Source organism: Sturnira hondurensis, unplaced genomic scaffold, assembly GCF_014824575.4.
Source record: "Sturnira hondurensis isolate 20B ecotype Veracruz unplaced genomic scaffold, ASM1482457v3 Scaffold0006829, whole genome shotgun sequence".
NCBI lineage: Eukaryota > Metazoa > Chordata > Mammalia > Chiroptera > Phyllostomidae > Sturnira > Sturnira hondurensis.
Genome location: NW_028079460.1, coordinates 1 through 58,416, shown reverse-complemented (window position 1 = coordinate 58,416; position 58,416 = coordinate 1). Strand labels below are relative to the sequence as shown.

The 58,416-nt window shown below is 43.1% G+C and overlaps 2 protein-coding genes across 4 annotated transcripts; one reads left to right on the top strand and one right to left on the bottom strand.

Moving 5' to 3' along the window:
- The first annotated feature begins 1,289 nt into the window (after positions 1 to 1,289).
- On the top strand, positions 1,290 to 5,457 carry MSTO1 (misato mitochondrial distribution and morphology regulator 1). 3 transcript variants are annotated; one of them, XM_037050546.1, is made up of 14 exons: positions 1,290 to 1,412; positions 1,521 to 1,656; positions 2,086 to 2,155; positions 2,245 to 2,320; positions 2,725 to 2,779; positions 2,866 to 3,001; positions 3,172 to 3,289; positions 3,367 to 3,501; positions 3,605 to 3,757; positions 4,004 to 4,135; positions 4,208 to 4,392; positions 4,603 to 4,707; positions 4,796 to 4,908; positions 5,190 to 5,457. In XM_037050546.1, the coding sequence occupies exons 1-14, from the start codon at positions 1,329 to 1,331 to the stop codon at positions 5,402 to 5,404; spliced, it is 1,713 nt and encodes a 570-aa protein (XP_036906441.1). In that variant the 5' UTR covers positions 1,290 to 1,328; the 3' UTR covers positions 5,405 to 5,457. The 3 variants fall into 3 exon arrangements, with proteins under 3 accessions (XP_036906441.1, XP_036906440.1, XP_036906442.1); XM_037050545.1 differs by having other exon boundaries at positions 3,602 to 3,757; XM_037050547.1 differs by lacking the exons at positions 1,290 to 1,412; positions 1,521 to 1,656 and having other exon boundaries at positions 2,089 to 2,155; positions 2,249 to 2,320; positions 3,602 to 3,757.
- GON4L (gon-4 like) lies at positions 4,983 to 44,952 on the bottom strand. The gene is made up of 21 exons (XM_037050544.1): positions 44,820 to 44,952; positions 39,036 to 39,076; positions 38,331 to 38,434; positions 33,887 to 34,085; positions 33,275 to 33,361; positions 32,724 to 32,892; positions 30,071 to 30,215; positions 28,811 to 28,961; positions 19,406 to 19,522; positions 17,123 to 18,823; positions 16,145 to 16,406; positions 15,451 to 15,635; positions 14,009 to 14,206; positions 12,198 to 12,341; positions 10,079 to 10,222; positions 9,863 to 9,982; positions 8,427 to 8,540; positions 7,487 to 7,697; positions 6,525 to 7,155; positions 6,335 to 6,437; positions 4,983 to 5,954 (listed from the first exon to the last, which is right to left on the bottom strand). Exons 2-21 carry the CDS (start codon positions 39,054 to 39,056, stop codon positions 5,805 to 5,807), a joined length of 4,956 nt encoding a protein of 1,651 aa, XP_036906439.1. The 5' UTR covers positions 39,057 to 39,076; positions 44,820 to 44,952; the 3' UTR covers positions 4,983 to 5,804.
- Positions 44,953 to 58,416: the final 13,464 nt, after the last annotated feature.

Sequence of the window (58,416 nt, the reverse complement as noted above, 5' to 3'; positions counted from 1 at the left end):
AAAGGGTTACTGGTTTGATTCCGGGTAGGTCAGGGTAGTGCCTGGCATGCGGGTTTGTCCTCGGTCTGGATACATGCAAGAGGTGCAAATTATATTTCTCTCCTTCCCTTCCCTTCTCTCAAAAAAGACAAAACAACAACAAAACCCTGTTCTTCAAAACACCCCCTTTAAAGAAGTGAAAAGGCAACCAGAGTGAAAGAAGATATTTTCAACACCTATAGCTTGACAAAGAGCTTGTATGCAGAATAAAGTACCCACTTCTACAAATCAGAAAGAGATAACCCAAAAGTAACACGGGCAAGAGACTTGACACTCACTTCACAAAAAGGAATAACCAGATGGCTGATAAACATAACAGAAGATGCTCTCTGTCTTTCTGGTTATCAGGAAAATGAAAACTGGTAATAAGGATCTAAATTTTAAAATGTTGGCAAGATTATGAAACATCAACTGAAAGTTCCCCTACACTGGTGGTGTAATTGTAAATTGGTAAAGAAATTTAGAAAACAGCTTAGTGTTACCTACCATGCTTAAATATATCCAACCTTACGACCCAACAATTCCACTCCGTGGTAATGTGTGCACAGCCACATGCCGAGAATGTTAATTTTAACAATTAATAGCCAAAACTGGAATCCTAACATCTATTATCAGTGTAATAAATAATCTGTGGTATTTTCACACAATTGACTTTTGTGAAACAAAGAAAACTCTAAGTATATGAATTGAAGAACTCCACAAACGATACGGAGCAAAAGGCAGACGCAAAAGAATATGTTATTCCTACTTATTTAAATAATGTGATAGATAGATAGAGACAGTTCACAGGGTTAGACATCAGCAATGCCGAGCCTTTGGACCTGAATGAAGGGACGTGTGGGAAACTTCAGGAAAGCATCAACTTTCCTAGCCAGGTTTTATTTTTTCCTGAAGCTGAAAAAAGAAGAGACAGAAAGAGACCAAAATCAGACAAAAAATAAAAAAGCAGTAAGAAGTAGGGAGAGCACCTCCAGAAACTCCAAAGTGAGATGCAAGAAAACAGAACTAACGATGCAGCATGGAGCGTGAGCCCGAAAGCTTGTAACTTCCGGCGTGGGCCCCGCCCTCTGACAACCCCGAGTAAGGTGGCCTGGTTCTGGTTAGGAAGAGGAGGGAATGAGGAGAGGTATCTCTAAAATCCAATGAATCGTTTATTCTCTGGAAAAGGATGTGTTTGTAGACCAATCAGGCGCAGAGGATGAGGCCCCACCCACATCCCTGCCGAGCCAATCAGCTGGTAGCAGCAAAAGGGCAGGCGGTGGCTTTGCGACTCAGCGAAGCTGTGCGGCATGGCGGGCGGGGCGCGGGAGGTGCTCACGTTGCAGTTGGGACATTTTGCTGGTTTCGTGGGAGCGCACTGGTGGAACCAGCAGGTGAGGTCTCTGGGCCGCTGCCCCGGTGGAGCCTTTCGGGGTCTCCAGCCTTTACTTCCGCTGGTCCATCTTGCCACAGCTGGGTTCAGTCCTTCTGCACTTCCCCAGGATGCTGCCCTGCGTGAACCGGCCAATACCAAGCTGCCGCCAAGCGAGCTGTGCCCAGACGTCTTGTACCGGACCGGCCGAACCGTGCACGGCCAGGAGACGTACACGCCGAGGCTCATCCTCATGGATCTGAAGGGTGAGGCGGTGGCCGGGGTCAGCCAATGACCATTTCGCGTGCAGAGTTTCTAGCATCCGTTCACTTCAACACCCTCCGACCTTACTAGGCTGAAGGACAGACATGTTGCCTAGGGTGAGCTAACCACAATATGCAAATACCCAAAGTACTCAAGTAGGCAAAACTTTATTCCGTCCACAAGCAATCTCTGCAATGGGCTGCTTGTCTTTGGAGAGAGCGATACGGCACACCTAAGACCGCTGGGTCTTTTCACCAGGTCCCACAGCTGAGGAAAGGATGGAATCTAAATTGTCCCAGACAAGGGTTTTTCCCAATTCATCTATATTCGGAACTTGGAAGCGCCAAGTGCTGGAGGAACGGTGACAGCAGGTTAGGTGATCAGATGAAGAACTAGGTTTTGATCTAACATTGCCTGTTATTTTTGTGCAGGTAGTTTGAGCTCCCTAAAACTGGAAAGTGGACTCTACTGGAACAAACAGCTAGATGCTGCAATAGCATGGTATTTGTGGTTTGGAGGAGTGGGAGATACACACAGGAGTCTGGAAAACAGAGGGAACCTGACTATAAGCAGTCTCCAATTTCTTTGAGGCAGGGGAAGCTCACCACACACACAGAGGAACTCTGTCCCAAGAACCCTTATCTCCAGGATCTTCTGAGTGCAGAGGTGAGGGTCTGCGGCCTGAACTTTTTAATTTCAAGTTATAAGAGAATTTTAATTAGGAAGTTACAGGGGTAGTAGGAGTGAGCCATAAGAAATGGGCTCAGGAAACAAGTTAGGCAAAAGAAGGGCCCCTGGAGCCTAGGAAAGTTCGCTAGACAAGACCGGAGCAGTGGTGCTCTGTGGAGACAATGACGGAGAGCGCATGCCCACCCCAAACTTTTAAACCCAGTGCTACATACAACCAGAGCGCCTCCACTGGGGCAGAGAAAGCACTTCTCAGGAATCCTAAGGGTCTGACTACAGAGCAGGAAGGAGATTGTAGGGTGTGGCCAGCAAAATCAGGGAATATAAATCTTTTGCCTTTAGACTGCCTGAAACTAAATGTAGATTTGTCTCATCCCTCACAGGGAGCGCTGAGTAGTGATGGTATTTGGAAGGTCAAAGCCATTCCCAATGGCAAAGGTGAGACTTGTCCAGATACTGCAGGACGGAGAAGTGGGCAGAGCAGGAACATTAAGAAAGGCACATTTCCTCTGCTTTTTCTTCAGGTCCTGCACCACTCACCACTGCTACAACTCCAAAGCCACTTATCCCCACAGAAAGAATCAGAGTCTGGTCAGACTTCCTCAGAGTGCACCTCCATCCCCGTAGCATCTGTGTGATTCAGAAGTACAACCATGATGGGTATGGGCGGGTTGGGGTGCTGTGAGGGAAGAAAATGAGTTCCCACCAATGTTTAAGAGGCTCTTGAGGACATCTTCTCTGCCCTCTCCAAAAAGAAGAGATCTGGCGGGGGGTGTGGGGGTGGAAAAGAGGGAATACTGTAATTCCTAGATTGTGCTTATGCATGACAGCGAAGCAGGTCTCCTGGAAGCTTTCGGCCAAGGGGAGAGTGTCCTGAAGGAATCCAGGTACCTGGAAGAGCTGGATGACAGGCTGCACTTCTATGTGGAGGAATGTGACTACCTGCAGGTAGCTGTGTGGCAGGGTGGACACGGAGGGAGAAACTCTTCTCATCCTACCATCTTTCATCATTCACCTCTCTCCAGGGCTTCCAGATCCTGTGCGACCTGCATGATGGCTTCTCTGGAGTAGGTGCTAAGGCCACAGAGTTGCTACAAGATGAGTATTCAGGGCGAGGAATAATAACCTGGGGCCTGCTCCCTGGTCCCTACAGTCTCCAGGTAGGTCCAGCTTAGGAAAAGCTCACATGGCACAGCAGGAGAAACGAGGGGATGATAGCCCAGTGACAAAGTTCTTAAAACAAACCACTTTTTCTTTCAGCAGGAGCCCCAGAAAAACATCTATCGTCTGTTAAACACAGTGTTTGGTCTGGTGCACCTGTCTGCTCAAAGCTCTCTGGTCTGCCCCTTATCCTTGGGTGGGAGCCTGGGACTGCGACCTGACCCACCTGTCAACTTGCCTCACCTGCGTTATGATGTAAGGCTCGATGATCTTGTTCTGACAGCTAATGATGGGAAGCTGTTACTGGCTCTATTCTTGAAGCGTCAGCTTGAACTCAGCTATATGGTGTGGCCTCTTAGATCGCACTGTCCTGTGCATGTCCAGCCTTGGGCCAACACACCGTTTTGTCTCAAAGCCCCCAGACCTCTCTGCCATCAGTATTCCGTGTCCAGCCTTTCCAAGCCAGAAGACCAAGTGCTCTTCTCTGCACCCTTTTCACAGGCCGCTCTGCCCTTCCACTGCAGTGCCATCCTGGCTACAGCCCTGGACACAGTCACTGTTCCTTATCGCCTGCATTCCTCACCAGTTTCCATGGTTCAGCTGGCTGACATGCTGACCTTCTCTGGGAGAAAGGTATGAAGCTTTGTGAGGATCTGGGTTGGAACTGAAAAAGTTCTGTAACTTGATCTTGTTCTTACCTTGAAGGTGGTGACAGCAGGAGCAGCCATCCCCTTCCCTTTGGTTCCAAGCCAGTCCCTTCCCGATGCCCTGGTGCAGCTTGGAGGGACCACTCCCTGGACCCCACTGTCTGCATGTGGGGACACATGTAGAACGCGCTGCTTTGCCCAGTCAGTGGTGCTGCGGGGTCTGGACAGAGCACGCCACACCAGGTGAGGGCTGGTGGCCCTCAGAGCCCTTGCCAGACCTTTGTTTCATGTCCTCTTCTCCCCAGCCCCCCCGGACACTCTCAAGGCACTGTCCCACTTTTCTTCAAGCCATCACCTGAACTGAGCATTGCAGTTCAGGTGATGGCTTGAAGTCATGAGAAGTCTTCTTCATGCTGCCCCAGATTAAAGGTGATTTTGGCTTTGTTCCCGCAGTCAGCTCACCCCAGGGACACCGCTTCCCTCCCTGCTCCACGCATGTACCACTGGGGAAGAAGTCTTGGCCCAGTATTGTCAACAGCAGCAGCCCAGAGTTAGGAGGTCAGTAAAAGGCTTACTCCTGCTGTCCTCCCAGACCTCAGGCCTCCCTTGACCCTTTGTCACTCAACTGCTCTTCTCTTCTCTCCAGTTCTTCCCACCTGCTGCTGACTCCCTGCAAGGCGCTTCCTCCTTACCCTTGCCTCTTCTCTTCAAGCCTCAGCCAGCAGGGTCTGATTCAGGATGACCCCCCAACTGGAGCAGGTATGTAGGAGGTGAAATGAACATTTCAAACATGAGAGGTTTTGCTCTGTAGCTAATGGGATAAACGTACTCAGAAAGGTCACAAAAATCCCTTTATTCACTCTACAGTTCCTCAAGAGAAGTGTTCTTCTTCTGGAGTACTGGGATACTAAGGGGACAGTGCACAAAACTCAGTTTACTTTACAATCCAGTCAGTAAAGACCCAGACTTTCCTATCTATACGACAGAGTCTCAGAGTGGAACGACCCGATCACAGGTTTCCCATTTCTGTCCCTTTGCAGCAGTGGAGAGCATCCCAGTGCTTGGGGCCCTCTGCTCCTCTGCATCCTTGAGTCAGACTCTGGGAGACTTGGCCAAGGAGCTCACCAAACTTGACCTGCGGCGCTGGGCCAGCTTCATGGATGCTGGAGTGGAACAGGGTGACCTCGAGGAGCTGCTGCAGGACCTACAGAGTCTGGCCCAGTGCTACCAGGGTGGTGGCAGCCTAATGGACTAAAGTTCCAAGAAAAGGAAGGAACTAGTTTACAATAAAAAGTGCTGGATGCAGGAGCTCAGTGTCTGGGACTGGCTACAACATACGCACTTACTACATTTAGAAACGCTGTACTTTAGATCACAATGACAAAAAGCTTAAAAAGAGTACAAAAGGAACTGAGCCCCATTCTCCCTCAATGCTATTTACAGAGTAATTTTAAAGACTTCATAGCACACCTTGTGTAAGGCAGATGCTGGGAAGGCCATGGACACTCAGCCTGCCTCTGTCCTTGTCCTCGGCCCCTGCTCCTCCAGCTCTGCAAACTGAGCTCGGGGTATATGAGCAAGGTACAGGCACCCTTTTCCTCATCGGGGTGCCAGTGGGGTGGCTCCTATGCACAGGACACCGCACTCTCCGAGTCCTACTCATCCAGCTCCTCCTCAGACAGAAGGTCTCCATGGTCGGACAGCTGGTCTGCGTTGCTGGTGCTGGTCGCATCATCCTCGTCCTCAGAGCTGGCCTCACAGGCAGTGTGGAAGAGCTGCATGAGCTCTCGAAAACGGTGGGAGACCTAGGGGGAGAGGCGAAGGGCTGTGTTCCTGTACCTGAGTCAGTAACTTTAACAATAAGTATTATTTATAATACTTATTGGACAATCTTATTTGTCCCACACAGGAAGCTTGCCAGGGTATGTCCTCCTTATAGACAAGGAAACTCAGGGTAAGGGCTGTCCTAAACCAAAGCTAGAATGGAACCTCTGGGGCTTCCACCTCAACAGCCAATGCCCTTTCTCTTCTAGAACCACCACGAAACACCCCGGCAGGTCAGTCCTTCCTCAAGGCAGACCTTTACAACAACCCACTGATGTCCTCTCTTGGTTGGACAGCCCTTGCCAGGCCCTCTCCTTTGTTCCTCTTCAGCTGGAAACTTTAGCAGGGCTCCTCCACTCACCTCAGTAGGGGTCTTATTTCCTAGCTGCTGGGAGATGTTGCGAAAAGTCTGGGGCTGTGCTCCTTTCTCCTGGCACATGGTGAGAATCACACGGTCAGCTTCCCTGTAATCAATATATCATGATTAATCCTAAATCAGTAACATGGGTATGGGCTATGTGCTTTTCAAACACACACCCACCCCTACCTACCTTGTCCACAGGACCACCTTTTCCCCAGTGGAGCTGACCTTGCTGTTGTTTGCACACACTGTGACTTCTGTGGCCTTTGGCTGCGGCTCCCCCTCTGGACCCTTGCTCTGTATTTCACTGTCTTTAGTTAAACCTCCTTTAGGGGTTTTGGGAGAAGTCTCTGGGGCATCAATTCCTGATGAAAATTCATGGGCAAGGGACTTCTCGTCTGATGTCTTCACCCCAGCTTTGCCTGAAGGTTGCCAGCTCTCCTGAGTATCTGGTTTCCCAGACACCTGTCTTCTCCCTAAATCTCTGGTCCTTGAGGAAATAGGATTCAGAAAGGGAACAGAAGGTTCAACAGTTCCAGGCCATTTCTGAGCTTCTGAAGCATCGAAGACCAGCATGGAAGCCTCCAAGTCACCCACTGCCTTATGGTCCTTGCCCTCATTCTGAAGCCTGAGGGATGCCTCAGGGCGGGAGAGAACCTCAGGGCCAGCCTGCTTCATCCCAGTGGTGGCTGGTTCAGCTCCAGTTTTGGAGGGAAGCTGAGGAATCTCTGGCAAGCAGGGCAGTTGGCCATCTAGAAGGAGCTGTGGTTCTGCAAGAGTCCGTTCTTGAGGGGACAGCAAAGTGCCTCCCACTGCTAATCCTGCATAGGAGGAAAACAAAGATTTAAGGGTACTAACGGGGCTGTGATGCACCTAAGGCTACAAATTACCACCGGGTCACACTGGCGAGCTACTGTGACACAATTCTAATCCAAGACTGAGGTGGGGGTTGGAGCTCAAGTCACTTATATAAGTAAGAGGGCTGAGGCCACAGGAGAGAAGGCTGGATAGGAGAAGGGTTTCCTATTGGCTTAGTAGTAAGAAAGATGGTAGTCCATTCTTGAAAAGAATGTTACTTATACAGGTCCAAAGCCTGTGAGAGTAAGACAGAAATCAACGGAGAAAGGCCGGGTGGGCAGCCCGATCACTCACCTGGAACAGGCATCTCTCCTTTTCGGGTGCTCCGGCCTGTCCTGCCCTGGGTGGCCTCAGTGGTTTCCCGTTCCTCTGGAGCTTCCTCCTCCATCACGTCCTTGCCCTGCCGAGCTTCCTTTGCACCAAGCACAGGACTGGCCTCCTGTTGGGGGCTGCCACCCCCAAACTCATGCGGCTCCTTGCTCTTGTAGGATTTGCTGTCGCAGACCTGCAGAGATGGCATTGTGGGTGAAAGATTTCTATTTCCTGTGTCTCCCCGCTGTAATGCTCAGCAAGTTAATCAAGATGCATGCCTATTCCAAGGATTTAAAATGCCCAAACAGAATACTGGATTCAACCATTCCTTTACCTAAGGACTGAATTTTTTAAGCCAACCAACCCTACCATAGAGAACCAGTATCACCTTTAGCATCTGTTTTCCAGAGGTTTACTTCATTAAAAAAAAAAAATTCTAAGAAGAAAATATTTGAACTGGTTGATTTTTTTCCCAACTCTGAAAGCTTTACCAACAGGATTCTCTTTAAAAAGCAAAATCCATGATACAGCTTTATTTTTATTTTATCCACACCTAAGGACATCTTCATTACTTTTAGACAAAGAAGAGGGGACAGGGGAAGGGAAAGAGAGAGAAACACTGACATGAAAGGGGAACCTTGACTGGTTGCCTCCTGTACACACCCCAGACCTGGAATCTGACTTCCAGTCTGGGTGTGTGCCCTGACCAGGAATTGAACACACAACTCTGGTTATGGGATGATGCTCCTACCAACTGAGCCACACTGACCAAGGCAATTTTTAAAAGATTGTATTTGTATTCTATGTATGTGTGCAAGGCACACATCTGTGGTAGTGCACAACACCCTGACCAGTCAGGCAACCTGGAGGCTGACCTAGGGCAGCAGCTCTGCCTCCCTTTGGGGCCAGTTTCCCCCCTCACCTTGCTGCTGCAGTGGCCACAGTTTCTTCTTTTGCTCTTCTTCAGTCTGCAGTCAGGACCCCCTTCACGGCACGAACAGGCACAGTCTTTGGCACCATCTGGCCACTCAGCTTCCTAGAAGATACCTGGGCTTGGTTGGCTGCCAAGCATTTTGGTACTAAGAGAGAAAGCTCAGCCTACCCCTTAACCCCCTAACTCCATCCTTTCTGTCTTTTTTTTTTTTTAGAGAGAAAGGAGGTAAGGGGAGGAAGGAAGGGAGAGAGGGGAAGAGAGGGAGAAAGGGAGGGAGAGAAGGAGAGAGGGAGAGAAAGAGAGAGATGGGCTGCCTTCCACAGGTGCACCAACCAGAGACTGAACCCGCAACCTTTTGGTGAACAGGATGATGCTCTAACCGAACCACCTGGCCAGGGCCTTTCCTCTTTAATAAACACCATCTCTTCACATTACCAGAGGAAATCACCACTCAAACCTGACTAAAGTCTATTATGAATCCCTTACACGATCCTTAAATGACTACAAAAAATGACATGTCCTAGTTGCCCAGGTGTTTCAAGTCATATTTAAGTCAAATATAACCTGAGGTGAAATCACTAGAGCTCCGCCATGAGATACGTCTACTCATCGGTCTTTGTTTCTGTCTCCCTGTGCCCTGAGCTCTCTCCCCTCCCCCAATCCCCTTGACAAAGGACTTTGTACATATAGAAGGCTCATTCAATGATACTCTCTGTTTAATGAACGCAAGACGTAAGTACCATTATTATTCCCATCGATGATGAAGAAACAAATAAATTGCCCAAGGTCATTCAGCTATTAAGCAGTTTTTCTCTAAGAAATAGTAAAAGGCATGGAGTACAGGGCCATGGATTAAAAATGCTACTTCCTGAAGTGCAGGAAAGAGCAATGAATACGAGCAGACTCTGGAGACAGATTACCTGGGTTCAGATCTTAGCACTGCCACTTATTGAATATGAGACACTGGCAATGGCCTCTCTCTGAACTTGTTTCCTCTTCTGTAAAATGCAAATAAGAGCAATCTCTTCATACGATTATTGTGAGAATTAAATGAGTGAATAATCCATGTAAAATACTTTCAAGAGATACGTGATATTTTGTAACACACCTAAGTTCTAGCCCTTACCATTATTATTAAAATGGGGAATCTTGTTTCTATTTCTTCACATGAACAGAAGATGTTAAGACCCAAGGGCAAGAGAAATAGCTCTGAGCTAGAAAGAAAACGGGATACAGATCCTTCGAAAGAGGCCCTTGGGAGTGGCGCCTGTTAGGCAGGTGCACTGCTCTGCCTGTGGGCTCCGCAGGCCCACTGCAGCCTCAGGTCCCAGACGCTCTGCCCCACACTAAGCCAGAGAAACACTTAGGCAGAAACTTAAGGCTTGATTCATGAAAAATGGACAATCTCCAACAATCTGGTGTACCTTATCATGACTGTGGACCCCAATCTCCTTTCTTCTTTTGTTCTTTGAGGCTGTGGGTATCTTGGGAGGTTCCTCTTCTTCCTCCACATCCGGCAGGGCCACTTCTTCAAAGCCATCAAACTGGGGAGAAGACAGTGCCACTGAGGCTCTGGGCAGGTCCTCCCTCCTACACGAGGCCTCCTCCCCTCCCAACCCTACTGCAGCCTCAGGCTGTACCTCGTACTCTTTCTCTTCAGTCCAATGGATCTCTTCAAAGTCACCCATCCGGCTAGCTGCTGGGCGCAGATGGTCAAAGAAGATGGAGAACTCATCCTGCAGATGGTCATGGCCCTTGAGGAGATGCCACATCTGTGTCTTGAGCTACAAAGAGTTGTAGAGGGAAAGATGAAGCCTAGAGAGCCTCTCTAGGCCAAATTCCAAACCAATCTCATATACTTCAAAGTTCCACTTTCCTAGTCAACTGGGAGAAACACAGGAGATTCTCCTTGAGGGCTAAGAATTCTTTTTTTTTTTTAAAGATTTTATTTATTTATTTTTAGAGAGAAAGGAAGGGGGGAGAAAGACAGGGAAAGAAACATCAGTGTGGGAGAGAAACATCTATCAGTTGCCTCTTGCATGCCCCGAACCAGGGACCTGGCCTGCAATCCAGGTGTGGCTCTGCCCAGGAATCGAACTGGTGACCCTTCAGTTTACAGAACAACGCCCATGCATTGAAGCACACCATTCAGGGCTGATATCTAAGAATTCTTTCTTATTTTTAAAAATTGTATTTACTTTTAGAGAGAAGGGAGAGGAAGGAGAAAAAGAGGGAGAGAAACATCCATGTGTGGTTGCCTCTCACACATCCCCCACTGGGAACCTGGCCCACAACCCAGGCATGTGCCCTGACAAGGAATCTAACACACAACCTTTTGGGTTAACAGGCTGGCACTCAATCCACTGAGCCACAACCAGCCAGAGCCAACAGCTAAGAATTCTTTTTTTTTTTTTTTAAATATTTTATTTATTTATCTTTAGAGGGGAAGGGAAGGAGAGAGGGAGAGAAATATCAATGTATGGTTGCCTCTGCTGAGGACACACAATGTATCGTGTGTCCCCTGCCAGGGAGTGGCCTGCAACCCAGGCATGTGCCCTGACTGGGAATCGAACCGCGATCCTCTGGTTCGCAGGCCCGTGCTCAATCCACTGAGCTATACCAGCCAGGACAGAATTCTTTAACTTCCTCTCCCTCTTTACTTGCCTTCACAGGAGGAGTGTTAACAATAGTCTGGCCCTGAGGGATGTGGCTCAATTGGTTGGAGTGCTGTCCCTTATGGGACAGCACCCACGCGGTGGGCTCCATTCCTAGTCAGGACAAATGTCTAGGTTGTAGGTTTGGTCCCTGGTCAGGGCACATACAAGAGGCAGCTGATCAATGTTTCTCACATCAATGTTTCTCTCCTTCTCTCTCTTCTTCCCTACCCCTTTCTGAAAAAATCAATAAGCATGACCTTGAGTGAGGACAATAAGTGAGTGAATGAATGAATGAATGTAAAATGTAAAAAACCAAACAGCCTTCTGGATGGGTTCATCCCACGAAGTGAAAGGTTTGACTCCAGTTTGGTCAGGGCACATGCCTGGGTTGCTGGCTTTGGTCCCTAGCTGGGACATGGAAGGCAACTAATCCATGTTTCTTGCCCTCTCTCCCTCCCTCCCTTATCCTCTCTCTACAAATAAATAAATTAAATCTTTAACACAAACTAACAAACAAAACAATAAGGTTTTTTAAAATTTATTTATTTATTTATTTTAGACAGAGGGGAAGGGAGGGAGAAAGAGGGAGAAAAACATCAATGTGTGGTTGCTTCTCATGGCGCACCCTACTGGGGACCTGACTTGGCCAGGAACCCAGGCATGTTCCCTGACTGGGAATCGAACCAGTGACCCTTTGGTTGGCAGGCCAGTGCTCAATCCACCGAGCCACACCAGCCAGGGCCAAAACAGTAAGTTCTGATTCCTAGTAAAAACACTCTCTAACCTGCCATACTGATCTCCAGCATAACCCAAGCATAGCAAGGGGCCAAGCTTCTCCCAAGACCCATCACCCTCTTCCTTGAAATTTTCCCTTCCAGGACACAGATGGCATTCCTAAGCCTGTAAAGTCAGGATATGGCTCCAGGTGGCAACCAGTCCCTACTCCAGTGTTTTGTGCTTCAAGCTTAAAAAGTCCATCCCCTCCAGGAAGTGCATGCTCCCTCAGAAGCAAAAGGGTATAGCCTAGGTTAGGCAAAGGCAGGAGGGAAGGAGGGCTAAGGCCCGGATGACAAAGGAAAGGAAGTCGAACAGGAAAAACTACCTCAGCGATCTCCTGGGGCAGGCAGTCTGCACAGCTTTGGAGGACCTTTATAATCTTCTGGTGGTGCGAGGGGTTCTCTGCAAAGCAAATCTCCAGCTGCCGGAGAAACTTGCGACTCTTCTCAAAAGCCTGCTGCTCCTCAAACTACCAGAGTGAAAAGAGGGCAAAAGAGGAGTCACATATAGAGCTAGAGCAGGACCTGGGCATAACAACAAAGAAAAAAAATGGGCTGGGGGCACAGGGAGATGACAGGGCTCTAGTTTACAACTGTGTGATCTTTTGTAAGACTGCCAGCATTTATCCACCTCAGGTTTCTGAGGTCTACTAATTCAAGATAACTAAGGTATGAAAGAAAGATTCAAGAGATGTGCATATGTCAATAAATGATTCAAAAGTCGTTTATCGTTTCATGATTGTGAAACCAGATACTCAAAGAGACGTAGCATTCAGTTTACAAAGAATTTTCACATAAACATTCATTTGATCCTCAAAATAATACAGGAAGCTCTGCATGATATGCACAATCATTCTGTTATCATTTAACTGCCTTAAGATTATCAGAACAATCTTGTTATATCCTTTACTCTCATGACAAAGACCCCAGAACTACTGGGATAACGCTCATATTCAGATACTTACCCTCCAACATTTCAAACGCCACCTCAGGGCCACCACAGTGGCCCGCCCAACTCATCATGTATAAAATTGCAACACTCCAACCCTCACCCATTTACCTATTACTCTATTTCTGCTTCCTACTGTACTTTTCTATAGAGCATCATCACTATAAAGCATTATATACTATATACTATTTATATATATTTTATAATTTTTATAATATGAGGGTGGGATAAAAACAGATTCATAGTTGTTCATACAGAACATAATACAGTAACTAATAAATAAGAAACTGTTTTGTATACTTACAACTGTACACCTACTTTTGCCACACCCTGTATATACATTTTGCGGTCTATCACCTGACTTTCCCCATGAGAATATAAACTCCATGAGGGCAAGATTTTTTTAAAAAACATCTTCTATTTTAAATTTTATTTATCTTTAGAGAGAGGGGAAGGGAGGGAGAAAAGGGGGGAGAGAAACATTGATGTGAGAGAGAAGCATCGACTGGCTGCCTCTTGTACATGTCCCAACCTGCAACCCAGGTATGGTGACCTTTTGCTTTGTGGGATGATGACCAACCAATCGAGCCACACTGATCAGGGAAAGGGCAAGGATTTTAATCTTTTATAACTATTATATTCCTAATGCCTAGGACTTTGCCTGACACATAGTAGGCATTCATTAAATACTTGATCAAAGAATGTCTGTTTCATAATGATGAGGAGTAAAGGGCATATGATTTAACTGAGGTCTTCACAGCAAGTGTATAAAGCCCTCCATTCCTCATGTAAAGAAAATGGAAGAGTCCTGGCTGGTGTCGCTCAGTGGACTGAGCGCCAGCCTGAGAACCACACAACCACGGTTCGATTCCCAGTCAGGGCACATGCCTGGGTTGCAGGCCAGTTCCCAGCAGGGGATGTATGAAAAGCAACCATACATTGATATTTCTCTCCCTCTTTCCTTCCCTTTCCCTCTAAAGATAAATAAATAAAAATTTATAAAAATAAAAGTTTTTTAAAAATGGGAGGATGAAGTTGGAAGATTATCCTTTGAAAAGGAGGTGGCGAGGAGAAAGCCATCTAACGGGAAGCAGTCGGGAGACTGGGAAAATGTTAATCAACTCCATTCAAACCTCGTTTCACTCTGACCCAGGAATCCCAGTGTGCTGTCTTTGCCCATCTACTCACTAATCCACACGCCAGAGCTTGCTCAGGCAACAGGAAAGCAGCAAAGTCCTTCAAGAGTTGAGGCCAGTCTTGGAGTAGAATTTGCAGGCTTTTGTAGAGATCCACAGCCGTCTGCCTCTGAGTATTTGACTCGAATTCATAGATAACCTGAAGGAAGTCCTCATACTTGCCAGGAATATGTTGCAAGGCCTCTCGTACCTGTACAGGAAGACTTTCAATCACCAGTACCCTTTCTTTGGGTTGCCAGAAAAAACCAGCAGTACCTAGCAATGACCAGGAGAGAGCTCTAAGAATTGTCCCTCCTCTGACAGGCTCTAAGGCCCGAATGTTGATGGAAGACCACAAGAAAGGCGCAGCATCTTTTCTGGTAGAGGACAACTGAAAAGCCTTCATTCTCTAGGGGCTACAGCCCTCCCCACAAAGCCAGGTAAGCTTGGTTCTAGCTTACGACCCTAACTTGTCTTTTCTGATTTTAGCTCTGTATTGAAATAGATAAGAAGTATTCCATACAGCCCTGGCTGGTGTAGCTCAGTGGATTGAGCACAGGCCTGCGAACCACACGATCGCGGTTCGAGTCCCAGTCAGGGCACATGCCTGGGTTGCGGGCCAGTTCCCAGCAGGGGTCTCACGAGAGGCAACCATACACTGATGTTTCTCTCCTTCTCTCCTTCTTTCCTCTCTAAAGATAAATAAATAAAATCTTTAAAAATATATTTTTAAAAAAGTATTCCATACATGTACTTCAGCATGGTATCATCTGAGTATAAATAATACAAAAATTAGGATTGTTAGTAAAATATTAGGAGACAAGAAAAATCCATGACTATCACTGCTAGCACTCTACTTTGCTTAGAGGATAAAGGAACCAAGTGGTTAGCAAAAGAACAAGAGGGCTACCCAGGACACCTCAGGGGAACAGGTTGGTTCATGCTGGTTCACATCTGTGGAGATCGAGGCGCTTCTCTCCGGCAGTGTACCGAAGGTCTTTCTTCACAAGACAAGAGCACAGTAAAGGTCCTTATTTTAGCCTGACTCAGTGAAGTCACAACCTCTACTGATGATGGACAGTGGTATCATCTTTCCCCAATTTCTGGGCAACAGAAGAGGGATGCTAAGGTACTAAGGTATAATAAACCTGTTTATGAGACTGAATTCTGTCTCCTTGTGGTTCTCTCACACAGAAAAAAGGCAGAGATTTTAGAAAGAGTTCGGGAAGGGAGAGAGAAAGAGAAAGAGAGAAACACTGATGTGTGATTTGGCCCACAACTCAGGCATGTGTCTTGACTGGGAATTGAACCAGCAACCTTTTGGTTTGCAAGCCAGTGCTCAATCCACTGAGCCACAGCAGCCAGCACCAGACTTAATTTAAAAAATACCTCCCTTATAGGAGAAGTAGCCTCATTCAGATGGAATAGAGGTAACAGGAAGCAGCATTTGCCTACCCTGGTCAGATAAGCCTGAGCAAAGGCCAAATCCTTTTGCTCCCTGAGTGGATCCCTCTCGAGAATGTTCTCATCATACAGCAACAGCAGCTTGGATGTATCCTTGCTGGCCCGGGCCCGACTGCCCCGCTTGTTCCGAACTCGATGATTACTCCGGCCCTTTCCAGCAGCTTTGATGCTCTCTCCTGAGAGTACATGTAAAAAAGACTGTTTCTTCCTCTCTGCAAGCCATGCTCTTCCCATCCGACCACACGCACCCACCCCATCCAAACCCTTGCAATGGTATGGTTCAACTCAGGACGAAAGCTGCTGGGAGAGTGGTGTAAGAGGCATGCCTGACTCCATCAGGGCAGTTCTGTGCAGAGTCAGCAGTCTCAAGAGTGAGTGTGGCCTTATGTTGGGCTCTCAAGAGACTATGTCTAGGTGAGGAGCAAGCAGAGTTTTCTGAAATAAACACAGCTTTTAGCCTCATGCATGATAAATAAATTAAGAACCAGTATAAAAACTTAGATGGCATTTCTTCTTTGTAAAGGCACCAAGTTGAACACCTGTTTGGGGGAAGGGAGGTGGCAGGGGCACTCCAGAGGAGTTCTGAAAACTTGTCACCTGATTAACAAGCTAGTCACTCTGCACATGTCCTGTAGATAGTGAGGGCAACTGAGATCTGCCCCTCCTAGAGGCTTGCCAGACTTACCTGGTGGAGTCCTACTGGGCTCCACTTCTGGAGCAGTCTGGGGCGAAGCAAAGGTGGTAGGAGGTTTCTCAGCGGGGTCTCCTACAGCTTCATCTGTCATTCCATCCTCTTTTTGCAGGCTTTCCATTCCTTCTGTTTCTGCTTCTTCTTCCTCCTCTTCTTCGGGCTCAGAGTTCTCTTCCTGAGAGTTCTCTTCCTCAGACTCACCCTCCTGACTCATGCGCCTTTCTGATGCGAGCCAAGTCAGTTTCTCCATTGTTTCCTGCAAACCCGCCCCCCACCGAAGAGTGATCATAAGGGCTGGTAATGTCTCACCATGTGACTGAACAGAGTTTTTCAAGAGGAAATGAGGGTGATCAGGTGAAGTGTGTGTGTCGGGGGCGGGCAGGCACCACAGTTGTCCAAGCCTGGTTCTCTGTTACGGAGTCACAGGGGTAGCTGGGATGTGTTTGGAAAGGTACCCTCTACCCTGAAGACAATTTTTCTTTGCCACAGTCCACACTTACAATCTATTTTTTAGGCATTTAAATTGTGCTTAAGTGATTCAATTTAACATTTACATGCATTTAAGTCAAATATAGCAAGTCAATTTCACCCTTCCCCTCCTCTCTCACCTCAAACCCAAAATTTTGTCCTATAATGCATTCAAAAGTCAAATAAGTCAGTGTAGCTCAGTGGACTGAGTGCAGGCCTGTGAAGCAAAGGGTCACCGGTCTGATTCCCATTCAGGGCACATGCCTGGGTTGCAGGCCAGGTCCCCAGGAGGGGACACATGAAAGGCAACCACACACTGATGTTTCTCTCCCACTCTTTCTCCTTCCCTCCCCCTCTCTCTAAAAATAAATAAAATATTTTTTAAAAAGTCAAATAAAAATGATTTTATAAGTATCTATAGTGCAGCAAGCAAGCAGGTGGCTTATCGATAAATTAAATATATTACTGAATCCACAAAATAAATTAGAATATTCCAACTCTCACCTGGAGTTCTGGGACAGAGAGCACAGACTCCTCAGAAGCTGATGACATCTCATCTTCCTCATCCTGGGTAAGGTCGTCAAAGTCCTCTTCTTCCTCCTCCTCCGGCCCCTCCTTCTCTCCTCCAGTTTCCAGCCCAGCCGGGGTCTCCACTGACTGACTGCCAATGCTGGCTAAGTCTTCAGGTTTCCCTGGGGGGCTGCTAAGCACCATTTCAGGGTGAGCGGAGGATGAAGCATTCTTTGGAGATTCTCTGCTCACATCTCCTGAATTTCCTCCATCAGGAGGCTCTTGAGAAGCTGAAGGTGTTACAGGTGGTTGACTCCTCTCCTCCTCTTTTTGTAAGACCGCCTGTTTCTTTGCTTCTCTTGTACCCCTTGACTCCTCACTAGGGGAGCCAGTGTCCAATTCCACCGAGTATTCTTCTTTGATTTCATCACAAGTGGTCTGCTCTGGACATCCCCTGGCAATCTCCTCCCCACAATCTTTAGGTTCCACCTTGACAATTTTCTCTACATCTCCAGGAGAGCTGAGAGATTCCTGGAAGCCCTGGGGCAGTGGTTCCACAACTTGCCTCCCCTCCTCTGTTTTCACAACGGTCCAGACATAGGCACTGTTCTCCGACAGCTCCTCCTGGCCCACTCTATCTGATGGTGGGGGCTCTTGGCTGTGCTCCTTTTTGGGGAAGATGGTAGCACAGAGAGGAGGTAGCTCTTGGGGTTCTAATTTGGGTACTAGGCCTTGAAAGGCATTCTTCCCTTCATCCAAAGGACAACCAATGTCCCTACTCACTTGGGCCTTATCTTCAGGGGTAGACTGTACAGAAAGATTCACAGAGTTGCCAGAAACAATTAAGGGTGGGATGGAGGAAGCCACAAGGGGCTGGTTCAATGTACAGGGGAAGGAAGTGGGGTTAACTAACAGGGTGGTGATGGGAAGGGTCTGAGAACTCTGGGCCACAGTTGCATTGACAGGTTGAATCATGTTGCAGCCACTGCCAAGGCTCACGACCTTCACAGTGGTGGCGGGAACAGTGAAGATGACAGGTGCAGAGTTGATGAGGGGGACAGACTTCAAACAGAGAGAGGTCTTGGCCCCCTTTCTCTTTGGGCCTCTTCGTTTTACGTATGGCTTTCGAAACTTAGAAGGGGCAAGTGAGGGCAGCATTATCTTGGGCACAGGAGCAGAGGACAGCAGGGTCTGGGGCTCACATGGAGGGAAGCTGGTCCTGGAATCAGGGGGTATGGTAGGCAGAACTGTTGAGGACTCAAAACTATTGCCTCCAGTAACCCCCAGTGGAGGGACAGCTGGTACAGGCTGTAAGACGGTGGCTGGCTGGATCGTGTGAGGAATCCGGACCACCGTTTTGCTCGGAGGGGCTTCTGACTGAGTTGACCTAAGTGGTATCTTCCCAGAACTGGAGTTAGGCTGCAGACAGGGGCCGGGCCTGATAAGGAGGGGCTTCAGGGCTGACGGCCGCTTCTGTCTCCAGCCCTTCCTGGAGAAGCAGTTGGCAACTGGCTTCAGTTTCAGGACCACACCCTTAGGTAACAGCAGTGGGTACGGAGTCTCACTCCCCAATTCTGAGCTGCCTTTTCCTAGGTCTGGGTCCGGCTTGATCTCTGGGGCTCCAGTCACATCTCCTGCCTCTCTGGCACCATCAGCTATGCGCTGCAGCTCCTCCTGGATGGATGGCAGACTGGCCTATTTAGAACAAGAACACTCTGATCCAGCACATGCCAGAATTTGGTAAATAAATAAGAAAATAAGAAAATAAATAAAACAAAATTGAATTAAATTTTGCATTTCTAGATTTTCGGGACCTTTCCAGGATAGTCTCAAGATAATCTTTTAAAGAAGGAGTTTTCTGCACCCTGTCCAATTTCTATGAAGATTATATTCCAATTGTGTGCTCTAGAAACTCTTCTCTGAATTTCCTATAGGAGACTATCACTTTACCCACTGTTTTTGAAAGGTTGTAGAATGCCCTGGCCAGGTAGCTCAGTTGGTTAGAGCTTTATCCCGATATGCCAAGATATCCCTGGTTAGGGCACATACAAGAATCAACCAATTAAAAGTAGAACAACAAGTTGAGATTTCTTTCTCTTTCTCTCTCTGTTTCTAAAATCAATGAAAAAAAAAAAAAAAGACTGTAGCATCACCTGGTGGGAAGGAGGAGGAGGAGATGGACGAATGAGAAGGATGAGACGCCCTACCTCTGCAACTAAAGTATAAGAGGTATGTGGCAGCCCTGATGCTTGCACTGACCTTCTGCCTCTAGCTTACCTTTAACCAGAACGGAAGCCGGTGTTCTTCCCTCTCCATAGGTGGCTTCCACTGATGTGGCTGGATTTCCTCACAGCACTTCCCTAAGATGGGCAGCTGTTTGGTCTTCTTATAAAACTGAGCATCAAAAAACAAAGTGAGATTTCCATTCCTTTCAGAAACATCGCCCTCTGTCAGGTTGTAGGGTGTGGTGGGGAGTAGCTTGACTGAGACACGAACGAACACACGCCCACACACACATGCATAGAAACAGCACATGCTGCGTGCTTCTGCACTTCAAACCGAACTACCTCTAATTAATAAAGACTTCACAACTACTCATACCATTTAACTGATGATCCCCATTCTGGTCACCAGGAAAGGAAAAGGTTAGGTCACAGAGAAGAGCAAACAGATGGGCAGAGAAATCTTACTTCAAATTTGCTCCTGCACAACAGCTGCAATGACAGCGCCTTAACCCTCATCCTGGACACAAGGTAACTTCCTTTTTAGGCAAAAAATGGTGCAAAGGACATTAGAAGGGAAGGGATAGAAGAACAGAGAGACTGAGAGAGATTTTAAGCACGAGTGAAGAGGAAGATTAAATGTCAATAAGCATCCATTCAATAAGCATCCACTGACAATAAGCATCCATTCATTCAACCCTTGTCAAATGCCTTCTATGTGCAGGGCACTGTGCTACACGCTGAGCATACAAATAAAAGAAGCAATTTCTGCGCTTCAGGAGCTTATAGACTAGCAGGAGAAACAGTAAAGTAGACTGAAAAATGATATTCTGTGTAAAAAAGTACAAAGATGTATACCAGAAATGACATACAACTCAAACTTGAACAGTAAAGATTTTTCTGGGTCCTGGCTGGTGTAGGTCGGTGGATTGAGCACGGGCCTGCAGACCAGACGATCGTGGTTCGATTCCCAGTCAGGGCACATGCCTGGGTTGCAGGCCAGTTCCCAGCAGGGGACCCACGAGAGGCAACTGTACATTGATATTCTCTCCCTCTCTCCTTCCCTTCCCCACTAAAGATAAATAAATAAAATCTTGAAAAAAAAAGATTTTTCTGAAGCAAGTGCAACTGGCATAGATGACTCTTACCAGAGCAGAGTTTGCTACGTGAAGCAGGGCGGAGTACACTTCACATTCAAATCATGAACTTGTTTAAGGAACCACAAAAAGACTGGTCTGGCTACAACAAAAGAATGTGGAGAAACTTCCAAAGATAAGTCAGAGGTGGGCAGGGGGCGCCTTCTGAGCCATGCCAAGCAGTCTGAACTGTACTGTAAAGGATAAGACAGAGATGGCTATCGCAGTGATGTGAGGGACGAGAATGTAGAAATGGAGCCAGAAGTAGAAACACCAGTTTGAAAACTACCGCACTCATCCAGGTGTAACAAAGGCCTGAACGAAGGCAGTGGGCAGCAGAGCAGGAAGCAGGACAAGAAGCTCAGGATGAGATGACTGACAGACACGGCAGTGGTCCAGCAGAAAGAACTGAGGACGACTCCCAGTTCTGTGGACCGAGACAGGGGTGTCACACACAAATCGCAGAAGGGGTAAGCTCAGAGGAAAGTCTGTTCTCGGCAGCAGTGAAAGCAGCACAACTGGAGGCCACAGGCACGGGAGAGACGAAAGTTCGACTGGAGGAGTCAGTGAGGCCACCAAGTTAAGGATTCCTTTCGACAGCTGGCTACATTAAGCTGGGACTCAGGAGAGAACTAAACAAAAGATACAGATTAGAAAAACATGAGGAGACAGACAGACAATAGGACAAGTCATGAATGTGGGTGAGACCACACCCTGAATTTACTGTGAAACACTAACATTTAAGGGGAGAACAAGGGAAGAAGAGTTCATGAAGGAGCAGCCTGAGGTAAGAGTCCTGGTATCACAGAAGATAAGTGAATAGGGAGTTTAAAGAAGGAACAAGTGAGTAACAGAATCAACTAGAAAATTTAAGAGGATAAGAGCAGAAAAGTATCCATGGATAGCTAACTGGGAGATAAATTTGAGAAATAATATCACCTTTTTTTTAGATTTTACTTCTTTATTTTTAGAGAGGAGAAGTGAAGGGGAAAGAGAGGGAGGGAGAGAATCATCAATGAGAGATACACCTATCAGTTGCCTCTCACACACCTCCAGCTGAGGACCTGGCCTGCAACCTAGACATGTGACCTGACTGGTAATCAAACTGTCGGCCCTATATATAGTTCACAGCCCAGCACTCAATCCAGAGCCAGACCAACCAGGGAATATCCAAACATTCATAGGTTAAAGGGGTAAGGAGAAACTTCCTGTTAAAACAGGCAGTTATGTTTTGGTTTTAATCCTCACCCAAGGATATATTTATTGATTCCAGAGAGAGATGAATGGGGAGGGGAGGTGAAGTGGGGGAGAGAGAGAAACCATGACAGAGGGCCAAACCCACAACCCAGGCACATGCCCTGACCAGGAATCAAACCAACAACCCTTTGGTTTACCAGACAATGCTCCAACCAACTGAGCCCCACCAGCCAGGACAAAAGGGGCAGTTTAAACCACCCATCTGTCTTTGTGCGCTCTTGAGTTCCCATGAAAACAACAAAAAGGAATTTTTTTAAGGGTAAAAGCCTACAAGAAGAAGGAGAATGAAAGAAAAGAGTAACAGCTACAAAATTTTCACAGCTAAAAAGCAGATGGACAAATGGTAACTGACAAAGGAGAATGAAGAAAACCAAATCCCATGTGGAGAAAAGTTAATGGCCAACTAAATTTATTCCAGAATCTGGCTAAAGGATAAGACACCAGCTACCTCTGTAAGGGAAGGTAAAGCTAGAACAAAAACCAGGTAAAGATGAAGAGGACAGATTAAATCCGCTGAAGAGGAAGTGAGACCCCAAGCCCCCTCCCCCACTGGGTGTGGCCGGGTAAGAGCCCCCCATCCCCACTCTAGCAGAAGCACTGCTGGAAGAGACGACTTCTGGACTGAGGCTATCAGGCACAGCTGAGGGCAGGGCACTACGCCGAACAAATACAGAAAACTCCAGCCTTCTTCCTCGCTGGCTTTCCTACAGTCCCTCTGCCATCCACTATTTACAAATATTCGAGGAACCAAAAAAAGCTATTAGAAATTTCCAATGTGAGAAGAAATCAAGAACTCTACTTGGGAGAAGGGTTAGGAGGAAAAAGCTGACTATCTCAGAAAATACAACATAAAGACAAAGTGGTGGGAAAAAAAGAAGACGAGAGGACCAGCCTCAGAGGCCTAACATCTGACTACTTGGCACTGTGCAGAGAATGGATGGAATGGAGGGGAAGAAACCATCCTCGCAGAAATCAAGTCCATTTCCCAGTACTGAAAAACATGAGTTTCCCACGTAAGGTTTATCAAGTCCCTCATGTAATTAAACTAGACCCATAGTAGGGCACATTATCATGAAATGATAATACGGTAAAGAAGAGGAAAAACCCCACATGCTGCCATAGGGAGGGCGAAACAGGTATCACTCAAACACAAACACTCAAGAGTCAAAAACACAATCAAATATCTAAATTGCCAGCACTAGAAATTAGAAGAAAATGGAGCAAAGCCATTAAAATTTCCTGATAAAAATGATTTCCAACCTAGAATTCTGGACCACTGGAGGTGAGCAGAACAGAAACTTAAAAAAAATATTTTTTTAAAGACTTTACTTTTTAGTTCTGGCTGCTGTGGCTCAGTGGATTGAGTGCCAGCCTGTGAGCTGAAAGTTGCTAGTTCGATTCCACAGCACATGCCTGGGTTGTGGGCCCGGTCCCCAGTAGGGGGCGCGTGAGAGGCAACCACATATTGATGTTTCTCTCCCTCTTTCTCCCTCCGTTCCCCTTTCTCTAAAAATAGGTAATTAAATAAATCTTTTCAAAACATTGTGCGGAGAAAGAAGACATTAGTTTGCGGCGGGTGGGGGGGAGGGAGAAAGAGAGGGAGAGAAACACTGATGTGTGAAACATCGATCGGCTGCCTTTAGCACATCCCCAACTGGGGACCTGGCCCACAACCCAGGCACGTGCCCTGACCAAGAATCAAACTGGCAAGCTTTCAGTTCAAAGGCTAGCACTCAATCCACTGAGCCACACCAGCCAGGGATAGAACAGAATGGTATTTTTAAACTTTTTATTTTGAATCATTATAGATTCACAAGTAATTATCAAAACAGCACAGAGAGGTCTGTGTACTCTTTACCTAGTTCCTCCCAACAGTAAGACGACTTCTCTCACACAGTAACAGTAGTTATGTATACAAACAGGCATCTGGTACAACAGCATAACTAGGAAACTGACATTGGTACAATCCACACACACTGCGATATGGACAATTTAAATGTAAAAATCTGACTCTTCTTCCTCAGAATGCTACTAGGATGTGCACTAAAAAAAGAACTAAAGCAAAAAAGGCATGCAATTCAGGAAATAAGAAGATCCAACATAAGTAAGAGGCAAAAAATTTAAAAAATCACAAGCATGACAGTAAAGAAAAAGCCCAAAAAGACATTACTGCAGCAAACTGAGAGAGCAACAGGTTTAGAGTGGAACAGCATCAGAGGGCTCGGGGGAAGATTTTTTTAGGAAGAAGAAAATGACAGAATACCTGAAATGTTTGAACACACTGACAAGAGATGCATAAAACTAAAGTAAACTTTAGTGTTGAACTGGTAATATATACAAAATAAAACCAAGCACCCCCCTCGGAAATGCAATTATTAACAACAGGAGAAATAAAATGTTTAAATCATGAACACACTACACAGCTCAACTATGAGGAACATTTGCATAGTGCGTATAATAAACTGTAAAGGCTGAACAGCACGGGACAACTACCATTATGTAAACACCCCAAGGAAACTGGAGGGCACAAGATGTGCACGTCTCTGGTGAGGTTCTGAGAGTGTGGGGAGTTCATCCCCCAGTTTAAAGTTGTTTATTTAAATATATTTTAGTGATTATGCTATTACATTGTCCCATTTTCCCCCTTTCATTCCCCTCCACCCTGCACACCTTCTCCCACCCACATTCCCCCGCTTTAGTTCATGACCATGTGTCACAAGTTCTTTAGATTCTACATTTCCCGTACTATTCTAACCCTCCCCATCTATTTTCTACCTACCGTCTACGCTACTTATTTTCTGTACTTTCTTCCCTCTCTCCTCCTCCTCCCACTCCCCTGTTGTTAACCCTCCATGTGATCTCCATTTCTGTGGCTCTGCTCCTGTTCCAGTTGTTTGCTTAGTTTGTTTTTGTTTAGGTGTGACTGTTAATAATTGTGAGTTTGCTGTCATTATACTGTACACATTTTTTATCTTTTTTCTTAGGTAAGTCCCTTTAATATTTCATATAAAAAGGGCTTGGTGATGATGAACTCCTTGAACTTGACCTTATCTGAGAAGCACTTTATCTGCCCTTCTACTTTATTATATTATATTATATTATATTATATTATATTATATTATATTATTTATTTCAATGAATGGTTGCTTTTGGTGCATCCCCTGCTGGGAACTGGCCTGCAACCCAGGCATGTGCCCTGGGAATCAAACTGCGATCTTCTGGTTTGCAGGCCCGAGCTCAATCCACTGAGCTACACTAGCCAGGCCCTTCTATTTTATTTATTTTACTTTTAAAATATATATATTTTATTGATTATACCATTACAGTTGTTCTATTCCCCCCCTTCATTCCCCTCCACCCTGAACACTCCCTCCCCCACCATTCTCGCCCCCCTTAGTTTATAACCACGTGTCTCAAGCTCTTTAGATTCTATATTTCCCCCACTATTCTCGCCCTCCCCCCTATCTATTTTCTACCTACTGTCTATGCTATTTTCTGTAACTTCTCCCCACTTCTCCTCCTCCCACTCCACTCTTGCTAACCCTCCATGTGTTCTTCATTTCTATGGTTCCACTCCTGATCAAGCTGTCCTCTTGGTTTGTTTTTGTTTTAGGTGTGGTTGTTAATAACTGTGAGTTTGCTGTCCTTTCACTGTTCCTATTTTTCATCTTCTTTTTCTTAGATAAGTTCCTTTAGCATTTCATATAATAAGGGCTTGGTGATGATGAACTCCTTGAACTTGACCTTATCTGAGAAGCACTTTATCTGCCCTTCCATTCTAAATGAAAGTTTTGCTGGATAGAGCAATCTTGGCTGTAGGTCTTTGGATTTCATGACCTGGAATACTTCTTTCCAGCCCCTTCTTGCCTGTAAGGTCTCTTTTGAGAAATCTGCTGACTGTCTGATGGGAACTCCTTTGTAGGTGACTGTCCCCTTATCTCTTGCTGCTTCTAGGGTTCTCTCCTTCATTATAATCTTGGCTAATGTAATGATGATGTGCCTTGGTGTGTTCCTTCTTGGGTCCAACTTCTTTGGGACTCTCTGAGCTTCCTGGATTTCCTAGAAGTCTATTTCCTTTGCCAGACTGGGGAAGTTCTCCTTTATTATTTGTTCAAATAAGTTTTCCACTCATGGCTGTTTCTTTCCCCCTTCTGGTACCCCTATAATCCGGATGTTGGAACATTTAAAGATGTCCTGGAGGTTCCTAAGCCTCTCCTCATTTTTTTGAATTCTCATTTCTTCACTCTTTTCTGGTTGGATGTTTCGTTCTTCCTTCTGGTCCACTCCATTGATTTGAGTCCCAGTTTCCTTTCCATCGTTATTGGTTTCTGTGCATTTCCCTTCATTTCAATTAGTTTAGCCTTCATATGTTCCTCTAATTTGTGAGTAAAATCAAGCAGTTCTGTGAGCATCCTGATAAACAGTGTTTTGAACTGTGCTTCTGAGAGGCTGGCAATCTCTTGGACTCTTAGAGTTATGGGCTCTGGGGCTTTGAGTTCTTCTTGAGCCATCTTTTGGGCTGTTCGTGCCTGTTACGTATCAGGATGGGAGCCCTAGGTGTTCACCAGAGCAGGACAACTCAGTCACTGGGTTTTGATGCTGTACGTGGGGGCGGGGTCAGAGAGGAGAAATGGCAGTCCCGTCTGCCGCCTCCGCCACAGCTGCCACCACCACCTGTGCGCTTTGTTTCCCTGAGCCCGAATGTGCGACCACAGTGAGCCCTCCACCACTGGGTTCGCCTGCTAGGGCCTGTGCAGTCCGTCTCACTATGCGGGAATGTGCGACCTCGGTCAGTCTGCCCCGCACCCCAGCCGGGCCTGCGCTGCCAGTGTGCCTGGGTCTGGGGATCTTTCCTGCCTGATCCTGCTCTGCTGCTGGCTCCACCCCTCTTACCGGTCAGGTTGAACAGTTCGTTGTTGTCGGACTTCCATATAGTTCAATTTTCTGTTCTTTGGCTGTGTCTTTGTTTACTAAACCTTTGTTGTATTCAAACTTGGTTGTGGGAGAAGGCACAGTGTTTCCACCTATGCCTCCATCTTGGCGGAAGTCGCCCAGGCCCTTCTATTTTAAATGAAAGCTTTGCTGGACAGAGCAATCTTGGATGTAGGTCCTTGCCTTTCATGGCTTGGAATACTTCTTTCCAGCCCCTTCTTGCCTGTAAGGTGTCTTTTGAGAAATCTGCTGACAGTCTAATGGGAACTCCTTTGTAGGTGACTGTCTCCTTTTCTCTTACTGCTTTTAAGATTCTCTCCTTCATTTTAATCTTGGGTAATGTAATGATAATGTGCCTTGGTGTGTTCCTCCTTGGGTCCCACTTTTTTGGGTCCCTCTGAGCTTCCTGGACTTCCTGGAAGTCTATTTCCTTTGGCAAATTGGGGAAGTTCTCCTTTATTATTTGTTCAAATGAGTTTTCCACTTGTTCCTCTTCCTCTTCCCCTTCTGGTATCCCTATAATTTGAATGTTGCAATGTTTAAAGATGTCCTGGAGGTTCCTAAGCCTCTCCTCATTTGTTTGAATTCTTGTTTCTTCATTCTGTTCTGGTTGGATGTTTCTTCCTTCTGGTCCACACTGTTGATTTCAGTCCCGGTTTCCTTGCCCTCACTACTGGTTCCCTGTACATTTTCCTGTATTTCACTTAGCCTAGCCTTCATTTTTTCATCTAATTTGCGACCAAATTCAACCAACTGAGCATCCTATGAGCATCCTAATTACCAGTGTTTTGAACTGTGCATATGATAGGCTGGCTATCTCTTCATGGCTTAATTGTATTTTTTTCTGGAACTTTGATCTGTTCTTTCATTTGGGTCATTTTTTTTTGTCTTGACACACCTGTTAAGTAGTAAGGGGCGGAGCCTTAGGTGTTCACCAGGGTGGGGCAACCCAATAGCTGGGTTGTGATGCTGTATGTGGGGGAGGGGTCTGAGAGGGAACAATGGTGCTTGCTCTACTCTCTGCTGGCTTTCAGTCACTTTCCCCATTACCCACAAGCAAATTGGGCCTTTCTGGTGCTGATTCCTAGGTGGGTGGGCTTGTGTACATTCTAGGACCCTATGGGTCTCCCCAGCAAACTCTCCTGTGCGGCTGGGAGTCTATGGCAGCACCTCAAACCCCAGAAGTGTTTTCAATCGGTGTTTTGAGACTCTACTTCCTGGCGCTGGAACCCTGGGTTGCGTGGTCTGTCTCGCTCCCCAGTTTCGCCTGGTTTACCTTTGCGCAAATGTGGGACCACCTGGTCCGCCAGCTGCCTTGTGCACCGCGTTCCTCCACAATCTGCTGTCTTGTTGCAACCCCTCTCTGCCAGACCACCCTGCCGCCCATCTCCGCCCCTGCTACCTGTCTGGATGAATGTTTCCTTAACTCTTTGGTTGTCGGACTGTATAGTTTGATTTTCTGTCAGTTCTGGTTGTTTTTGTTTTGAAACTGTTGTTGTCCTTATTTTGGTTGTGGGAGGAGGCACTCTGTGTCTACCTACGCCTTCATCTTGGCTGGATGTCCCAGTTTAAAGTTTAATAAGTGAAGCCTAAATCCCAAACATTTAGTGGCATTAACTATGTTACCTACATATGGAAGTTTAAGTGCACCACCCCCCAAAAAAACCTTGCTTAGCAGAAAACAGAGAGAAAAGTATTGTTTTTCATAAAAAGCTTCAGAGAACCATCTGACTCTTTAAACTATTTACTTGCCTCTTTAAAGTATATGCTTTACAATTCTGATATAAATATCTGAATACGAAGAGTGAAGGAGAAAGTGTAAGTGGAGTGTTTTCTACCCTTTCTTTCAAAAAGGTTACAGTGAAAGAGAGAATTAATGGCTGGAGGGAAACATGGATTTAAGAGATATTTTAAGACTTAATCTTATTTTAAGAGAAAGAACATCCATATCAGAAGATGATACTTCAGAGGAAAACAGTTCAATGTCCCTGTAAAGGCAAGAGGGCAACGAACTGAGCGCACAGGTGAAAGGACTCGGCCAGAGGTAGCAGATCCCTCCCGGCATCAAGACTAACAAGCAGACAGAATGGCTGCTCATCAGCGAGCCCCAGGTGGAGTGCACAGGGGACACTCACTTTGAAGATGTTGTCAGGTGCTCTGTTCATGCTGCGGTTCTTGATTCTCACCGTCAGCTGGTGGGCAGTCTTGCAAGTCAGAAGGTACTTGCTGATTAGAGGCTTGGGAAACTCAGTCCCTTCAAAGTGCTTCAGTCCTAAAACTAACAAACTGAGAAAGGAGCAGTGACACTTCCCAGTCCATCCTTCCAAAAGTCTCAGCAGATAACTCCACATTTTACAACCCACTTTTTCTGAATCTAATTCTTAGAAGATAACAGCTACTCAACAAAAAATTTCAGATACTTACTGTGTGCTAATAAGTACTATAAGTAAGACTCAATCAGGAGGTCATAATCAGAAAGGAAGAGCAAAACCTAAGCATAAATCACCAATAAATGTCAGGCCAAGTGAGCTTCCATACTTTGTATTCCTCTGCACTTTGTACTCAAAGAAAGGAGAATGGGTCTAATAAAACAAATATAAAATGAATCATGGGCACTATGTTAGGGACATGCAATTAATACCAACATTATCTCCCATTATAACATAATCTATCATGGTTACCTATGTACATATGTACTGATGGCAATGGGGCAATACATATCAAAGCTGTAACAATGTTCGTAACCTTATCGAAAAATCTCACTCTTGGGAATTTATCCAAAGGGATAAACTCAAAAGATTTTCAAAAGCTCTATGCACAAAGTTCCTTAGTGATACCTCACTCACAACAGCAAAAACAACAGAGGGAAGAAAAGTAGCACATAAAAGAACTACCTCAGGGCCATTAAATATTGCTTTAAAATATACAGAAGCAACAAAAACACGACAATGTCACTGCAAAAAGAGAAACAATTTCAAGAAGATGATAGGTTAAAAAAGTGAAAGCAAAATTATATTTAAATGGCCAATAACTGCATGAGAAACGCAAAGAGAAAAAACATTATATTGGGGTGGTTAGGATAGTGGATAAAAATTTTTTTCCTTTACAAAATTTCCTCTAATAGTACGTATTACAAGACTGGATTTTTACAATTACTAAAAACAAAATAAAGTTTAAAATGTTTGAAAAATGTGTGTGCAATTCCCCCTCAAAACAGTATTTGGCAATGCTAAAATAAGCACATACTACAGAACTTTATGTCCATCAACTCCACTTCTCCTTGTTTTTGGTGCCCATGTCTTACACGTGCTTTACTTTCCCCAACATCCCCAAGAAAAGAGAACTAGACATTCTTTTCAGGACACCTGGTGCTTCCCCCCACAGTGAACACTTACTTGTCCTCAGCCTTGGTGAATGAATTCTTATCCTGGGGATTCTTTGCCCTCAGAGAACACACTGGAAGTAGTTCTGGATACATGAAAACCTTGCTTGTGGCCAAGATCCAAGCCACTTGCTTTGGCAAACAGGGAAATTTACAGCCTGTAAGAAAAATACATAATAAATAAAATTCTGGAAAAAAGAGGGCTTCACAAAAGCTTCTGATTGTACTTTTGCATTTATTTTTTTAACTTTATTTATTTATTTTTAGAGAGCGAGGAAGGGAAGGAGAAAGAGAGGGAGGGAAACATCAATGTGTGTGGCTTTCACATGCCTCCCCCACCAGGGACCTGGCCCACAACCCAGGCACATGCCCTGACTGGGAATCAAACTGACGCCCCTTGGTTTGCAGGTTGGCACTCAATCCTCTGAGCCACACCAACCAGGGCATGAATGCACTTCTGCATTTAGACAGAGCTGCCTCTACCTCACCTGATGCCCTTCTAACCCACACAACCTGCCCCACAGAAGTTTCTACAGCTTTCTCAGCTCAACATAAACTTCAAGGGAGTCCCATTCAATGTTATTAGAAGTTGATTTTCTTATTTTTTTCTATGTGAAACACTTAACACACTAAGTAACAAACACAAAGTACCTAGTAATACCTGTCACAGTGTACGCTCAAAATATTTTTCCTCCTTCCCCCTTTAAATCCTTAAAAGATAAGTGATCTTCAACAATGCTTTGCCTCTTCCAGAATAAGATTTCACCTTCTTTAATTTCCCTCACAAATCTGGTATTCCAAATTTTATTTTACTTGATTCTTACTTAACTTTAATTACCTTTTCCCAGATTCCACCTGAGGTTGGGAATAAAAAACCATGAACGGAATGAACCATGAACCATGAACCATACAGTCTCATTCATCTCTGTTTTCCTTTCTAAGCTTCTCAATTCCAGGCACTTCTGCCTTTCCAGAGGTACATACTACTGTATGGCTGGAAAGGCAGCCATACTTCCATAAATGTTTTTCTTTTTAAAGATTTTATTTATTTATTTTTAGAGAGAGTGGAAGGAAGGGGGAAGAGGAAAGCAAGAGGGGAGAGAGAGGGAGATGGGTAGTGAATGGGGGAGAGAGAGAGAGAAATATCAATAGGCAAGAGAAACATTGATCAGTTGCCTCTTGCACCCCCAACTGGTGGTGTGGACTGCAACCCAGGCTTGTGCCCTGACTAGGAATAGAACCTGTGACCTTTTGGTTCACAGGCTGGCACTCAACTGACTAAGCAAAACCAGCCAGAGCCACAGATGTTCTTATATTCCCAGAAGTAAAACACAGGACACTGTATGTGTAAGTTATTACTATAGTTTTGGCGTTAAACTAAGTTTTTAGTACCAACACACAAGCTAACAAAGTAATCTGAAGATCAGTGTCTATAACTGAATGCAGTTAAGCTCACCTACAGCCAATTTAATTGTAAAAATCAGGGATTTAAAATTAAATCCAAAGATAAGCCTAAATCCGGTGCAAAGTATGACTAATTTGCTAAACCAGGGCATAAGTCCAAAACAAATATTTATGAAGTATATGAGTATCTAAACACTATACAGTATGCCTGAAACCAATACAAAATAATAGTGAAACTATGATGGAAAAATCAAAATAAAAAATAAAAAAGCAGCAAATATTTGGTTTCAAAGGAATAGCAATATTTTTTCAAAAATACTAAACTGTGCTCTAACCTGTGTGGATCAGTGGATTGAACACCAGGCTGCAAAGCAAAAGGGTCTTCAGTTTGATTCCCCGCCACAACCTGAGTTGTGGGCCAGGTTTCCAGTTGGGGGGGGTGGGGTGCGTGTGAGAGTCAACCACACACTGATGTTTATCCCACCTCTTTCTACCTCTTCCCCCTCTCTCTAAAAGGTAAATAAATAAAGCCTTAAAAAAAAAACCCTAAACTAATGAAAGTTTCTTTAAAATATTCAACATGTCAATGCCTTGGCTGGTGTGGCTTAGTGGACTGAGTGATGGCCTGCAAACCGAAGGGTCACCAGTTCGATTCCCAGTCTAGGGCAAATGCCTCTGTGGTGGGCCAGGTCCTCAATAGGGGATGTGTGAGAGGCAACCAGACACTGATGTTTCTCTCCCTTTTCCCCTCCTTTCCCCTCTCAATCAATCAATCAATCAATCAATAGTAAACACAGCAAATGTACAACATGTCTAATTTGTGTCTTGTCCCAAATCACCTTTCATTCAAAATGGAAATACCATTATAATCGTTATGGAAAATAAAATGATCCTAATGAAGAACTGAATGAAAACCTAAACAGAGCCTATCTTTATCACTTGATTTCCATCTTTCCCAGATTCTAGTTTGTTTTGTTCTCACTCCTAATGCTTACCCTCATCTATTTAAGTCCAATTCTGAGCATGGGGTCCTACACCTCTTTTCCTCACAACCCTGTCCCATCTATGCCTCCATCTCTTTTATACACCCAAATATATTATACCATGTAGTTCTAGAACTTAATGAGCACAAGGAAGGATAATAGAGAGAAGGAAAAAATTATAAATATCCTATCTCCTCCACCCTAAGAAATTATCTATGGGATAAGACTATCACTTCTCACTGCAGGTAAAAACCCGAAGTAGACACACCTGTCCCCTACCTGTCTTGACAGTTTTACGAGGACTCCAGTCAATGCTGACATGTGTGTTGAAGTCTTCAATGAGCTTCATAGCTCCCATCAGGTTACAGGGTTGGAACAAGGTCTGAAACTTAGGGTTGAACTGTTGGTGAAGGGCGATGGAGCTTTGAGCAAAGGTTCCCAGCTCTTCCTGGGAAAACAGGACAAAATGGAAATTTAAGTTCTGGACCATCATACCAAGAGCCCTTAGCCTCTGTGTGAAAGACTATCCTTCCTATTAAAGTATAAGAACAGGTAAAAATCACCCTAAAGTCTTTCGCAATTAACATTACCTCATTAAGACCGCAAGTCAGAGCAATACTCTTAAGAAAACTGAATACACTTTCTGTCCTTTCATGGAACTCAGTGGTTTATGTTCTCTCAGCAAACATAGGAAGCCATAGGAATAGCTACCAAAACATGCAGGAGAGAAGAAGAAATGTAGATTACGATGGGTGCGTATCTGTGAGAAATGGTTTGCCAAGCTAATTGCACACACAAGTCTTTAGAGTTATGAAGATCTGGAACCTTACAAGAAATATCCTGGTAGTGCTGGCCTCCGAGTTGAGATTGGGATTGGAGGTGGAGAGAAGGTGAATTTGCGTCAAGAGCTGAACATGCTGGGGAGGGAAAGAAAACAATACAGTAAAATGTTATGATGTCATTTCAGAAACCAAGAAGATCTTACCAGGATATCTGCAACTTTATTACATATCACTTTGCTTTCTGGAGAAACTATGAGAACAGCACAGTTTCTTGGTATAAATTTCACAGGTATGTTCCCCTTGAGAAGAATGACAGAACTAGAGGAAGTTTAACCTCAAACCAGACAAACTGAGATTAGAAAGAAGAAAACACTACTATGGCAGTGAGACTATTAAATTCAGAATGGCTTACTAAGGAGTCTTTGAAATCTGTAATTCTTTACCTATTATCAGGGTCCTCACATGCTTTCTTGCCTGAGTCACAGGGACTCATGAACATGGTAAGTTCTCAAAGTGCTAGCTGATGTGAAGACCCTGTGGTCCTATGGTTTCAAAGGGTGTCAGGACACCTCTCTCTTTCTAATTTACAAAGTTGCTAACTTTTGGCTTCATGTCAAGCCATGGAATAATACAATCTTAACATTAGAAAAAAAGTCTTACCTGTTGCATCTGCTGCTGGAGTCTCTTCCTCTGTGCTGGGTCTAGAATCAGAGTCTGAGGAACTTTCTCAGTCTGAGGCTTAACCCTCTCTACCTCTTGCTGCTGCTTGGCTGAAGATTTCTTCAACTTCAGCTGCTCAAGTAGCTCCTTCATTGTACGATGTTGCTCATTTAGCAAGTTGGCCAATGGTTCCTCAAACCTATCCCCAACAGGGAGATGACTACATGTGAGTATTTCCCTAGGCCCACGACATATCCAGTTCCTTCTAATGGAGGTCTAGAAGAGTCTGAATAGGTTCTATCTACTGATAATTCCTAAATCCCACTTTAGCCAACAAGCAAAACTCCTAACCTATCCAAATTTTTTCCCGAAGTTGTTAGCATTGATTCAAATAAGATGGTTCTAAATTGTCCCCCTTCCTCATTTTTCTGCAATCAGTCCTATAAGTAACAAACAAATAAAGAGGAAATAAAACAAAAATTTACGAGCAAGAGATACATCAGGTAACCAAGCAAAGAGTAATTGAAACTTACCATTCTATCATTATACTAATATCCAAATTAATCTGGGACTTGTTCGTAACAATGACATAAAATCTTTCAAAGTATGACATCTGTTCTCTGATTTACCCCTTACTCTAATCCCACTTGCCCTACCCTGGTGACCAGCTGAAACTCTGTCCAGGTGAGACGAGAGGCTGCTAGAAACCCAGATGTCCTCATAAACAGCCTGCCCGCAGACTCACTTGCTCACAAACACCCACCCTAAGCTCAAGTCTAGGAACAGCTTGTAAAGTGCCAGAGACATACCAGGGACAAAATGAATTATATGGCTTCAAGGCAAGGTCCATCACTATCCCTGTACTGAGCCCTCCCTGAAAACAGCCTGCAGACGCAGGAGGGCACCAAATCTAAATCTCCACTAACCTGGTAAACACTGCGAGCACCACCCTGCTGAACCGGAGACCCCACTCGACTCTTCCAATGGATGTGCCTCATAGGCAGCAGGCCTTGGCCCGTGCTGCAAACTTTGTGTTAAACTTTCTAACGTTGCCAGGTCCCTAGACAGTGGCAACTGGCCTCAGTGTGCCCTGTCCCTCTAAGTGGTCTCAGGCCCAGCACAGGCAGATACTAACTGTGAATCACCTTGTAGCTCCTAGCAGGTGGCCTAGGCCAGGAACAGGTGGTAGTTGACCTCAGCCTGCATCAGAGCCCCATACAAGAGGCCCCAGAACCAACCAACCAAACTGAGAATTTCAGGCTACAACAGAGAACCAGCTGATTAGCTCCACAAGTGGCACACACAAAGACTATCTCGACAGAGCCCAGAGCTCCACTGAAACGAATCCTGCTCCATGGGGTCAGCCCTGCTGCAGTTGTAAGCATTCAGCCTGAGGGTGAACCCCACCCACTGATGTACCAACAGCAATCAAGGCTCAAATGCAACAGGAGAGCACACAAACCATACAAGGTGCGCTCCTGACCACATGGCGCAGGTGACCTGGCAGACTGCCACAGGGCCCTGCAGGACACATACTACATAAGGAAGCCCTGCAAAGACTAGAGACAGACCAAATCTACTTAATACATAAAAATAAATAGGAAGCCAGACAAAATGAGAACACAAAGACACATCCCAAAAGAAAAAAACAGAACAAAATTCCAGGAAAAGAACTAAAAAAATATGGAGACAAGCAATTTACCCAATATAGAGTTCAAAACACTTGGTTAGAAGGATGCTCAATGAACTTAGGGGGAAGACCAGATGAACTCAGTGAGAATTTACACAAAGAGATTAGAAATAAAGAATACAGTAACAGAATCAACAGCAGATGAGATGAAGGAGATAATCTGCATCAATGATGTAGAACACAACGTAGCAAAAAACATGCAAATAAAATAGCAAAAAAAGAAAAGTGAAGCATCATAACATCACATCATAGGGATACCAGAAGGCAAAGAGAAAAGGCAAGGAACTAAAAAACTATTTGAAGAAATAATGACTGAAAACTTCCCTAACCTGGCAAAGGAAATACACATTAAAGTACAGGAAATGCAGAAAAGACCCAAATAAGATAAACTCCAGGAGGCCCACACCAAGATGTATCATAATGAAAATGGTAAAGGTTAGCCCTGGCTGGTGTGGCTCAGTCTGGCTGGGTGCTGTCCTGTAAACCAAAAGGTCACAGGTTTGATTCCCAAACAGGATACATCTCTGAGTATGGGAGTTCAGTTCCCAATCAGGGTGCATACAAGAGGCAACCAACTTATGTTTCTCTCTCACATCGATATTTCTCTCCCTCTGTCTCCTTCTCTTTCCCTCTCTCTAAAATCAATAACTATGTCCTCAGGTAAGAATAAAATAATAAATTTAAAATGAAATAAAATAAAGCGAAAGAGAACAAAACAAAATGGCAAAGATTAAAGACAAAGAAAGAATCTTAAAAGCAGCAAGAGAACAGCAGTGAATTACATACAAGGAAGTTCCCATAAGACTGTCAGCTGTTTTCTCGATAGAAACTTGGTAGAAATAAATTTAAAAAGAAAAAAAAAAAGAATAAACTTGGTAGGCCCAAAGGGACTGGGATGAAATATTCAAAGTGATGAAAAGGAAGGACCTACAACCAAGATCACTCTACCCAGCGAGGCTATCATTTAGAATCTAAGGGCAGATTAAGAGCTTCCCTGACAAGAAAAAGTTACAGGAGTTCATCACCACCAAACCACTATTACAAGAAATGTTAAAGGGACTTTTTTAAGAAGAAGAAAAAAAGACAAAAAATATGAACTAACACCCCTGACCAGTGTGGCTCAGTTGGTTGAGCATCGTCCTGCAAAGTGAAAGATCTCTGGTTTGATTCTTCCTCAGGGCACATGCCTGGGTTGCGGGTTTAGTCCCCGGTTAGGGTGCATATGAGACATAACTGCTTATGAGAGGCGACTGATTCTTATTTTTCTCTCATATCAATGTTTCTTTTCCTCTCTGTCTCCCTCTCTTCCCCTTTCTCTAAAAATAAAGAAATAAAACCTTTTTTTAAAAAGATTTTATTTATTTATCTTTAGAGGGGAAGGGAAGAAGAGAGGGAGAGAAATATCAATGTATGGTTGCCTCTCATGGGTCCCCTGCTGGGAACTGGACTGCAACCCAGGCATGTGCCCTGACTGGGAATTGAACTGCGATTCTTTGGTTCACAGGCCCATGCTCAATCCACTGAGCTACACCAGCCAGGGCAAGAAATAAAATCTTTTAAAGAAAAAATGTACACTATTTTTTTAAAAGTCTATTCAAAAAACTGTGTGGGGAAAACTAGATGGATACATACAAAAAAATAAAACTAGACCACTTTCTTACACCATATACAAGAATAAGTTCCCAGGAGGAATGGTTCCATTCTGCTACATCAGAATTTTTGTCCTATGACCTGTAACTTGAAGTAAGTGAGTCAAATACAGACTCTCAGAAATCTTGTAAATATTCTTTAAAAAAAAGTAAATATGTGAGGTGATAGAAGTGTTAATTAAATGAATGGGTGGGGGAAATCCTTTCACAATCTATGTGTGTATCAAACCATCATATTGTACATTTTCAATATCTTACATCTTTGACAACAGCACTTCAATAAAGTAAAAAGGGGAAATCCTAAGATATTTGTTGCAGTTATATTACGTTATTTATTGTACTGGAGTATGACTTATATTTCTGGCTTTTACACATTTGTTAGTATACCTTGTCTTTTTCACTAAATTGCAAGTTCCCCAAAAGTGTACCTTTCAGACGAATCCCAAGCTCTCTATTTAGGTAATGCTGTTCAATTAAAACACAGGATTAATTAGAGGCTTTGAGTATCTTAGGTTTTCTTTTTCCCATCCATTGCATAAACTACACCCTGACCTCTGCTTCTACTCAGAACAGATAACAATGAAGTACAGATAGATTATGCAAACATATTGCAAAAACAGGGGAAAATTAGTCTCTACTTTTTGGGTTGGACAACAGAAGTGCCAACTTTATATGAACAGGGCAGTCTATATATTTTAGATTCCAAGGCATTATCGTAGGTGCTTCACGGTTTGTTGAATTAATGTTTAGATGATTAACAAACATTCATTGACACTTACCAGATATTAACAGCAAATGAGGAGAACAAAAGTGGCCTGATGTATATGACAACTTGCAGTAGTTTTTGTGGCTGGCCACGTAGAATCCCACATACCTCCTCCAGCACCACTCTCCTGGAGAAGCTGCTATGGATGCCAGCTACTGCTTTCTCTCCATTCCCAAACAGACACAGCTTGGTCTACAGCTGCACTGCCCCATGAGGAGATTTATTCACCTGACATATAACATTCCCACTGGGGATGAAAAATGAACTAAAATTTCTGAAAACCTTTTCAAACATACATTTCTTGTCCATTCTAACTTTCAAGGTCTTTGACAGGCCTACCGTAGGGCTTGAGGAGTGTTAAAGTTGGGCCGAGGCTCAGCCACACGTTCCTCTTCCTCTGGGCCATCGTCTTCCACGTTGGGGAATCCCATCTCATCTTGAAACTGAAGAAAATGAAATGGAAATGATGGGTTTTCCTAAGGAACAGGCATGTGAAAGTCACTGTAACAGTGAGAAGTGAAGTAAAGACTACAGTTTACAGGACTTTAATTTTTTTTTCTCTTTTCAGTGCACCCATAGTCCCACACACAGGATGACTAGACTATTTCAACAGAAAAAAAAATATCTGTCAACTGGTCAAATTATAATGCTAAGGACAGAGTATGGATAACTCACAACAATCATAAATATCTTTCAAGAGACAAATTTATCAGAAAGACAACTACTTGTCCTCAGAATAATCTAAAACTAGCTTGCAATCTTTAGGGATGCACCAAATGATTGTTGAGAAAACAATCATTTAAAAAAACTGTTAGAGAGGCTGTTCAAAGTTTGAAGGAAAATTTACTAAAAATTATCTACATACTGATATTCAAAGTTTATTAGCAAAATTCTCCTGTCACTATATTCTCTCCTGGATGAACTAGAAGGTGAATTGGCTTGGTCTAAACACTTTCTGGAGGCAGGGGTCCTGGGACCAAAGGACAGCGCTTGCTGGAGGATCCACTTTTACCATCCCAAACTTACTGGAGGATCATTACTCACAGTTTCAAACAGCTCTTCCATCAGTCCATTCACTTCCTTTTCTACAAAAGAGCCAAACAGTACGTTGTTGGCACAACTTAGTTTCATAAAGGGTAATTCCAAGAAGACAATGTATGTTGTTTTCAGCAAGGCATCTGACAAAACCCTCATATATATTTAACATTCATTCATTCAAAAACAGCTGAACAGCAATGATGCCTCAATCCCTGTTCTAGTACCTGCAATACATGCAAAACTCAATAGTCCTACAATCGTGACGCTTAAATTCTAGTGGGAAGACATACATAAAACATGAGCTAGATGATTTCATAATAAGATATATTTATAGTTTGTTAACCTATCCAACTGAGTGGAGTCAAGAGAGAAGTCTCTAGCAGTGTGTCACAGAACCTTGTCTTTGCACTGGAACCATTTGGTAACTCTATCAATGACTTAGAACAGGGGTCTCCATCCCATGGTCCGTGGCCTGTTAGGAACCAGGCCACATATCAGGGGCAAGTGAACAATTGAAACTTCATCTGTATTCACAGCTGCTCCCCATCACTCACATTACCGCCCGAACTCCACCTTCTGTCAGATCAGTAGTGGCCTTAGATTCTCACAGGAGCACAAACCCTACTATGAACTGCACATGCGAGGGATCTAGGTTGCCTGCTCCTTATTAGAATCTAAGGCCTGATGATCGTAGGTGGATCTGAGGCGGTAATGCTACTGCTGGGAGCGGCTATAAGTACAGACTACCATTAGCAGAGAGGTTTGACTGCACAGAGACCATCACGAATCAATTGCTTGCAGACCATATCAAAACCCTATCAGTGAGGGGCAAGTGACAATTAAGCTGCACCTGGTGGCAAGCTTTATAGTGGTGAGTTGATGTGCTTCAATTGTACAGCTGCATCTGGTGGCAGGCTTTAAGTCAGAATTTGACACTTATTTTAGTCTGCACGTGGCCCGCCTACTATTTTATTTACCACTTCTGCCTGCCCTTCTTTCTTACACTGTGCACTTGTCTCACCTCACAGTTTCGGTAAGCCCACACGCTAACCCTAGCCAAAGTGAGCAAAAAACAAACATGGCTGGAGAATTTCTTTGAAAAAGGGGGAAAGACCCAATGATGAGATAGCAGAAGGCTCTAAGACTGCCAAGAAAAAGAAAGCTACACTTAAAAGAAAATACCTACTTAAATTATGGGTTCATTGCAACAGATGATTCACATTTTCCAAGCCTGCTTTGTATAATATGTGGTGACTGGTGACCAGCTATCCAACAAAGCCACGAAACCTTCAAAACTGCTTTGCCATGTGAAGACCAAGAATCCTAAATTAAAGGCAAGCCTTTGGAGTTTTTCAAAAGAAAAAAGCCTGAACACAAACAGAAGCAATTATTGAAAGCCACCACCTCATCAAATGTGTCTGCACTGAGAGCATCACTCTGTGGCTAACCGAATTGCTAAAGCTAAGAAGCCCTTTACTGTTGGTGAAGAGTTGATCCTGCCTGCTGCAGAGGACATCTGTTGTGAACTTTCAGGAGAGGCTGCGATTCAAAAGGCAGCATGTGCTCCTCTTCCAGCTAGCACCATAACCAGACACACTGACGAAACAGCAGAGAACACTCATTACTGAGTCACCATGGTACACAATGCAGGTTGACAAGCCTACCGATGTTGACAACAAGGCAGCGACATTTTTTGTGTGAAATATTTTTTCAGGAGGATGTGCCTGAGGATATGTTATGTGCGCTTTTGTTGCCAACCAACACCAAAGCTGCAGAACTATTTAAGTCTTTGAATGATTACATATCAGGAAAACAGAATTAGTCTTTTTCTATTGGTATGTGATTGGATGGAACAGCTGGTTTCACTACTTAGGTCAAAGATGTTGCTTCTGAATGTGAGTCTATGCACTGTGTCACCCATAGAGAAATGTGAGCTAGCTGAAAAAGGTCACCTGAACTTAACGTTTTGCAGGATGTGATTAAAATTATCAGTCACATTAAAGTACATGCCTGTAACTCGTATTTGTTCACATAGCTCTGTGAGGAGATGGACACAGAGCACACATGTCTTCTCTCACATGCAGAAGTGAGATGGCTTTCTAAAGTTACATCACTGGCCAGAGTTTCTCAGTTACAAGAGCTGCTCCAGAGGTTTCTTCTATAAGAACAGTCACCAGTGGCAGCACATCTCAGTGACCCAGGATGGGTCACAAAACTTGCTTACTTGCGTGACATATTCAACCTGCTCAAAGAATTCAATCTGTCACTTCAGGGACAACCACCATTGTGTTCAAGTTGGTAGATAAAGTGGCTGCATTCAAAGCCAAACTGAAACTATGGGGGTAATGAGTGAACACTGGGGTTTTTGACATGTTTCAAACATTAGTAGAAATTTTCAAAGAGACTGAGCCAGGGCCTTCTCTCTCCCAGGGGGTGCAGGATCACCTATCTCAGATTTCAGAAGAGTTTGAGCATTACTTCTCAACCACAAAAGACCCCCGAACAGGGAAGGAATAGATCCATGGCCCATTTGTGAGTAAGCCAGGTGACCCAACTTTGTCCGTACCAGAAGAGGATCAACTGCTTGAGAAAGCAAATGACAGTGGCCTTGAAAGTATGTCTGGAACAACTTCAAATCTCCATACACTCTGGATTAAAGTCAAGGGGAGATTCTTTTTTCTCCCTTTTTAAAAGATTTTATTTATTTACCCTGGCTGGTGTAGCTCAGTGGATTGAGCGCAGACCTGCGAACCAGACGATCACGGTTCGATTCCCAGTCAGGGCACATGCCTGGGTTGCAGGCCAGGTCCCTGCAGGCCAACTCCCAGCAGGGGACGCATGAGAGGCAACCATACATTGATGTTTCTCTCCCTCTCTCCTTCCCTTCCCCTCTAAAGATAAATAAATAAAATATTAAAAAAAAGATTTTATTTATTTAAAGACTTCTATACAGTTCAATTTTCTGGCAGTTCCAGTTCCTTTTTGTTTTCAAATTGGTTGTTATCCTTCTTTTGGTTGTGCGAAGAAGCAAAGTGTATCTACCTACACCTCCCTCTTTGCTGGAAACTCTCTGCTTAAAATTCTTTGGGCTCTCCTTTTTGACAGACCAAAACTCAAATTCAAGGTTCTCCAATTCATGACTTCCGGCCAAAATGGAGGCATAGGTAGACACACTGGGTCTCCTCACACAACCAAAATAAGGACAACAAAAATTTAGACATAAAATAACAACCAGAACTGACAGAATATTGAACTGTATGTAAGCTGAACAGCCAAGGAGCTGAAACAGACACATTCATTGAGACCAGTAGGCAGGGTGGAGGCCGGTGGCTGAGCGGAGAGGGGCTGCGGCACAGAAAGAGGTGACACCAGGAGTGCAAAACACCCGGCATGCAGGCAGCAGCTTGCAGACCCCAGACACGAGATGGCAACAGGCAGACCCAGTGGGGTGGCGATTGTGAAGAGGGGCACCAGGCCCAAGGTGGCTGGCTGACTTGGTGGTCCCACATTCACACGCAGACAACTGGGGAGCGAGACAGACCATGCAACCTAGGGTCCCAGCGCTGGGAAATAAAGCCTCAAAACACTGATTGAAAACACTTGTGGGGGTTGAAGGGCTGGGAGAGACTCCCAGCCTCACAGGAGAGTTCGATGGAGAGACCCACAGGGTCCTAGAATGCACACAAGCCCACCCAAACAGGAATCAGCACCATAAAGGCCCAGTTTGCTTGGGGGAAGCAGTGGAATGGACTGAGGTCCAACAGGTAGCTAAGCAAGTGCCACTGTACCCTCTTGGACCCCACCTCCACATACAGTCTCACAACCCAGTGATGAAGAAAGGGTTTGCCCCACCCTGGTGAACACCTAAGGCTCTGCCCCTCACTATATAACTAGCATGACCAGACCAAAAAAAAAAAGGCTCAAACAGAACAACAGATCAGAGCTCCGGAGCCAATACTTTTAAGCAACCAACAGACAGCCAACCTATCAGATGCACAGTTCAAAACACTGGTCATCAGGATGCTCACAGAACTGGTTGATTTTACTCACAAATTAGAGGAACAAATGAAGGCTATGCTAAGTGAAATGAAGGAAAATGCACAGGAAACCAATAATGATGGGATGGAAACTGGGACTCATTCAATAGAGTGGACCAGAAGGAAGAAAGAAGCAACCAAACAGAAAAGAATGAAGAAACAAGAATTCAAAAAAAATGAGGAGAGGCTTAGGAACCTCCAGGACATCTTTAATTCAGATGTGTTCCAACATCCAAATTATAGGGTACCAGGAGGGAAAGAGGAAGAGCAACAAGTGGAAAACTTATTTGAACAAATAATAAAGGAGAACTTCCCGAATCTGACAACGGAAATAGACTTCCAGGAAGTCCAGGAAGCTCAGAGAGTCCCAAAGAAGTTGGACCAAAGGAGGAACACATCAAGGCACATCATAATTACATTAGCCAAGATTAAAATAAAGGAGAGAATCCTAGAAGCAGCAAGAGATAAGGGGACAGTCACCTACAAAGGAGTTCCCTTCAGACTGTCAGCGGATTTCTCAAGAGACCTTCCAGGCAAGAAGGGGCTGGAAAGAAATATTCCAAGTCATAAAATGCAAAGACCTACAGCCAAGATTGCTCTATCCAGCAAAGCTTTCATTTAGAATGGAAGGGCAGATAAAGTGCTTCTCAGATAAGATCAAATTCAAGGAGTTCATCATCACCAAGCCATTATTATATGAAATGTTAAAGTAACATATCTAAGAAAAAGAAGATAAGAAATATGAACAGTAAAAAGACAGCAAACTCGCAATTATTAACAACCACACCTAAAACAAAAACAAACTAAGCAAACAACTAGAACAGGAACAAAACCAGAAAAAGAGGTCACATGGAGAGTTAGCTACAGGGGAGTGGGAGGAGGGGGGAGGAAGGTACAGAGAATAAGTAGCATAGACGGTAGGTAGCAAATAGACAGTGGGAGAGCAAGAACAGTACGGAAAATGTAGAAGCTAAAGAACTTGTGACACATGGTCATGAACTAAAGCGGGGGAATGTGGGTGGGAGAGGGTGTGCAGGGTGGAGGGGAATGAAGGGGTGAAAATGGGACAACCATAATAGCATAATTAATAAAATATATTTAAATTTTTTTTAAAAGGTTCTCCAATTCAGGGACTGAATACTGCTTACCTTTTTATCCACTCACATATACAACTATACCAAACTATTTACCATTTTCCAAACACACTTTTTTCACAATTCTGTTGTTTGCAGGTGCTCTTATATTTGTAATATCCCTTTGCTGTCCCCATTTATCAAAAATGTCCTATTCCTCCTTCAAAACCACGATTAAAATGTCTCATCTTGTGAATCCCTTCCTAAGCCCTTGCACCGTAACTTCACACCATACATTAGATTACACCTTCTTTTAAGCAACTAGAACACTTTATAAACAAGCTGTTCACAGCACCTATCACTTTGTATTACAGCTTTTTCTGTCTGTATCCCTAGTAAACTGTCATCTTATATGACAGAGGCCATTTCTTTTTCATTTTTGGTATCCTAAGTACAACCCTACCAATTACTGGACTAAATAAATATGTTACTGTGGGATGTATAAATGAATGAGTGATAGGCTTTCTGTATACCTACATTTAAAGAATTACAGAACGGGGTAGAGGAAGCTTATATGTCTTAGCTTAAATGGACTGCAAACTTCACACTCAAAACCCTACCACATAAACAAGTGTAGATGGGGCACAGTCAAGAGCAGGACCCATAGGAAACACACTCACTGGTGATTCTCACTGCCCGGTCAGTTCGGAAATCCTCCGTGTCTGGTTCATCACGGTCTTCCAGGAAGTTATATTCTGGATCGTCATCATCATCTGCCTCATCTAGAAAAAAATGTTTCAGACACTTACTCCAAAACGGAACTCTCATCTCAAGTAACAATTTAAGATATTCAGCAACATAAGAATTTATTCCAATAAAGTACATTTATTTTAATAAAGTTTTAAAATAATTGTTCTCTGTATGCCTTTGCAAAAATCATTACCCACAGCTGACTCATCTCACCTATTCTCACCAATAAGCCATATTTCTTCCTTCCTTCAAATAAGACTTAAACCTCTCTCAAAATGCAGCAAAAGCCAGAAAACTGAACATGTAATTTATTTCAGTAATTCCACTTTGAGTAGTGCATCTTTTTTTTTTTTAAATTAATCCTCACCCACAGACATGCTTACTGATTTTAGGAAAAGGGGAAGAGAGGGAGAAATAGAGGGAGAGAAGCACTAATCAGTTGTTTCTCATATGCACCCCAGCTGGGGACCAAATCCACAACCTACCCATGTGCCCTGACAGGGAATCAAATCTGCAACCTTTTGGTTTATGGGGTGATGCTCCGACCAACTGAGCCATACCAACCATGGCTGAGTAGTGCATCTTATGAAAATAATATTTTGGTAAAACTATACAAAGGCACTGATAGTGAAAAAAGGAACAACCCTTTCCCCCAGATTAGGGAATACCTGCAATACAAAATGAAAACATGCAACTTTCTATAAATGTCCAATACCTACATACAAAGAATGACACAGTATTATACAGACATAATAATCATTAAGTACAAAAAATTACACTGCTACAACAGAACTGAAAAATACAAAAATATCAAGCATTTGTTAGGACATAGAAATATGGTTGTTGTTCTCCCTCATAATTTTCTCTAATGTTGATACTTGGATGTCTTTATTACTCTTTTTTTTTTTGCTTCATTACTGGCTTCTTTATTCTTTAGCATTTTTCTATTTCTTACCTTTTTTAAAAATATATTTTATTTAGGCCCTGGCTGGTGTAGCTCAGTGGATTGAGCACGAGCCTGCGAACCAGAGGATCGCGGTTTGATTCCCAGTCAGGGCACATGCCTGGGTTGCAGGCTGGTTCCCTGCAGGCCAACTCCCAGCACGGGACGCACGAAAGGCAACCATACATTGTTTCTCTCCCTCTCTCCTTCCCCTCTAAAGATAAATAAATAATCTAAAATCTTTAAAAAGTATATATATTTTATTGATTATACCATTACAGTTGTTCTATTCTCCCCCTTCATTCCCCTCCACCCTGCACACCCCTTCTCCCACCATTCCCCCCCTTTAGTTTATGACCATGTGTCTCAAGTTCTTTAGATTCTATATTTCCCTCACTATTCTTGCCCTCTCCCTATTTTCTACCTATTGTCTATGCTATTTTCTGTACCTTCTCCCCCCTTCTCCTCCTCCCACTCCCCTCTTGCTAACCCTCCATGTGTTCTTCATTTCTATGGTTCCACTCCTGATCTAGCTGTCCTCTTGGTTTGCTTTTGTTTTAGGTGTGGTTGTTAATAACTGAGTTTGCTGTCCTTTCACTGTTCCTATTTTTCATCTTCTTTTTCTTAGGTAAGTTCCTTTAGCATTTCATATAATAAAGGCTTGGTGATGATGAACTCCTTGAATTTGAGCTTATCTAAGAAGTACTTTATCTGTCCTTCCATTCTAAATGAAAGTTTTGCTGGATAAAGCATTCTTGGCTGTAGGTCTTTGGACTTCATGACTTGGAATACTTCTTTCCAGCCCCTTCTTGCCTGTAAGGTCTCTTTTGAGAAATCCCTGTCTGATGGGAACTCCTTTGTAGGTGACTGTCCCCTTATCTCTTGCTGCTTCCAGGATTCTCTCCTTCATTTTCATCTTGGCTAATGTAATTATGATGTGCCTTGGTGTGTTCCTTCTTGGGTCCAACTTCTTTGGGACTCTCTGAGCTTCCTGGACTTCCTAGAAGTCTATTTCCTTGGCCAGACTGGGGAAGTTCTCCTTTATTATTTGTTCAAATAAGTTTTCCACTCGTAGCTGTTTCTTTTCCCCTTCTGGTATCCCTATAATTTGGATGTTGGAACGTTTAAAGATATCCTGGAGGTTCCTAAGCCTCTCCTCATTTTTTAAAATTCTTGTTTCTTCATTCTTTTCTGGTTGGATGTTTCATTCTTCCTTATGGTCCACTCCATTGAGCTCAGTCCCAGTTTTCTTTCCATCACTATTGGTTTCCTGTGCATTTCCCTTCATTTCAATTAGTTTAGCCTTCATATGTTCCTCTAATTTGTGACAATAATCAACCAGTTCTGTGAGCATCCTGATGACCAGTGTTTTGAACTATGCATCTGAGAGGTTGGCTATGTCTTGGTCGCTTAGAGTTATCAGCTCTGGGGCTTAGAGTTCTTCTTGAGCCATATTTTGGACTGTTCACGTCTGTTACATATGAGGAGCGGAGCCCTGTGTGTTCACCAGGGCGGGGCAACTCAGGCACTGGGTTGTGATGCTGTATGTGGGGGCGGGGGTCAAAGAAAAGCAATGGCGGTCCCCGCTTCCGCCTCCCGCCGCCGGGGCCCTGCGGTCCGTCCCACTGCTGGAGAATGTGCAACCGTAGGCAGCTTGCTCCTCACTGGGTTCGCCACTGGGGCCTGCGTGGTCTGTCTCACTGCTCACTCCTCTGCTGGTTTATGTGCGCGAGAATGTGTGATCGTGGTCAGCCTGCCCCGCACCCTCACTGGGTCCTTGATGCTACCCCGCCTGCCGGCGGGCCTGGGTCAGGGGATTTTTCCTGCCCAACCCTGCTTCGCTGCTGGCTCCGCCCCTCTTACCGGTCCTAGTTGAATGGTTTGTTGTTGTTGGACTTGCGTATAGTTCAATTTTCTGTTCTTTGGCTTTGTTTACTAAACCTTTGTTGTATTCAAACTTGGTTGTGGGAGAAGGCACAGTGTTTCCACCTACTCCTCCGTCTTGGTGGAAGTCCAAGATTATTAAGTTTAATCACGTTGCTTTGGAGTGGTTGAGTAGTTGTGTTAGGGGCAGTAGTGTTTTATATAACCATTTATTCATACACATACTTAATGACTGAAGTTGGGGAATAATAGTGTATAAGAAAGAAAATGTCCTTCTTTGGATCTTATAGTCTGTTGGGGAAAGAGAGAGACCATAAACACATAAATCATTTCACATAGTGGTAACTACTGGGAACGAAGGGAAAACAAGGAAAGGAGGTAGTGCCTATGAGAGTACTTTACATAGCATCATCAAGAAAAGGCCTCTTGAGGAGGTGGTATTTGAGCTGAGATCTGAATGAGAAGAAGCCAGGCATCTAAAAGATCTGGGGGAAGGGGTTCATTCAGAGGAAGCAGCACATTCAGAGTTCTTTGTGTGAACAGTCCTAGCAGAGTCAAGGAATAAAAACTCGCTGCCCCATGGGGATCATGGAAAGTAGGAGCAGGAGTAGAGTCAGAGAGCTAAGTAAGAATGGGAGATCATGAGGGTTTTGGAAAACCATGATAAAGACTTTAGACTTTATTTTAATACTTAGAAAAGCTTTTTGTGATATTTTATTGTTTTAAATAATGTTTTATTTTTCAATTATAATTGACATATAGTATTATATTAGTTACAGGTATATAACCCACTGATTAGACATTTATATAACTTATGAAGTGATCACCCCAGTAAATGTAACACCAGCCTGGTACCATACGTAGTTATTACAATATTGTTGACTATATTCCCTTTGCTGTGTTGTATATCCCCATGACTATTCTGTAGCTGCCAGTTTGTTACCCCTTAATCCCTTCATCTTTTTCGCCATTTCACACAATCCCCCTCCCATCTGGCAAATGTTAAAATGTTTTCTGTGTCTATGATTCTGTTTCTGGTATTCTTGTTCATTTATTTTCCTTTTTAGATTGTACATATAAATGAAATCTTATGACATTTGTTTTTCTCTAACTTATTTTACTCAGCAAAATTAGGTTCATCCATGTTGTTGCAGATGTCAAGATTTCATTCTTTCTTACAGCTGAGCCATATTTCATTGTATATGTGTACCTCTCCTCCTTTATCCATTTATCTATTGATAAACACTTAGGGTGCTTCCATATTTAGGGTATTCTAAATAATACTGTAATGGACATATGGATGCATATGTCTTCTTAAACTTGATTTTAGCTCGAAAGCTGAAAAGTGATGCATGTGTCTTTTTGATTTAGTAATTTGGGTTTCTTTGGATAAATACCCAGAAGTGGAGTTGCTGGGTCTTTTGTTGTCTTGTTATATAGCCTTTGTTTTAAAGTCAGTTTTGTCTGGTATAAATATCGCCATCTCAGCATTTTTTGTTTTTGTTTTTCATTTTTTTTAAGACTTCATTTATCTTTAGAGGGGAAGGGAAGGAGACAGGGAGAGAGATATCAATGTATGGTTACTTCTTATGTGTCCCCTGCTGGGAACTGGCCTGCAACCAAGGCATGTGCCCTGACTGGGAATCGAACCGTGATCATCTGGTTCTCAGGCTTGTGCTCAATCCACTGAGCTACACCAGCTAGGGCTGTTTTTCATTTTCATGAAGTATCTTTTTCCATCACTTCACTTTTCAGTCTGTGTGTCTTTCAATCTGAAATGAGTCTCTTGTAGACAGCATGTACAAGGGTCCTGATTTTTTTTTTTAATGCATACAGCCTCCATGTATTTTTTGATTGGAACATTTAATCCATTTGTATTTAAAGTATTGTTGATAGACCCTGGCCAGGAGCTCAGTTAAATAGAGCATCGTCTGCACACCCCAAGGTTGTAGGTTTAATCTCTGGTTAGGCCACATCCAAGAAGCAACTAATGAATGCATACGATAAATGGAACAGTAAATCAATGTCTGCCTCTTTCTCTCTCTCTCCCCCCTCCCCCTCTTCTTCTTTCCTGTCTCTCTCTAAAATTAATAAATAAAAAATTAAAGTAATTGTTAATAGATATATATTTATTGCCATTTTATTATTCATATTCAGGTTCTCAGTGATGGTTATTCTGTATTTTTTAAAAGATTTTTTTCTTTATTTTTAGAGTGAGGGGAAGAGGGGGTGAAAGAGAAGGAGAGAGACATCAATCAGTTACTTCTTGCACACACCCTCACCGAACTCACAACCCAGGCATGTGCCCTGACCAGGAATTGAACCAATGGCCCTTTGCTTTGTGGGATGACACACAACAGTGCTAAACCAATCAGAGTAGAACACAAAGAATTTTTAGAGTAGGATTCCATATGATAGTATAATGGTTGCTACAGGTGTCCAAACACATAGAATATACAGCATTGATAGTAAGCCCTAATGTAAACTAGGGACCTGGCCTGCAATCCAGGCATATGTACTGACTGGGAATCAAACCTCAAACCATTGGCATTTGATCCAGCGCTCAATCCACTGAGCCACATCAGCCAGGACTGTTCTGTAGTTTAGTTGTAATTTTGATATGGTTGTAGGAGGATGCCAGTACCACGTTTATATACTTTGCTGTCTTTACTAGATGGCCTTTTGGTGATATTTCCTGACTGATGTTAAAAATTTCCCTTTGATGAGTGTGTAGTAGAGCCAGAGCAGACACAGGTCTGTTAGAAGTTGCTGTGGTAGTCTAGGGAGGACTTTCTAAATCGATCTGCAGATTCAGTACAGTTTCTCTCTAAATTTCAATTGCTTTCCTTTTACAGGAATTGGAAGCGTATCCTAAAATTCACATGGAAATGAAAGGGGCCAGAATAGCCAAAACAGTCTTTAAAAAGAACAGAGTTGGAAGTCTGTACTTTCCAATTTCAAAAGTTGTTACCGAGTTACAGTTATCAAGACACTCTAGTACTAGCATGAGAACAGACGTATTAGATTGGTAAAATAGAATTCAGAGTCCAAAAATAAATAGTTGCAGTGGTCAGTTGATTTCTGATAAGTTTGCCAAGACTGATTAATGAAGAAAGAGGAGTCTTTTCAACAAACGGTACTGAGACAACTGAAAATCCATGTACAGAAGTATAAAGTCAGACCTTTACCTATGCCACACACAACAATTAAACTAGATCATTGACCTGAATTTTAGAGCTAAAACTATAAAGTCTTAGAATAAAACATAAGAGTAAATCTTTCTAATTTTTGATTAGGCAGTGATTTCTAAAACCAAAAGCAAAAGTGACAAAAGAGAAAATAGATACATTGGGCTCATCAAAATTAAAAACTTTGGGCTTCAAAGGGTACCATCACAAAAGTGGAGGCAACCCATAGAATGAGAAAATAATTGCAAATCACATATCTGAGAAGGGAGTTGTATCCATAATATATAATGAACTCTTAAATTCAACAATAAAAAGACAACCCAATTAAAAACTGGGACAGAAGGGAGGGTTTTGAGGGGGATGGCTGAAAAAGGGAAAGGGGTTGAGGTACACAAATTGCCAGTTGTTAAAATGGGTTGTAAAGTACAGCGTAGGGAGTATAGTCAATAATGTTTTAATGACTGTGTATGGTGTCAGATGGGTGCTTGACTCTTTGGTTACTTTGTAAGTTATATGAATGTCTAATGACTATATCATATCCCCAAAACTATTGTGCTGTATGTCACCTATAATTGAAAAAGTAAAAAAAATATTTAATGGGCAAAGGATATGAATAGACATTTCTGCACAGAAGGTATACAAATGGCCAATAAGCACATGAAAAGATACTCAATATTGTTAGTCATTAGGGAAGTGCAAATCAACGCTACAGTGGGATACCACTTCACGCCCACTAGGACTGCTGTCATAAAAAAGGTGTTCAGTAGCAAGTGTGGGTAAGGATGTGGAGAAAAGTGGAACCCTCTAGGAATGTGAAATCATGCAGCTTCTTTGGAAAATGGTTTGGTGGTTTCTCAGAAAGTTAAACATAGTTACCATATGACCCAGAAGTTCCTTTTCAAAGGAATTGAAAACATGTAAAAATGTGTACACAAATGTTAATAACATCATTATTCATAATAGCCCCAAAGTGGAAACAACTCAAATTTTCATCAATTAACATGAATAAACCAAAAGTTTATATATAATAGAGTATTATTGTGCAGTAAAAAGGACAAAGTATTGATACATGCTAAAAAATGGTTGAACTTTGAAAACATTATGCTTAAGTAAAAAAAGGCAGAGACAAAAGGCCACATATTGTATAATTCCACTTATATGAAATATCCAGCATAAGCAAATCTATAGAGATGGCAAGTGGACTAGTGGTTATTGGAGACTGGATGAGGGTGAGAATGGGGTTGGGAGTGGCTGGTAATGGAAATGGGAGTTCCTTTGGGGGTGAATAAAATGTTCTGGAATTAGTGTTGATGGTTACACAACTCTATGAATATAGTAAATAGTAAAATTCACTGAATTTTATACTTAAAAAGTGAGTTTTATGATATGTAAATTAGAGCTTAATAAAGGTGTTATAAATGTCCCTGAAATGTGGGTTTTAAAGTTGATGTCATTGTCCTTAAAGTTTCTCAAAGAGTAATAAATCCAAATTGTTTAGAGAAGAGACTTTGGCATTTTAGGTAAGAAGAGAAGCACAGAGGATATGATGAGGGTTGGAGATTTTGGAAGCACTAGACTTCTGAATGTATTTCCTTCTCCATTGTATTTCCTGCTCCATTGCCTAGCCAATGGATGACAGTCTCATCGCATTCCGTACCCGCTCTAAGATGCCTCTGAAAGATGTTCCCCTGGGGCAACTAGAGGCAGAGCTCCAGGCTCCAGACATCACGCCAGACATGTATGACCCCAATACAGCAGATGATGAGGACTGGAAGATGTGGCTTGGGGGACTCATGAATGATGATGTGGGGAATGAAGGTAAGTAGTTTTGTTTGCATTTATGATGTATTCTGTGGATTATTTCTGAGGTAAAATTTTCATTAGCTTAAAGAAAGGAGTATTTTTGGTTAATTGAACTTTATTTTGTATTTACCCAACAATTTACATTAAATCAGTAGTAAATTCTGCACCCCCCCCCCCATTTTGGGTTAAGAATGTTCCCAAACATTCTTTGAATGCTAAGAATCCTCCCCTGAAATATAAATGCACACATAATTTTATATACCATTTCATGAGAGTACATTGATTGATGCAGACTATTGTGTGTGTTAAGGTTCTTTATCAAGCAGGTAAAAGAATCTAAAATCCCAACTTGCAGGAAGATCAAATAAAACCAGACTTTGTGAAGGTCAGAAAAACCTGCGGTAGAATGGAAGTCCTGTTAAGGCCCTCTTCCTTCTCCATAGTCTTCATCTCTACTTCTTTTGTCAATCAACTCTGTTATCAAACACGGTTTTTTCTCTACAGCTTGAACTATGGTCATAAGCACACCGTTTACTTCTTGCTTTTTCCCCAGTTCAGAAAGATTCTCTCCAACAGGCTCCAGTTAGAAAATCTAGGGGAACAACTCAGATTGGCTTGGTTTGGTCACATGCTTACTCTCTTGGTGTTGCATGAGTTTGATAGGGAGGTTCTGTGAGCGAAAAGCCCTGGGGTTGACATCACCCAACAAAACAATGTGGTTGGACTCTACAATTCCTCCAAAGAAGTGATAGTTGTTTCCAGAAGTGGGGAAGGAATATTAATCAGACAAAAACAGCATTGACTTTAGTCATACATCACGTGGGAATCCCTACCATAACCCTTATTTTACAATATAAGAAAAGTTCTTGCCCTGGCTGGCGTAGCTCAATGGACTGAGTGCGGGCCTGCGAATCAAAGGGTCCCGGTTCAATTCCCAGTCAGGGCACATGCCTGGGTTGCAGGCTAGTTCCCAGCAGGGGACGCACAAGAGGCAACCATACATTGATATTTCTTTCCCTCTCTCCTTCCCTTCTCCTCTAAGATAAATAAATTAAAATTTTTTAAAAAAAAGAAAAGTTCTTATTTTAATAGGTGAAATAAACATTATTAAAACTGTCTTTTGTAATTTTTAAACAGTGTACTGTAGTGGAAATCAGGCATCACATCATCTTGTGCAATATACTTTGTAACTTTGTAGGTTTAGAAGTTGTAAGATTGACTTAATATGTAGTGATCACAGATGTCACATTCTTTTGATGGAATCAGGACAATTTTATTAGAGTTGTTGTTTTTGTTTTGTTTTACTTTTTTTGATGGGAATGACCAGAATATTTTCATCAGTTGTGTTATGTAGGAGTCACAGTTGTTAAAAAAATTTATATATCCGAAACAAGGCCAAGGTGTTACATTTTTATATGAGCAGAGGTCATGCATTATCTCACTTTAATCTATAGCCAAATCCATTTCTGCTATTTCTGAATCAGATTGTATCCCATCAAATCTAATTACAAACAACTTACACAGCACATCTTTACTTCTTTCCCTGTCTTTTAAAACTACCATAAGATTTAGCCCTGGCTTGTGTGGCTCAGGAAATTGAATGCTGGACTCTGAACTGAAGGGTCACTGGTTTGATTCCCAGATAGGGCACATGCCTGGGTTGCAGGCCGGGTCCCCAGTTGGGAATTCATGAGGGAGAAACTGATGTTTCTCTCTCTTCCCCTCTCTCTAAAAATAAATAAATAAAATCTTTAATAAAATAAAACTACCATAAGATTTGTGTGTTGAAAAAAATAATACTTTAAGGTACAGAACAAATAATTTGGATGGAAATAGACTGAGTAAATGTTTGGTTACCTCCCGTACATGCTTTGAGTATTGCCTCTTGGTATTGAACCCATAACCTAGGTCTATGCCCTGACCAGGAATCAAACCCCCAACCTTTTGGTGTTATAAGATGATATTCAACCAACTGAACCACCAGCAAGGGCATCCTTGAATGTATCTCACAAAGCTATTAATAATTATATTTTACATCATTTGGCAAATGTTTATCTGGTACTTTACTTTCACAAGGCATTATGCTAATATCTGAAAGATAAAGGAGCGTAATCATTTTGTCAGGAAGTAAAATGCATGATTGTTGCCTGGTTCATTATTAGATATGCAACACATTTGGGGTGAGTAAAGTTGAATAAACTCAGGTACACCATAAAAGTGGCATAACAGCTGTTCTAAGGACGAGGAAGAGGAAGAAAGAGGGAGAAAGAATTCTTGTTTAGGGTGATCAGAGGAGGGGATGGTTGAGGTGAACCTTTGGAAGATATTTCACAACAGTTACATTTGCCAGCAGTTGTGTTGATGAGGGAGATGATTGGAAGTAACATGAGGTCATGTGTGCTGTGGGTTCTATAAGATGTCCTCCCAGGAATTTTCTCCTATTTTCTGTATTATATACGTGCTTGGTGTAAGGAAATCAAGTACAGTAAGTCCTCACTCAACAGGATTGATAGGTTGTGCAAGTTCAAGTGAAACAACCATGAAATTAAACTAGTTTTACCATAGATTAATTGATATAAACAAGAATTAAGTTCCTATATCATATCAGTGTAATAACAAAAGGCCTACCATTGATGAAATGATGTTTTTTGAGAACTTGCTGTATTATATAATGAAAATCATAAAAGCCCTTCTTCATGATGACAATTTTGTACCCCAGAGGGATCGCTGGTAATGTTTTGATATGTATCTCTAAGAGTTTTCAGATAAGTTACCTTTTAGTTTTCCACAATGATGTAGAAGTAGGAATAATTTAAGTCCTATATTTAGATTTAGGACTTTCCCCAAACATTTAGAAATGACAGATAACAAGAAGTTGGTAAGAATCTTAGCATTTTTCTTCTTTTCTACCCACTCCTAGAGCAGAAATGCTAATGCACAAACTTGTATGAAGGGGGAAAAGATGAAACTTGAAGATGAGTCTTTAACATACAAACTGGAGAATCAGTTTCTTAATAATCAACAACTGATATATTATCACATTAGTCTTTCCAATAGGAGTGTAAGCTTCTGGCTTTTTCATTACCTTCTTTGAGAATCCGATGAAAGCTATGTAGCCTCTCTCCAGAAAACTACATGCCCACATACATGAAATTTTTTCACATGATTCTTTTCATGATTTATAAATCTCTTGAAGTTCATTTATTGACACTTTCTTTTCCTACAAACTCACCCTCAAGGTTCCTGACATCAAGGCTCAAAATCTCTGCAGAAAGGAATGAACAGAGAAGATATTTCCATCCATTTTGTAGAAATCTCAGAAATTCATTGTGATTGCTTAGTGTTACAAAATCAGTTGGTTATATATTGCTAAGATTAGAGCGCAGTTTAATATTTATTCTAGAAACATGTCTAAATTAAAGTAGGGGACATTAAACATTTTTTAAATACATGTAACTCAACACAAGTAAACTCTGCTTTTTGTCCTCAGATCTAAGCAAATACAAAATTTGGCAGTAAATCAGGCTCTCATAGCTTTATCAGTATCAGGAGCTTTGGTGCCCTGATTTTCATCACCTTGGTTGAAAGAGCTGAGATGGTAGCTATTGAGAAGGAAAGCCCAGATAGGGTTGGTTGTCAGGATTTTTGGAAAGGACGGCAGTGTTTCTTACAATGTGATCCCTAGAATTTGAATCAGAATCAAGGAGTGTAAGGGTGTGCGTGTGTTAGATGGTGTTAAAGATACAAATTCCAGCCCTGGCTGGTGTGACCCAGTGTACTGATTGTCACCTTGCAAACCAAAGGGTTGCCAGTTCAGTTCCCAGTCTGGGCATATGCCTGGGTTGCAGGCCAGATTTCCAGTAGGGGGCTTGAGAGAGGTAACCACACATTGATGTTTCTCTCCCTCTCTTCCTCTCTCTAAAAATAAATAAATAAAATCTTTTAAAAAATTTTAGGTCCTGGCTGATATGGCCCAGTTGGTTGGAGTGTTGTGTCATACACCAAAAGTTTGGGGTTGGATTCCTGGTCAGCGCATATACCTAGGTTGTGGGTTCAGTCCTCGGAGGGGCACTTGAGGGAGACAACCAATCTCTGATTCTCTCTCACATAAATGTTCTATCTCTATATTATTATTCTATATTATTTTTAGAGAGGGTAAGGGGAGGAGGAAGGGAGAGAAAGACCAGTTTGTGGTTGCCTCTCGCACACCCCCCACAGGAGGCCTGACCTGCAACCCAGGCATGATCCCTAGACTGGGAATTGAACTGGTGACCCTTTGGTTCTCAGGACGGCACTCATTCCACTGAGCCACACTAGCCAGGGAGGATTTCAGATATTTGGAGGAAATAAACCTACAGATGCAGGAAAAAGACTTGATATTTAAATAGCTATGTATAAACAATGCAAGTTAGTATATTATACACAGAGTATAAATATTCAGTAAAGACTATCAGATTAGCCCTTTCCCGTGTGCTTTGGTTAGAGTGTCATCGGTACACCAAACAGTTGGGAGTTCAGTCCCCAGTCAACCAGGGCACATACCTGTGTTGTTCGCTCAGTTCTTGGTCAGGGCACATGGGAGGCAACTAATCGATATTTCGCTCTCACATTGGTGTTTTTCTCTCTCTAAAATCAATAAACTTGTTTTTTTAAAAGAACATCAAGTTAAATGGGATTAATCAGTATAGATTTTTCTATTATTATGACCCAAAGTGTATATCTATATTTTTATTTTTAATGAAAACTGATATGAAAAATTAAAACATCGTGAAAGGGTACAGAGTAAAAAGTAAGAGTCCTTTTCTTAAATCTTTGTTAATACTTTCTAGATATTTTTTGTGTATTCAATCAAGCACATATTTATCTCAAATAAGAATTTTTTTCCACAAAAGGAACTATACATACATATTGTTCTGCATCTGCAGCTTGTTTCTTTCACATAATATTATAATTTAGACCTTTTTGCATTGTAACACTTATCTTTTAATGGCTACACAGTTATAAGGAATTTAATTTTCTCAGTCGCACTAGCCACATTTCAAGTTCTCAATTCCTGCATGTGGCCAGTGGCTACCATTACAGTACAATGGATACATAGAACATTTCCATCATTGCAGACAGTTTTCTTTTGGACAGCACTGAGCTAGAGTTGTCCCAGGAAAAATATTATCTTAATGTAACAATTCCATAATTCAGTGACTCCTATACAATTTTTATTTAAGAATAATAAAGACAGTACTTCCACCAAGATGGAGGCATAGGTGGAAACACTGTGCCTTCTCTCACAACCAAGTTTGAATACAGCAAAGGCTTAGTAAACAAAGACTTAGCCAAAGAACAGAAAATTGAACTATACAGTAGTAAACACTCAGCCAAAGAACAGAAAATTGAACTATACAGAAGTCCAACAACAATGAACCATTCAACCGGGACCGGTAAGAGGGGCGGAACCAGCAGTGGAGCAGGAACAGGCAGGAAAGATCCCCTGACCCAGGCGCCTAGGCAGCCGGGGTTGCATCTCGGACCCAGTGAGAGTGCAGGGCAGGCCGACCTCAGTCACACATTCGCGCGCAGATAAACCAGCAGAGGAGTGAGCAGTGGGATGGACCACGTGGCCCTGACGGCGGGAGGCTGCAGAGGGGACTGCCATTGCTTTCCTTTGACCCCCGCCCCCACATACAGCATCACAACCCAGTGCCTGAGTTGCCC

Bases quoted from the DNA above. Each gene is read 5' to 3' on its own strand.
- MSTO1 (XM_037050545.1), top strand. From the start codon at position 1,329: ATGGCGGGCGGGGCGCGGGAGGTGCTCACGTTGCAGTTGGGACATTTT. The intron at 1,413-1,520 runs GTGAGGTCTCTG...GCACTTCCCCAG, and splicing joins CGCACTGGTGGAACCAGCAG to GATGCTGCCCTGCGTGAACC. The intron at 3,758-4,003 runs GTAAGGCTCGAT...CCCTTTTCACAG, and splicing joins TGCCTCACCTGCGTTATGAT to GCCGCTCTGCCCTTCCACTG.
- GON4L (XM_037050544.1), bottom strand. From the start codon at position 39,056: ATGGAAGAGCTGTTTGAAACT. The intron at 30,216-32,723 runs GTAGGGGACAGG...TTTTTCTTACAG, and splicing joins TCGTAAAACTGTCAAGACAG to GCTGTAAATTTCCCTGTTTG. The intron at 5,955-6,334 runs GTGAGTGGAGGA...CTCTCCCCCTAG, and splicing joins GAAATAAGACCCCTACTGAG to GTCTCCCACCGTTTTCGAGA.